Genomic DNA, 70,960 nt, shown 5'->3' on the forward strand with positions numbered 1-70,960 from the left:
CTTTTCTGAAGCACTTTTTTAAAAAGCCTTTTTACCCATGGCTGAGCATTCTGGAGAGGAACCCCGGACAGCGACCATGAGCTATTGGTCAGGATTTCAGGTTTGCCATTGTAGCCTTTCTTTCTCTGGTTTTCCTTTTCTCCATCTAGAATAGGGAAGTGTTGGTCTTGCCCTCTAGGTCCCCAGTTCCCGGATCCTAGTACCTCATTTGACCGCTTATTACTAATAGGAGGATGGACCGTTCCCAGGTATCTTGACCCCACATTTCCTACACCTACAAAAATCATACTCCTTTAAGATGAATTTGGCAAATTTATCATTTTGACTGTTTATTAATTTAATAACTAGTTCTCAGAATGTGAACATGTAAATAATAATTGCAGCCATTTACGTAGCATTTGCTGTGTGACAGGTACTGTTCTAATTTATTTTCACAGCCCCGTGATGTAGCTAGGTGGGAATTTTATTGTTCCAATTTTACAATTGGAAGAAATAATTTAAAATATACCTTGTTTCTTTTTTTTTTAAGGATTTTATTTATTTATTGAGGGGGGGGCGGGGAGGGGGGAGGTGGAGAGGGAGAGAGAGAATCCCAAACAGGATCCATGCTGAGCACTGAGCCTAATGCAGACTCAATCGGAAGACCTGAGATCATGGCCTGAGTGGAAGTCAAGAGTCGGAGGCTGAGCCATCCAGGCACCCCTATCTTGTACATCGGACAGTCACAAAGCGGTAACGAATGGATAAAAGTTTATCAATACATTGGTGGGTTTGCCTTCTCTCACTTAAAGCAATGCTTTTGAAAAAATAAACGCTTTTGAGACCCATTCACATGGCATATATCAGTAACTACTTACTGCTGAGTCGTCTTGCATTGTATACCTTCTTTAGCGAGTGTCTATTCAAATCTTTTTCCCATTTTAGTTGAGTTGTCCTGTATTTTTGAATTGAAAGAGTTCTGTATATATTCAGGATACAAGTCCTTTATCAGATACATGTTTTGCAAGTATTTTTCTCCCAGTCTGTACCTTGCCTTTTCATTTTCTTAATGGTATCTTTGGATACCAAAGCAAAATTTTAAAATGTCGATAAAATTCAATTTGTCAATTTTTTATTTTATGATTCATGCTGTTTATATTACACCTAAGTAATCATTGCCCACCCCCAGATTGCAAGATTTTCTCTTATGTTGTCTTACAGAAGTTGTATATTTTTATGGGTTACATTTAGGTCTATGATTCATTTTGAGTTTGTATGGCATGAAGGATTGAGACATCTCTCTCTCTCTCTTTTTTGCATATAGATTTCCAATGATTACACCACCATTTGAATTACCCTAATGAATCACCTTGGCATTTTTGTCAAAAATCAAATGACCATATACGTATATCTATTTCTGGGCTGTCTACGTTGTTCCATTGTATCCTTACACCAATATCGTACTGTTGGTGAGTGCGTACGTATGAGTAGGTGAGTCCCCGGTTTTGTTTTTTTCCAGGATTCTTTTTTATTTAGATGCTTTGCGTTTTATGCAACTTTTAGAACTACTTTGGAATTCCTATCCTCTGAAAAGCTTCCTGGGATCTTGACTGGGATTGTGTTGACTGTATACACCAATTCGGGGAGAGTTGACATCTTAACAATATTAAATCTTCAGATCCATGAACATGGTATTGCGCTCTGCATCTACCTGCGTCTTCCTTAATTATTCTCAGCAATGTCTGACAGTTTTCAGAGTGTAGGTTTTGGACATTTTGTTAAATCTATCCTCAAGTGTTTAATATTGTTATGCTATTTTAAATGGTATTTAAAATTATTGTCAATTTCTCATTGCTCTTTGCTAGCGTATGTAAATACAGTTGATTTTTGTACTCTGTTACCTTGCTAAATTTATTAATTCTAGTTGGGTTTTTTTCTTCCTTTCTTCTTCTCCTCTTCCTCTTCCTTCTTTTTCCTGGACACTCCTTCAAATTTTCTACGTAAACAGTCATTTCATTTATGAAAAGACAATTTTACTTCTTTTCTGGTCTATATGCTTTCTATGTCTTTTCTCTTGCCTTACATCATTGGTTAGAAGCTCCAGTACAATGTCGAATAGAAGTTATGATAGTAGGTGTCCTTGACGTGTTCCCAAACTTAAAGTATTCAGTCTCTGACCACATGGACCTGCTCGTGGGGCTATTCGAACATCTTCACGGCATCACAGCTGGCTTTCTCCACAGCAAGTGAACCAAGAGACTGCATGGTAGAAGTCACAAAGTCTTTTATGATGTAACCTCAGAAGTCACACTCCGTCATTTCTGCAACCTCCTGTTGGTTAGACAGGTTAGCCCTACGTGATGCAGAATGAGACAACGTAAGCGAGAGTCATTGGGGGGCATTTTGGAGACTGGCTATTCCGAACCCTCAATCCCAATGTCCATACTTAACAGTCTGTAAATCACATCTTGAGTAGCAGCTTCTGAGAGATAATCTACAGTAAGTCCCTCGTTGTGCAAATGAGGAAACTGAGGTCTGTTTAAAGACATACCCTTCATTAGAGGCAAAATCAGATTTTTAGTGTCCCATTTCTGTGTTCTTTCTATCGCATTATATTACCTTGATATCTGTTTTACCTACTATATATCTAAGGGGTGGGCATTTATTTGCCTTGGGCTGCCATTAAGTAATGAGATGAATGGGGTGGGGTGGAAAGGCTGGGACACACAGAAGCTGCTGCTGGGGGTTTTCTTAGGATCCCCACAAAGCCATCTTCAAGGCAGCCATCAAATAGGATAATTCAGCGAGCGCAGTTCAAAAGCTCCACAATGTGACAATGGAAATTGACTTGATTTAGCTTCAAAGATTCTATTAACTCAGAGAAATGATGATTTTATGGGAGAATTAATGCATAGCTACTGGGAGAGAACGGAAGTGACCTTACTGCTTTGAAACTTCTTTTAACTCAATTCTTAGATCTGTGTACAAAACATTACAGCTTAGCTTCCTGGTCCTATCATACACACAGTTCAGAGCCAGATGATTAAATCTTGATCCTAATTACAAAGGAAATGCAGAATCTGTAGTAAGCTCATTTCAGAAGGTTGAGAAATAACCTGTTTCCGAAATTGGCATGAAGTGAATCCTTCTACACATATCATTCACATTGTATGTGTGTGTTTGGGGTCATTGCTTGCTTGAGACGCACGACCTTTATTTCTAAGGTCAAAAGTACATTAAAATTGTGACAAATGGATATAGTATATCACTGACTTTAAAATCTCTTTTTCCTCTCTTTATCTCTCCTATTCTTCTCCTAATTGAACCAAAAACCCCAAACAAATAAAGGTTAAATTCCCGAGTTTTTTAAAAAACTTTTTACTTGTAAATAATATAAAACTTATAGAGAAGTTGCAAAAATACTATGCATGTATATCTTTTATGTATATTCGCCTGTTAACATTTCACCCCATTTGCTTTACTATTTATTCACCCCCCCATACGCACATATATATTTTTCTCAATCACTTGAGAATAAGTTACATCATCACCCTTTACCCCTAAACATTTCAGTGTGTATTTCCTAATAGTAGGGGTATTCTTTTACATAAGCACAGTATAATTATCACATGAGTAAATTTAATATTTGTGCAATACTTTGAACTAACCTACACTTTCATATTCCAATTTTTATCAGTTGACCCAATGATGTCCTTCAGAGTGTTTTTTCCCTCTAGGACTGGATTCAGTAAAGGGCCACGTATCAGATTTAGTTGTCAGGTGTCCTTAGCGTTCTTGAATCTGGGACATTGCCACACCCTTTCTTTGTCTTTTATGACATTGGTATTTTTGAGGATAGAGTCCACCTCTGCACCCGCCTTTTTTTTAGAGAGAGAGAGAGAGCAAGCATGAGCAAGGGGGGAGGAGCAGAGGGAGAAGGAGAGACTCTTTTTTCTTTTTTTAAAGACTTTATTTATTTATTTATTTATTTGACAGAGAGAGAGAGAGAGCCAGTGAGAGAGGGAACACAAGCAGGGGGAGTAGGAGAGGAAGAAGCAGGCTCCCAGCGGAGGAGCCTGATGCGGGGCTCCATCCCAGAACGCCAGGATCACGCCCTGAGCCGAAGGCAGACGCTTAACATTGAGTCACCTAAGCGGCCCAAGAGGGAGAGACTCTTAAGCAGACTCCATGCTGCGTGCAGAGCTGGCTCCCTCTCACAACCCTGAGGTCAAGACTTGAGCCTCAGTCAGGAGTCCGATGCTTAACCGACTGAGTCACCCAGGCGCCCCTTTCTTCCCCCACCTTTTAAAAAAATACATTGTTCATCATTTTGAGTTTGTGTGATAATGTGTCTCATAATTTATTTTTTTATTTTTTATTTTTATTTATTTATTTATTTGACAGAGAGAGAGACAGCCAGCGAGAGAGGGAACACAAGCAGGGGAGTGGGAGAGGAAGAAGCAGGCTCCCAGCGGAGGAGCCTGATGTGGGGCTCGATCCCAGAACGTCGGGATCACGCCCTGAGCCGAAGGCAGACGCTCAACCGCTGCGCCACCCCGGCGCCCCGTGTCTCATAATTTAATTCAGGTTACGCATTCTTGATCGGAGTACTAAAATGAGTGATGTGTCCCTTACAGAGAATCACATCTGGAGGCACATTGTCCATCTGCCCCTCACTGATCACCTGGTCAAGGTGTTACCCAATTTCTCCACTGTGTTATTACTGGTTTTTTTCCTTGCAACTAATAAATATATGGGAAGGCACTTCAGGACCATGCAAATATCCTGCTCTTTCTCTGTTGAAATTCAGCAACTGTTAGTGATTCTTGTTTGAACCTTCCAACTCCCATAATGTCTTCACATTTACTAGCTGGCACTCAAGATTCTGCTGTGAGCAAGTCTTCCCTTTTCTCTATTTACTTACTATTGGTATGAACTCACAGATTCTTATTTTCCCCCCAGTGGTTTATAACTCATTACTGTCCTTAAGTATTTTGTTAGTCAAATTGTCCCAGATTTGGCCACTGATAGCTGCTTCCACCTGGCTTCTTCGTGCTTGTGACTTTCCTATATCCGCCCTCCCCATTTTTTTAGTACTTCCTTGCTTGCTGGCATAATGAGATGTTCCAGGCCCATCTTGCTCCCCACCCCCCCCGGGTTCCTTGGTTTTGATTTTGATTTGCCACTCGTTCTCAAAATTGCAAAAAAACTCATCTCTTCTATTTATTTCCCCCTGGGCCCCAGTCCATCTCCAGACAAAGCCTACCACCACCCTGAAAACTCGGCTTACCTGCCTACTTGCCCTGCAAGGTCAAGGTCTCTGAGTCTTTGCTCTTGCCTTGTCACCCCCTTCCTGGTCCAGGGTCATTTCAAATGTGATTTCCTCTGGACTCCAGATAGCCACCCCTGGGCTGATTTAATTGTTTCCTTATCTCTGTTTCTGTAGCACTTTTTGCATATCTTTATTGTGATGCTAATCTTATACCATTATGCTTTGGTTACATTTCTAGCTAGACTGAACTCAAATACTTTCAAATAGCCCAGGGAGAAGGGTATTAATTTTCCCTATTTTGCAGGGGAGAAACTTGAGGTTCAGGGCGGTGAGCCTAAGAAAGAGGCAGCAGCGCACAGGGTGACAGTCCTCGGTTGCAACCTACTCCCGTCATTTATTTGAGGTCGGACTGTGGGCAAGTTACTAAACCTGTCTATGCTTCGGTTTCCCTGGCAGTAAAATATAGGGGATAATAAATAGAAACTACCACGTAGGGCTGTTGTGTGGATTAAAAGAGTTAATATTTGTAAAGCACCTAGAATAGTGCCTGGCACATGGTAAGTGGTATGAAAGTGTTTGTTAGGGAAATAAAGTCATGTCACTGCAATTCAAATCCTAGTCCTCAGATGATAAAGCTCCTAGTCACTGCTCTATTTTAACTTGGTAGGATTCCAGGATTCCCTGAGAAGCAGTGGTTCTATTAGCAATAAAAGGAAGCTGGCTCAGGACATAAGACATTCATGAGGTGAGAGGAAGCAAAATATTCCTGCGAACGGCTGAATGAAGGCAGAGACCAGGGAAGGGAGCAGGTGTTTGGTTCTCCTGACTCTGAGTCTAGGGCACACGGGTTACACAGTCAGGCAAGGACCACAGGTAGGCTCCAGGAGCTGGTCCCTCATGAGGTCTCTCTACGTGTTTTTCCTCTCAAGTCCACTGTGGGTTAGACATTGAGGCCCTTGGGCTGACTTGCCACAAAGACTCTGCCTGTGCATTCACAGTTCTGCAAGATTGTGCCATCGACACATGGAAAATACGCATTGTTGCTTTATTGAGGATGGCAAAGCTATTGGCTGGGGTTTGAATCTCGTGTTGTACTACAATGGGGATTAAGAATAAAGTTTACATTTCCAAAGCAAGAGTCATTTTTATTTTGCCCTAAGAACTGCCCACAAGATGGGGCACTTGGGTGGTTCAGTCGGTTAAGGGGTCTGTCTTCGGCTCAGGTCGTGATCCTGGGGTCCTGGGATCGAGCCCCCCTTTGGGCTCCCTGCTCAGCGGGGTGTCTGCTTCTCCCTCTCCCTCTGCTGCTCCCCCTGCTTGTGTGCTCTCTGTCAAATAAACTTAAAAAAAGTAAAGAAAAAAATTAACTGTCCACAAGATAGAGACATGGCTGATATATATTATTATTGTTATTATAATGAATGTCGATATGGTTAAAAATGGTGGATTGCATTATAATCGATCAGGTAGAAGACAGTTGTTAGCTGAGTGACAAAATTATGTATAACTTTTCAGTTTAGGGACCATGAGTAGACAGTGCTTGTCTATGTGTGGAAAAGTTACTGATTAACCTTTATGTCTAATATTAACTATTAACAACCTAAGAGCTCATGATCTGTCTTACTGTGGAATGTTTGAGAATAGCCATTCTCAAACTTGAGTGTGAGGCAGAATCATCTTTAGGGCTTGTTAAAGCCCAGATTGCTGAGCCCTTTCTCCAAAGTTTCGGATTCACTCTGTTTGAGGCAGAACCCGTGAATCTTCATTTTTAATTAATAACTTTTAATAAAGTTTAATCTTTTAATTTAAAAAAATTTTAGTAAATCACTTCATTTCAAGTGATGCTGATACGGTTGGTTCAGGGACCACAATTCGAAAACCACATCCCTTTTTGTTGACTTAGAACATCTCCTCGCCGGCAGCAAGTTACCACCACCTGAGTTGCAATGCGATATAATTAGATTTCTTTTAAATAGGCCACCTTAAGCAAATTTCCCAGCCACTTTTAGTATTTGATAGACCAAGAGCCGTCCCTTAATTATTTCTCTAGAAGAAAAAAAACCCCATACAAACCTTAGTGATGGAGGTTTTAAAGGAATACCACGGCTAATGAACTGTAGCATAAGATGCATATTTCTGATGTCTTGATAATTAAACACGTTAAGACTTCTTGGTGCTCGCCAATAATTTTATGAAACAATTGAGAAGTATATCCATCTAGGTTTGGGACCGGCTTGAACTAGCGAGCGGAGAGCGGCAGGTGGCGCTCTGAGTCAGTTCATGGGGGCCCGAATAGGGTGGAAGGCGAAGGCACAAACCAAGATGGCCTGCTTTAAATCCTCAAAGTAAGGTCCTCTTAACCACTTGTCATAAAATACCCTGAGACACACGTCTTGGAAAATCGAAGTGTCAAGCTCAGCATCTTTGCCACATTTCAAGCTAGGTAATTACCTTCTCTCCCAAAGGGAATCTGTTTTATGTATTTGTGTCCTTTCTAGGTTACAGGTTTCCCAAAGGCAATGATCTTGCCTTCCGTTCATTCTATACAACGCAGAAGTGAAATGCACATTTTACAATAACAATTTAATTATTCCACATCCCTCTGAGGTACACGATGACCTGTTATATAATTGCTAGTAATACAGAAATGTGCCTGCCTCGTATAAACCCTAGCAATAAATGGAAGCTTTTATTTGACCTCAAAGTAAATCGCTTATTTACTTCTCCTTTACAGTATGAAAAAAAGCCATTTTCCTGCCATCCCAAATTAGGAGTTCTAATCAAGTAAACAACACTTCATTTCAGTCTGTCATTTTTATTGTCCTCAGAGGGTTTTTTTTTTTTTTAACTACACACAACAAATACTTTGATATAATCTAAGATAATAAAATAGTTGAACAACTTTTGCTTTTAGATTTACATTTGTATAGAAACAATCTGTGGAACTCCTCACCTCCCAACCAGGGTGTCTACAAACAGCGATTCATTAGCATTGCTTTAAATAATTGTTTGGTTAAAAGTTGCCATTTCCATTCTCAACTGAAATGTGTCTCCATGCAGTTTCCCTTGGGTCCAAAGCTGAAGGCCTTGGGAAGGTGGCCAAGGAAAAAGGATGGCCGCTCTCCTCTCTGTCCTTCCTTTGTGTGGAGGACAGTGATTGGAGCAGGGTTGTCATAAAAGCCAGGAAGAAAAGAAATCAATTGCACATCTCTAGTTTTCAAGGGTCAAGGTCCTAAGGGGTCTTTACACAAGTCCCTCTCTGTAGATGTGGGGTTCTAGGATGAAGGCAAGCGCCCGCCTGCCCCCCAACACTCCTTTCCTTCACGAACTGTGGCAGTTACTATGGCTAGGCTGTGGCCATTGTCCATAAGGTCTCCCTAAAGGCTGTCAGATTTAAGTCTTGTCCCTTGCATTTTGTCATTTGGATGCCGGGTCTTGGTGCCCAGGGAGGTTCCACCATCCCCTAAGAAATGCCTCATCCCACCCTCATATCCCCAGAGTGCCCAAGAGTGAAGACCCCACGGAGACAGTGACTTCAGTGAGATACGCACCCCCCCCCCAAGAGATGCTGGGGGACTCTGGCCTAGATCATTCCATTGATCTTAGTCCACTCGTAGATGTCCTGTTCACACACTATGTCGGAGTTGATGAGGAGGTATCTGTCGCCCACACAGAAATGCTTCTGACAGGCGGCGCATTTGAAACATTCCAGGTGATACACTTTGTCTTTCACCCGCATCGTCATCTCGTAGGCCCGGATCCGCTTGTCACAGGACGCGCAGAGACCGTCTTGGCCAAAAAGCCTGGGGGAGAAACGGAAAGAAAAGCTAAGAAGACATTGGCAGAGGGGCGCCTGGATGGCACAGTGGTTAAGAGCCTGCCTTTGGCTCAGGGCGTGATCCCGGCGTTATGGGATCGAGCCCCACATCAGGCTCCTCCACTGGGAGCCTGCTTCTTCCTCTCCCACTCCCCCTGCTTGTGCTCCCTCTCTCGCTGGCTGTCTCTCTCTGTCAAATAAATAAATAAAAAATCTTTTTTTTTTTTTAAAAAAAGAAGACATTGGCAGAAACAAAACTGGAAGAAAGGGCTCAAGGATGGGTTCCATAAGGGAGGCTCCCTGCCAGCCTGTCAGGAAACAAGGGAGAGGTGGGTCCAGGGAGGCTGGCGGAATCTTTCCTAGAGGGAAGGGGCTCCTCTGGGATGAGGCCGTAACCCGTGGCATCTGTATTTGCACAACCTGCCCCTTTGCTGAGCTCTCCTTGCTCTAGGCTGCCCTGGGGCCCCTCGTCTGTGAAGACGTGACTTCGCTGAAGTGATGTGAATTAAGAGGTTAAGCATGTACTGTGTGTCCCCTCCCAGGGGAGCTTTCATTTTAGAAGAAGAGCTGGAGTAAATCTCTGGGGGCCCTCTGAGGGGGAGCTGAGCAGGAATGCGGTGAAATGGGCACCTTTCTGAGGTTCCCAGATTCTTTTTTTTTTTTTTAAGATTTTTTATTTACTTATTTGACAGAGATAGAGACAGCCAGCGAGAGAGGGAACACAAGCAGGGGAAGTGGGGGAAGAAGAAGCAGGCTCATAGCAGAGGAGCCTGATGTGGGGCTCGATCCCATAACGTTGGGATCACGCCCTGAGCCGAAGGCAGATGCTTAACCGCTGTGCCACCCAGGCGCCCCCGAGGTTCCCAGATTCTATTATGGCGACAGCCACTGCTCCCACCCGTGGGGAGGGCTGGTCTCCAAGTCCTCCACAAGCTGCAACGGCCACCCCCATGTGACTGTTTGTTGGGGTCCCAGCTTCTAGGAGACAAGGGATTTGACAGAAGACACTCGGTGCCGTGAACCGTGCCTCAGAGATCTGGGAGACCAACAGCATATCTCCACATTGAACGGCAGGGTTTACTTCAAGGTCCTTGGCTGCCCCATTGGCGTGAGTCTCAGGAGAAAGTTCTCTTTTGACACTGAAATCAAGAATCCCCTGTCTCAGTCAGTTACTTATTTCAAGCAATATTCTGTGTCAAGGTGGGAGAGGCAACTCGGTGGGGCCCAGCGCGGTGGTGCTTAAGCTTCGGTCCTGGGACCAGCAGCATTTGCACACCTGGGGGCTTGCTAGAAATGCACATTCTCAGGCCTCCCGGTTGAGACACTCTGGCGGTGAGGCCGGTGTGTGAAGCAGCACTTCCAGGTGAGTCCAATGCACGCTGAAGTTTTGCAATCAGCTTGCCAGAGTGGAATCATGCACGACCAGGACTAGCCCTGAGGACGGAGTGAGCACGGTGGGACCTCGGGCTCCTCTGAGCTTCTGGAGTGGCAGTGATCATAGCAGCTACGTCACGGGGCCACGAGAAGGATCAAACGGAGCATTGTCAAAGCGCCGACCATCAAAGGCTAAGCCAACACTGGCTGTGTTCCAGCACAGGTCAGGTGCACTCGCTACAGGAATGCACTTTCACACGTGCCTGACAACACGTCCCTTCCACATCGAACCTTTAGGACAGTTTTAGGTTAATGCTGCTTCTTATTGGAAGTTCTTATTTACCTCAGGATAGCAGAGAATCGATGGGAACATTCTGAGAGGCTGGAGGGGAGACAGGGGCCGCTGACAAATTTGGAAACATCTGGGCAGAGTTAACGGAATCAAGAAGAAGCCATCTGTGGATAGAGGGCTGACAGTGAGAGCCAGGGCCAGCGAATTTCTGATTCCTGCTTTGCCTTTGCGGATCTCTCAGTGTTTTCGAGGCAACACCTGGGAGCAAACTCATTGGGGGGGGGGCATTTTGTCCCAACCTAGCAGATGGAGTAGCTGTAGGAAGCTGCCACCTTGGAGGTCACAGAGGCGAAAGCCCCTTCTGGTTTCCCGACTGCTCAGTAAGTTGAGTTTGGGACCGAGCAAGGATAAATGACTCAATGAAACAGTGTGCATGGCTTGGAGCCAACACATGGGGTGTGTGACCCTTAAGGAAGGAGAGCATTTATTAAAGAGAAGTTGGGGGTAAATTACAATGCACGTCAGCCAGTTAATGAGGGGAAGGACTTTGGGGGGCAAGTTCAGGTCCCTCTAACTAGCCAGGTACCCCGGAGCAAATGACATCCTCCCTTCGGATTCTGTATCGTAAGCTGTAAAGCACGGAAGCTGGGAGAAAATGCCCCCTGCAGCCCCTCCCAGCTCTACTATCCTGAGATTCTCCTAAGGGGAAAAATCAGCCAGGGCTTGACATCTAATTTCAGCATTCACCTCTGGCACCAGGAGTTGGTGCCGTAGGCTGGAGATTCCCGAAGCAGACCATGAAGAGAGGAATTATTAAGGATATATTCTCAGGGGAAGCCGGTGAGAGGCAAGGGAAGCTGGATGGAAGGGGAGGAAGGCAAGCAAAGTTGCCATCTGCAGCAGAGGCCCTCAGAGGGGAGCGCGGAGAGGGTGGCACAGGGCCTCGGAGGCGTGTGTAAGTTACTTCTCCTCCAAGCCCGCTTGGCTCCGGGTAAGGCTGCAAGGCTTTGGTGCTCCTACAGTGCCAATCATCGGTCATTGGTCAATGTTAAGGTCCGCTGGCAGTGTGGGGGCAGTGGGCACACTTCATCTCCAACAGATGCAGGTGTTGGCTGTTGCAACTAAAACCACTGGGAGGTAGGGTGCACTGCGCACAAAAATTGGTAGAAAGGGATCCGATGGAATCTGGGGGCCCTGGACTGACATGAACAGCTACTGTTAGGTTCCCAGTAACACAATCCAGCAGCAGTGAGCAGCAGGCTTTAGATTCTGCACTGGGATCTCATGAATATTTGAGTCTGAAAAGGACTATAATGGGCGGGTCAGCCGTGGGCAATCCTCAGGAGAAGTTCCCTGAGGGTGGGGGAGAAGGACTGAACCCCATCAGAGGACCCCCCATTTATTCACTATCGCCTTTTTAAAAGATGCTGCCAGATATGTTAAGAATGTAAGTAAGCAACTCCATTGCTAAAGGACCATCCCTGAAGCAACACACACACACACACACACACACACAACGGTTTTTCTCCTCTGTCAAGAGGTGTCAATGTCTTAAGCTTTCTCCTGCCCATTTTAATAACAATAATATAAATATTAAAGGATGGCTGGAAACGCCTGCACTAACACAGAGTTAATTAACATGTTGCCTAGGAATGCAGCAAGGAGAAGAATTATTTCATGTCACCAAGACGCAAGTTAATTAACACTGGGTTCTCCCAGACAATTTTTTTCTCTTTCTTTTTAAAAATGCAAAAGATGAACAAGACCAGGCGGCAGCGGGTTTATTCCTGAACGTTATATAAAACCATAGAGGTAGGGAGAAGCCGGGCTCTTCTGACCTTACTCTATCTGCACTTCATTTAATAAGATTCAAATGATTTGACAGGGATGTAGTCAGGGGGCCCAATGGGAATCATTTACCCGTCTGCTTTCTGCATGGACTTGGCAAACTGGTAGCCAGCAAAATCAGGTCTCTATTTATCCCAGTTCCATTTTCTTGTAACTTAATAAAAAATGGACCAAAATTATAATCATGATCATTGAAAACTCTACTTATTTTCTCTGAACCAACAAATTTGCAAGGACTTTATCAGAGAATTTGGTGGGGGGGGGAGGCGTATTCTATCTGTCTCTGGGTAAACAGATAAGCTTCCTTCACCGTGGAATAGACTTCATTTTTTTTTTTTAATGTAAAAATGCTCTGAGGGCAGGTTTGGGAGGAAGAAGCAGCCTGGCAGCCAAGGGCACTGAAGTCTAAACAAGCTTCCCTGGGTTGGGTGGTCCTAATGCATTAGGGCTGCATGCTCGACAGACCCTCTGCCACAGGAAGATGGCAAAACACTGACAGCTCTACAGCTGAGCAGATCTGACAGTAGAGGGCACAGAGTTACCTCCGCAGCAGCTAATATGAAACTGGAAATGCTAGATCATTCCGGGCAAAGGCACTCGTTGAGCGCCGGAAAATTCACATGGCCAACAGTATGACCCGGAGCATCAGACATGTCCTCAGCTGCTGTCTCATGGGGTGTTGTAGCATTCCTATTTTTTTCCTTCCGTTCTTCCATATCCTTGTTCATTAGGTGGGAAACGACTTAATGATAATGTCAGGAAGGTTAGTGACAAGGGCAGCTAACATCTAACTGGTGGTAACGCACCAAGCCAAGTAGTTTCCATGTGTTACCCCATCAAGCCCTCACCTCCTCATTGGAGGCAGGTGCTGTTATTAACCCCATTTTTATAGGGGAGGAAATCAAGGCTGAGGAAGGCTAAGGAATTTGCCCAAGGTCACAGAGCGAAGAAAGCTATGGTGCTGGGACTCCAACCCACAGCTGACTTCAGAGTCAAAAGCTTGGGCCTTTTAAATCACAGAATATTAGATTCCTACAAGAGAATCTTTTATAACCTATATGTAGGTTTTGAAGCATTAAGTGCGCACCTAAGAACCCACCGTCCAACTGGTCAACTCCAACGTTCCTGGTTCCTCTGGAGCGCCCAGTGTATCCCTCCCCAGCCCCCTCCCCTCGTGGCTGCCCCCCCAACTACTCTTCTGAATTTTGTGTTTATCACTCTGTCATCTCTAAGAACTTAGTATTTGACCACAAGGGAATGTGTCCCTGAGAATACGCCCTCTCATACAGGAAGAGATGCCAACTACTTCTCTGCAGGTGGCAGCTGAGACGCAACCTCCCGCCTGGACATCTGGGCAGGTGGCAGGAGCGGAAGGGCTAGACGGAGACCCTGCTATCTCGCCGACCCCAGCCTGTCCCCCTCCCTGCTCAGGGCCCCGGGGCGTGGAGGGGGGCTACCTGAGATAGTCCCTCCGGCAGAGCTTCCGGCCCAGCTTGTAGTAGAGGCGCCTTCCCACCTCGCCCAGCCGGCACCCGCAGAGGTCACAGCTGAGGCAGTCCTCGTGCCAGTACTGGTCGATGGCCTTCAGGAAGTAGCGGTCCCCGATGTTTTGCTGGCAGCCGCCGCATGTCAGCAGAGATGGGGGGATCTGCAGCACCTCATCCACTGGCTCCCTGGAAAGGAGACCCCGCATTAGGGATAAGCTCGCGGCGAGCACCAGGGGTGAGGGATCTCTCTGGGCAATTCAGGACAGTTCGCAGAGAGGAGAAAGGACAGGACTATGCATCCGGAGGCCAGACGGCAGAGGGGGCGCCCAGCTAGCTTGGGTCAGGACAGAAGAGAGGTAGGCCTCCCACCCTCGATGCTATGGAAGTAAATGCACATGGTTCTGCACCCCGGCCCACAGCCCTGCACCGTTCTGGGCCCCTCCGCACCCACCCTTTTTCTCTTTTTTTTCCCTCTTTTTTCCACTCTCCCTTCCTACTCTCCTTCTGTATCTCGCCATTTCTCCTTTTTTTCCCCTGCTCCCAGGCCTAGACTCAAGGGCACTGCTGAACCCCACAGGAGGCACTCCGGGCTGGAAGAGTCGCTTGCTTCAGCCACTACCCAGCGGGCTAAAAACCTGCAAGTTTCCTGTTGAATCTCTGTGCCGTCCTAACCCAAGCCCTTCCCAACTGCATGAAAAGCAGAAGTGAGCAAGAAAGAAGAAAGTGATCAAAGGTGATCTTAGGCTGTTTTCTTGTTTCCCAAATAAAAATTCCATCAGGATATAATAGGAATTCTTCTTCTTATTTTTAAAATTATTATTATTATTATTAAGTTTTTTAACAGAAATTCACAGCCCATCCTTACTACTGAGTGAATCCTTGAAGAAAAATCCCAGGTATTAGGGCCATTGTTAGACTTATAAAGGACACTAAATAGACCTTTCTGCATGTGACAATATTTACAACAGCAAAACTGATTTGGACAAAGCTGATTTAGGGAAGAAAATGAGGAAGGGCTAATGATTATTTTCAAGAGAGTGGAAGGCAATTAAACAGACTCTAGAACCTCTCTCCAGGCAATTGTTAATGGCGAGACTGTGAGATGTGTTCCTTCGTTAAAAAGTCAGCGTCTCCAGTTCACTTTGCTTCACTGGAATCTGAATACTACTGTTGTATGTTTTAAAATAAGTAATTTTATTTGCCAAAAGAAAATAAAAGAGAGTGGAAAGAAACTATTCCAGCACCGAACGGGACACGGGAAAAACCTAATACCTGTTGATTTGTAACAATTAATGAGTAAGCACTCTTTTGAACCTTACTCAAACACAAATCTTTTTTTTTTAATCCATTATGTTTTTGTTTTGTTGTTTTGTTTTTTAAGATTTTATTTATTTATTTGACAGAGAGAGAGACAGCCAGCGAGAGAGGGAACACAAGCAGGGGGAGTGGGAGAGGAAGAAGCAGGCTCCCAGTGGGGCAGGGAGCCCGATGTGGGGCTCAATCCCAGGACCCTGAGATCAGGTCCTGAGCTGAAGGCGGACACTTCACGACTGAGCCACCCAGGCGCCCCCCCATTATGTTTTTAAAAATGGACCTGCTTCCAACCATGGGATTCCTAAAGGGAGTTTCCTCCTCTGTACCTTGAGGGTATAAATCTGTCTCCTATTTCTCGCTCACGCTGATTTACCAGGTGACCTTGTGTCCTGACTGGTCTGTGCCCACAGAGCTCAGCACCCATTATACTTAGGGACGATGAGACGCAGGTAATCAGTGTGGATCACACACACTGACAACTTCAGGTGTCTCTTTCTAGAAAGCACACACCTCCCTGAGTATTTAGGAATACTGAAGCCAAGTCCACACTTTGTAGACCAAGGGCCAGGGTCTTTCCTAAGATGATCCCTTTTTAGAATTAGAAAATGTGAAACCGAAGTCCGTTTTCTTTTAAAAATTCAAGACTTAAAATAGTTTTAAGAATTCGCTGAAGCCCGACTTGCTTTTCTTTGTTTCCACAGGTTATACCTAAGGACTCCCAATCTCCCTTCTGAAAAATAATATCCCCAGCATTTTCACATGCGTCAACTCAGAAATGCATGTCTTCTCTTTCCACGGCCCACGGTCTGACTTCGGGCTTTCAGAAACACTCGTGGAACCTCGACCACCCTCGATGCTCTGATGCTGGTGCTGCCAACCAACTGTGAAAGAGGAGAATTTGCACTTTGCTGGTGCAAAACTGCCTGGAACTAAAACGAACTGCTCGTGTTACTCACAGGTGGGTGGTAGGGGCCGCCCAATGCATCGTATAGGAAATCTCTATATTCGCGAATTCTGGCAGGCTTTCCGTCTCTATGTTTCATTTGCAAATGCCTAGGCAAGCTTGTATCTGCACATTGGAGATGCTAATCCTCATGACCCAAGTTGGCTTTGAGTACGTACATCATGAAGCGTCTGGGAGGACAGCGTTCCACGGTAGAAGTGTGAAGCAGAAGAGCCACTGTGACGGCCCGAGATGAGATAGGAAAGGACAGGATAAGATACTGGCTCTATCTAGCTTTCTGTAATTAATGATAATATCACATTATCTTTCATGGATGTTCCAACGTAATGAATGGGTGGGATTCACCCTCATATTAATATTTTATATTCTCCTAGAGCCTATCCTGAATATTACAACTGAGTATCACTTTGGCCTGGATTTCTGGGATCATGTCTCAACAATTTCCAATAAAAGAAGGGAGTGGGATGTGCTCCAAGTAATTTCCCAACTAGCTTGTTCGGGTTAGAGCCTGTCTTTATGGGGCAAACAGTGAAGTGAAGGAGGAGTGTTCTTTTCAGTAGGGTGCCTGCTGTACTCTGAGGTTAGGATGTTTCAATTTTCTAATCTCAGTGAAAAAGCACAAACTTTGAAAAGAGCTAACCTCCTTCAGGGAACTGAAACCTCCAGATTTATCTTCTAATAAAAGGATTAGTGACTAAGTTCTGCTGATGGAAAAGGCATTAGGCACCAATTCATCCCATTCACTCTTATTGCATTACTATGGTCTCGCCCAGGCTCTGAAAACTCAGGGCTAAGTTGTCATCCTAGGTTTATAAAAAAGTGTGCAAACCACCCTTTAAACCCAGTGTCTGCCGAGATATAGTCTTTTAAAAATGAATGGTCTTTTTCTCCTGAGCATTTGTTGAAGGAAGCTGTGTTTTCCTTAGTACAGACCTGGCCCCTTATAGAACTGGTGTCTGAGCCTTCAAGATTGAATCACTGGATCATGGGACTTCCTGTATTTTATAAGAGCATGCTGAGTGTTTATGCTGGTAACTGAGGGTAAAGCCCAGGTATATAAACACCATAGATGGCTGAAACTGGGGGAGGGAGAGACTTCAATCAGGAAAGCACAATTCCTTTAAAGCAGGAAAAGAAAAGAAAAGAGAAAACAAATGCCTCTTAAAAGCACAAATGGACAAGTCATTAACCAGCTCCTTTGGTCTGTGTAACAAATCCCTTCAAAGGATTAGATGGGGACTTCAAAGGAATAAAAATTCTCAATACCAGACAGCTAATGAATCTTAAAAGGGCATTTGCGCTGACGGGAAAATGATATCTTAAACAACCCTTTCTGCCCTTGTTAACGCTAAAGAATGGGTTGGAGGTATAGGTTGGGAACAGGGGAACATTCCAAACCAGTACAAGGCTCAGGAAACAAATGCGGCAAATGCTCATTAGAGCTCCGGTTCCCTGACCCCAAACCCTTTTGAGAGTGTGATAAATGCTATGAGCCACCGCTCCCAGAATTCACCTAACACAAAATGGTGCACTAACTTTTGAGGTTCACAGGCCCCCATCAGTGGACCCCAAGGGAGGGGGTACATGTACCCAAATTAACTCCGGATTTAAGGGCTCGGAAGTCTCTGGAGGCCAGAGAGAGCTCCTAGGTGGACGCTCGGACCCCCTCACGCGCGCGTCCCTGGCACCGCGAGCAGCCGCTCCACCTGCGCACCGCGACGGGGGCCGTCGGGGACTCGGGAGGCCTCCACTTGTTATGTCCCCCTTTCCAGGATCAAATGGACAAAGAGAACGGGGACCGCGAAAGCGAAAGGGGAGAAGGGAGCAGAACCAAGCCCAGAACGCTCTCGGGACTGCACCTGCGCGCCTCCGAGCTCCCCCTGTGCCTGCTCCCGTGCAAACTTTCTGGCCCGCGGTGGCTTTGAGGTGCGTCCCAGGTAGCCGGGAGGGGCCCGCGGAGGTGCCAGGCCGACCCCCTCTCCCTGCCGCCGGGCGCCCTGCCCCTCTCCCAGTGCCCCCGGAGCCACCCGCGAGGATGGGGGAGCCCCGCGCGAGGCAAAGGGAGCCAAGGGCACGCTGCGGGCGCGCACCTGGAGCCTTCTTGCCCGCCGCCCGCGCCACCCTGCAGCCCCGGGGCGGGAGGCCGTGGTCTCCGTGGGTGGCAGGGGCAGGGGAGCCACACTTACTCAGACGGGTCCAGGCTCTTCCTCTCGATGGCCGAGGACATTGGGGAGGGGGGGTGGCGTGCCAGGCGGCGGGGGCGCTCCCTTTGTGGCGCGGGGCTGGCCGGCTGCCGGGGCTCGGACCCCCTCGGGTGCTCGGGCGCCGCCGCCGCCGCTCCTGCACCTCCTCTTGCTCCGGCGCTCCGGCGGCGAGCTCGCCCCTCCGCGCTCAAGGACAGTCACCGCGCTCCCTTCAAACGCCAAAGAGAGAGAGCGAATCACCGGGCTGCCGGCGCGCCGCGGCCGAGGCGGGGACCGGGGCGCGCAGCCTGGCCCCGGCGGCTGCAGCTGCTGCTGCTGCTCAGGACTTAACCTTCCATCCCGGTCCCGCCGCCGCCACCGCCGCCGCCGCCGCCGCCACCGCCGCCGCCGCCAGGTCCGGCTCGGCTCGCGCGCTGTCACCGGCTCCGCGCCGCCCGCGGGGATCGTGCGCGCCCGCCCGCCCGGCCGCCCCGAGTCCCTCGCACCTTCGACCCGGGTCGCGGCGCGCAGCTCGCGGCCGAGGGCAAGGAGGGGGCGGCGGCCTGGGGGCGGGGAGGGGACCGTGCCTCTCTCCCCGGGCTCCCTCCTCTCTCGGGAAGGTCTATTTTCGCTCAGCTTCCCTCTGTCTCTGGTTTCATTTCCTTTTTCCTGATCACGATTCAAATACAATAGAAGGAAATCACATTTAAAGAGACAGCTGCCCGGTCCCCCCCCCCTTTTTTAAACGGGGCTCCTGGGGATTAGCAATACAAACAGCAGCAGCATCAGGACTGACTTGGCTTCTTAAAGGGGCCAGCGTCGGGGACGGGGAGAGTCCCTCAGCGAACACCTCTCCTTGGAGAGGCGGCTGGGTTGCCTCTAAATCATTCTTTAGGGCTTCCCCTCTTCGGCGTTTCCCTTTTGGTTAACTAAGACTGAAAGTAACCAGCAGGCCGCTCAAGGAAGAAAGACAAGACAAAAACGTGAAATCAGCACATACAGAAATGCAAGCGTTCCGGGTGGCTTTCGCGCCGGTCCGGGGTTCGAGGTCCCAGGTCCGCGGACACCGTGCGCGCGGATGCCCCGGACAGCGCGGCTCTGCGGGCCGCGGGCTAGTGAATGCGTCCGCGCTCCAGAGAGGCGACTGGTGCTGTGCGAGCAGGGACCGCACGGGCTGGGTACGCCTGAGCAGTGCCGGGGGCAGCTAATCCCGGAGGGAGGGTGGCTGGGAGGGACCACGCTGGTCTGAGTCTCCTCTCCATCTGCTGGAGGCAGCATTCCATCTCTCAGCATCTTTCAAACATCGGACTCCTGCGGTAGAAGTGCCCCCATGGAAAGTGCCAGTAATACTCTGCACAGAGAAAGTGCCTTTCCAATGATCAACAGCAATACTTGTGAGATTGCTTTGCCCTGGGTCTGGGAAAGAAAGAAGCCAGAATTGATTTTGGAGTTCAAGTTTCCCCTCCAACCACAAGGGCAAAGTCTAGGAAGAGGAGGAGGCTAATAGTCTGTCCCCTACAGAAAAAACTTTGGGTCTCATCAGAATTCCTTGAAAATTATTGTATTCAGAAATTATCTTCTTCAGAAATTATTATTAAAGGTCTATTTGGGCATGATGCCAGTTACAAGTCTCGTAAAGAGGAAATCACCAAGTATTTTCAGAATCCATAGTTTTATATAGTCTGGATCATGGTCATAGACATTTTATTCCCATTTTAAAGATGACATGAAAGGACTTGGAGGAGTTTACCATGAAAAGCTGGCGGTGGAAATCAGAAGTGAATTCCTGATTACTTCATTTTCTGTGTTCAGAGCTAATCCTCACTGACTTTTCACAACTATAAACCAGAATTTACTATTGTCTGCACGCTTTTGTCATTTTCTTGTCTCCCTGTGTCCAAGGTTGGATCCCTAATGGGTATAATTAAAATGTGTGTGTGTGAGTGTGTGTGCATGTGTGTGACCAAGAAAGCCCTAAGGGCAGCTTTGGTTCATGTCAAGGCCTTCAGTATATAAAAAGATAGTCTCCTGATCAGACCCTTGCTTTTAATTAAAAAAAAAAAAAACCAAAACCAAAAAAACCAAAAAACCTAGACATTTTAGGCAAGCCTAAATTATGTGATCAATATGTACCTTGCCACTCTATAATCAGAAATGAAAATTAACCTATAGATCCTGATTAGCAGTATACCTACTTATAGCCAGTCCGTGTAGTGCTTAAATGTCAGGGACTACCTGGGTTTCACTTGGGCCCTTATCTGCTAGCATGGCCTAGGAACGTTACTTGATATGAGGAGACAGTACTGGGTAGTAGCTCCAGCATCAGTCGGCCAACATTCTAACCCCCCATTTCCACCTGTGTGAACTTGGGCTAACAGCAAGAACTTACACTCCCCAAATCCTCATCGGTAAAGTGGGGATGCCAGAACCTATTGCCTCAGCTGTTCTGAGGATTAAATGAGTCAATGCATGCAAAGTGTGGCACAGAAACTTATAATGGGGTGGGAGTGAGCACAGATACGAGATTAAATGCATGGAAAGCACTCAACGTATATTAAGTGCACGTAAGAGGCAGCTGCTATGTTATAGCAAGAGACATCATTGCGAGAGTTTAAAAAGACCTTGAATTCAGCAATTCCTCTGGGTATTTATCCATCGAAAATGAAAACACTAACTGGAAAAGATATATGCACCTCTGTGTTCGTTGCAGTCTTCTTTACAATAGCTGGGAGATGGAAACAACCTAAACACCTATCAATGAATGAACGGGTAAAGAAGAGGAGTTTGTGTATACACACACACATGACACACGGTGGAATATTATTCAGCTATAAAAAAGAATGAGATCTTGTCATCTGAGACAACATGGATGAGCCTTGAGGGCATTATGCTAAGTGAAATAAGTCAGAGAGTGACAAATTCCATATGATCTCACTCATATGTGGAATCTAAAAAATAAAAAACAAGCTCTTAGATACAGAACAGATTGGTGGTTGCCTGAGGGAAGGGAAAGGGGTAGGCAGAATGGGTAAATGTGGTCAGAAGGTACAAACTTCTAGTTATAAAATTAGTCCTGGGTTCTAATGTACAGCATGGTGACTATAATTAATAATACCATGTTGCCTATTTGAAAATTGCTAAGAGAGCAAATCTTTTTTTTTTTTTAAAGATTTTATTTATTTGACAGAGATAGAGACAGTCAGCGAGAGAGGGAACACAAGCAGGGGGAGTGGGAGAGGAAGAAGCAGGCTCACAGCAGAGGAGCCCGACGTGGGGCTCGATCCCATAACGCCGGGATCATGCCCTGAGCCGAAGGCAGACGCTTAACCGCTGTGCCACCCAGGCGCCCCTAAGAGAGCAAATCTTAAAAAAGTTCTTATTATAAGAAAAAAATGTATAACTGTGGTGATGGATATTAACTAGACGTTTTGGATATTAACTAGATCTTTTGCAATACATGCAAAGGGTGAATCATGTTGTATACCTGAAACTTATATACTGTTGTATGTCAATTATACCTCAATAAAAGATAAATTAAAAACTCAAAACTAAACACAAAGAGCTTGAAATTCAATTCATACGTGAAATGGGGGTTTAAAATAAGAGCTTCCCACCCAACTTTAAAAACAATTCCCTGTTTCTTCTGTTTTTTGGCTTTTTTAAAGGTTTTATTTATTTATTTGACACAGAGAGAGAGAGAGAGAGCACAAGCTGGGGGAGCAGCAGAGGGAGAGAGCGAAGCAGGCTCTCTGCTGAGCAGGGAGCCCAACGCAGGGCTCGATCCCAGGACCCTGGGATCATGACCTGAGTCAAAGGCAGGCGCTTAACTGACTGAACCACCCAGGCACCCCGATTCCCTGTATTTTTTCTTTTTTAAAGCAAACGGAGCACCTTACTTCCTATTGCTCCTAAACATACGAGCATTTTCCATTTCAGTATTCACTAGCTTGATGAGTAGATGATATGTTTTTGCATGTGTTTGCTTCTATTAAATCTGACAAGTTGCTGCTTCCTTGTTACAGTTTTATATGGGGCTCAAGTTAGCTGTGAAAATAAATATATCCTTGAGGTAACCTCTGAACCACCAACTTTTGGGCATAAAGTTTCCTATTAATAATATGCTCCTGTTTGACCCCAGGATGTAAAGAAAGAGAGATTACTGCCTATGACTTTGGGTCAGTTTCTTATCTTTCACAACTCTTTGGGGAGAACTTCCTTAGAGAAAGTGAATATTTGAAATGGTATCTTAAGATTTCAATTTCACACACAGTGGTTGTAAGAAATAACTGCCTACCGGTGGGATTTCATTTCTATTCAACGGGCAATTAAATTGCTCAAATTTCAGCTTAACATTTAGAATCGGGTCTCAAAATGTGTTTTTATTATGAATAATTTTAAAGCAATTGCGACCTTATTGTATCTTTCCATAGCAAGCCTTATGCCTTATGCAGAAGAGGAAATTCGATCGTTCTCAAGACTTGGGGAAATCTGCACTTGATCCCTAGCTGGTGGGACTGCAATTTAATTCCATCTTCCTCCTACCCCCTACTCCTTGCAAATCTTGAATACCTTAAAATTTAGAAATTTTAATTTCTAAATTAAAATTGAATGCGGATGTCAGAGGAAGACCTAAGCAGCCTGTATGATGAGTGTGACCCCAGGTGGATTACTTTTTTCCTGTTGGCATTTTCTATTCTTTTTGCTTATTACATTTACAATTGTTTTCTAAGGAAGAGCAGTTTCAAGTGACTAAGGCTACATTTCTTTGCTAAAATGGACTTCTAATAGAAATGAAAATGCAAATGTCATTGGGAAAATGCCACGAATGACAATTTACTTCTTTTATTTTTTTCCTCAGTCACTAGAAGCTAAGTTGTATCCCATGCCTGTTAGCGGTGACATTCACACATGGCACCAAAAATAAAGATTTGTCTTAACAAATCGGCTTCAGTTCCCAACCAAAATTCTTTACTCCATTGTCACAGACATCTGGCTCCCAAACTCATTTCAGGACATTTCAGCTGGTGGATGTGTTTTCACAGAACGTTAGACTGATTAGAAATCTTAGTGATAAATAAATCAGGTTTCCTATACAGTAGAAAAGATCCCCCAAAAAGTCTAAAAAAATATCCATTTCAGCTGAGGCTCAGGAGAATGAGCATAGGTGTTAGACACAGCTCGGCTGTTTGTCAGCTGTGTGATTTGAAGGAAGTTATTTCACCTCTCTGAGCCTCAGTTTCTCTATCTGTCCAGTGTTAAATACTTGTCAATAGTAATGCTCAGCAGGGCTGGCACTAGGGTGAGGCCGCCGCCATGCCTGTTCACCTCATGGGAGTTTCCAGAGCATTCAATAGCACAATGTGTGGAAGAATGTTCTGCACAGTGGTGGTACATGGTAAGTACTCAGAAATGATAGCTGTTGTTAGTAACCCATCTTTCAGAAGTTAGGGCCACTGTATCAGGAGACAACTAGCTGGTCACCCACCTAGCCAGGACAGGCGCCGAAGAATGCTGAGGCCAGAGGCTGCGGGAAGAGCTGAAGTGTATGCAAGACATCAACCGGCCTCAGGCGTGGGGGGGCCCATCCGTCGGCCGGCGATGCAGGACTGTGCCCGTTTAGGCTCCGGACAAGCTGCTGACAGCTTCATTGCTTCTCTCCACTACATTGCTTGCCTCAGCCGCTTCCCTGGTTTTATCTATCTGCTTTTCCCCCTTCCAACTACTTTTAGATCCACTTTTACAACGAAGACGAGAGGCACAATCAAGTGTTGAATCACTGCCCCCGGATGTCACAATTCCACAGCAAGGGCTTAGCAGAGTGAAGCTCCTAGCATGTTCTAGAGGAAGGGGCCTCAAAAATGTGATTTCTTGGCTTGCTCTTGGGAGCAGTCGGGGTTCTAAGGCAGCTCCCCAGCGGGCTTCACCTGCCCCTGTGCCAACCGCAGCAGAGCCATCCCTGTTGACCTTTGACATGCTGCTCGACCTCTCTGGACTTCGGTTGCTGCATCTGTGAAGTGGGCATATTCAGAGTACGTATCTCACGGAGCTGTTACAATAACCCCGAGGAATGAAACACATAAGGTGCTTGGCAAGGACACCGGTGCATAGTAAGTTTCCACAGGAAGATTTTCCTTGTACGGTGAGATTCCAGCTTTACGGTATTTGAACAGCCACTGATAATTCAGGCCCTTTGATGGGCAAGGCAACTGAGACATAGAGCCAACAGCTCTTTCTTTCCCCTCTGCCACCAACAAACCCTCCCCCACCTCGGGTACTGGACCCTGACCTTATTTGCTGCTCTGAGTTAAAGCGGGGGTCAGAGCTGGGTGAGCTGCCCTACTGAGCTGTCCTTGTGCTCTTTGTTCATGCAAGCTGTCTCCTCTCTGCGGCTGCATGAGGAAGCCTCACCTGAGTGACACACCGCAGGGCCTGGGACTCAGCACATTTGAAATCCGAACTCCTTGCTGGGGCCTAGAAAGCCTTATACTATCTGGTCCCTACCTCTCCTGTGACCGCACAGCTCCCTCGCACTCTCTGCTCAACCACACTGACTTTTTTTTTTTTATTCCTTAAAACAAACCAAGACAATTCCTGTTGGAAGGCTTTTGCACTTGCTTTTTCCTCTGCCTGTGATGTTCTTCCTCTGGATCGTCCCACGGTTCCCATGTACTTCATTCAGGTCTCTGTTCAAATGTTTCATCCTCCTAAGAGCCTTTAAAAATTCCACTTCTCATCATTCTTCATCCTGGATGCTGCTTTATTTTTCTTCCTGGTATCATCATTACCTCCACTTTACTACATATATATTTGTAGATTTTTATGCGTTGTCTTTGGCCTTTCTTCCCAGCTGGAATGTAAATTCCGGGAAGACAGAAACCCTTTATGACTTGCTCCCAGTTGTGTCTTCAGCACCTAGAACGTGCCTAGCACATGGGAGGCCCTCGATACGTATTCACTGAGCGAATGAATGTACAAATGGTCGCCCCACTTCCCCCGGCCAAAGCACGCCTGCACCCCGCTTTCTTGGGAAATGTTGAGAAGGAACTTGAACATCTTGTCCTCTTTGAGCATCACTTTTAGGGGAAAATCAGGTCTTGGATGCCGTTCAGATTTGGGCCCAAAAGTTGGTTTGGGAAAGAGATCGCGCTCCTGGCTTCTAGGAACACTCAGATATGGGGAGCGTCAGGAAGCAAGGCCACTCTCTGAAGCCAGATTCTCTACTGCAGGGCCCCCCTGCCCACAGGGAGACGTGGCTATAGTGAACTGATGTGTAGAAAGCAGTCAGTTATAGGAGCAAAGACACAGGCTTTGGAGATAGCCAGGCTTATGTTTTAGTCCTGGCTTTTTTAACTATGTGGTTTTAGGCCAATTATTTGACAGCTCTGAGCCTCAGTTCCGTCACGTATAAAATGGGGATAATTATATCTTCATCACGGGGTTGTAGGGATAAAATGAGATCATGCATGTCAAGTGCTTAGCATAGCGCTCGATGGATGGCAACTATTATTAGAATTAATTAAGCAAAAAGAACCTCAGAGGAGGATAGTCAACCAGGGCAGGGCTTTCTTGGCTGAACAAGGTGGATAACACAGGTGTTTTCCTGCCACAACAAGGGCTCAGCTCAAGCAGGGTGGGGTCAGCCTCCTTGCCCGGAACTCTTGTCTTATCTTACCTGCTCCGGTGACCCCCATGGCACAGATGGGTGGGGCTTACAGACACCTGGCTCAGGCCCACGCTCAGGAAAACGGCATAAGGAGATGGCATCAGGAGCCTGTCCTGGCCACTAGCTCTTCAGAGTTGGTGGGGGGGGGGGGGTGTCTCCGGTCTGAGGTCTTGCGTCTTGATAGGCTTTCCGTTGGAAGGAGAGGCCAGGCCGCTTCTGGGGAAGCTGTGTTTTCCGGCACTCGTGGCTAGCTGAAGGCCCCGAGCCTGGCAGGGGAAGGCAATTCTGACCTTCCTAATGATACTTGCTGTCCCAAGCTTCAGACCTCAGTAGAAAGGAGTCTTGTCTATGATGATCCCTAGAGATACCCATTGCCGAAGGACGTATCAAGAAAAGAGCTGTTTGCTCCTTTCTGCCAGTTTTCTCTGCTTCCCTTTAGCTGTCCCTCATGCTTTGGACTGCCAGACTAACCCATCTACAATCCCGTTTTCTTCATTGTCACCACCCTGCTCAAGAATTTGCAATGGCTCCCTATTGTGTGTGACCATTGGCAAGTGGCCCAACCCTTTGGGACCCCAGTGCTATCGTTGTTATGGAGCGAAGAGCTGGACTGGAAGGTTGAGTTGCAGTTCCGTCTCTCTAGCAGGTCAAGACCAAGCTCTCCACGCTTCCATTAAGGCACCCAGTGATCCTGCCCTCTCCACGGGTTCAACTTTATATCCCACAACCCTAGCCCCTGAATTTTCCTACCGGGCCAGGCTGCTCCTCTTTGCTCTCAAACACCCTGCCTGTGCCCATTTTTATGCACTGTCTTATCCTGTTCTCTTTCTCTGGGAGGTCTGTTTCGTCTGTGTTTCCGGACTTCGGTGCTCAAATAGCAGAGTGGTTAAGAATAAAGGCTTTGGAGAGAAATCAACCTCGTTTCCAGCCTCTGCTTCATAACTTACTATCTGGGTAATTAATCTGAAGCAAATCTCTGAGCTTCAGCATTTGCAACGATAACATAGAAACAATGATAAATCTCGGGTTCGAAGGAGTAACGGAGATGATACGTTCAGCAGGCAGAGCACTGCGCCTGGCACGCAGGAAGTGTTCAGTGAGTGGCGGTCATTACTGCATCCCTGGTCCTCTCTACTTCCAGTTGGGTCCATCACCCCGGACCGAGCTCGAGCCATATCTTTACCCTGGAGTTTTCTCTGTCCGCTGAAGCTCATGGTGGCCACTCCCATCCTGAGTTCTCAGGGCTCTTGGCTCTGGGGCCAGGAGAAGCGCTCATCAGACTGCCTCGTGGAGCAATGACTTCACGTGCGTGCAGCGTCCGGCCACCTCAGGAGTAGAGGCGCCATGATTTTCATTTTCACCAGCCTCCAGGGTGCTGATAGAAATTTGGAGAGACTCACTAGTTCCTTTTGAATTAAAGCCTTCAAATATCACATCCATGTTATCAATTTCCCAATTCCTAGATTCACGTTGACATTCAGGAAGGCATGAGGGTCTTTGCGTTGGAGACAAAGGTCTCCCCAGAATCAAGATTGAGGACGGCCCATGCATTGTCAGTCACAGACCTCCTACCCGGTAACTAAAGCTATAAAACTCTTAGAAGACAACCTAGGGGAGAATCTACACGACATTGGATTTGGCAACGAGTTTTTAAGTATGACACCAAAAGCACAGATGTCATATTTTATTTATATTTAATGTAATTGTTAAATTGAAAATAGAGAAGTTGGGTTATGTCAAAGCTAAAAACCTTCATACCTCAAAGGACACTATGAACAGAGTGGAAAGGCAACCCATGGCATAGGAGAAAATATCTGCAAACCATAGAGCTGATAAGAGGTTAAGATTCAGAATATAAAAAGATGTCCTATAATTCAACAACAACAAAGCCAAATAACCAAGTAAAAAAATGGGCAAAGGACTTGAGTAGCCATTTCTCCAAAGCAGATACACAAATGGCCACTAAGCACGTGAAAAGATGTTCAACGCCACTAACCAGTAGAGCAACATGGATCAAACCACAATGAGGTACCACCTCACACCCGTGAGGATGAATCCTGCCCCAAACCAGAAAAGAACAAGCGTCGGCAAAGACGTGGAGACATTGGACCCCCACGCACTGCCGGGGACAAGGCAAAACGGTGCAGCTCCTGTAGGACACGGTATGGACGCTCCTCAAAAATTAAAAACAGAATTACCAAATGATTCAGCAAGTCCACGTTTGGGTATATACCACCCCCCAAAACTGAAATCGGGAGCTCACATAGATATTTGTATGTCGGCGTTCATAGCGGCCAAAGACCGCGAGCAGCCCAGGTGTCCGTCCGCGGGCGAGTGGGTTTTTAGAAAGCGGCCCGTGCATCCAAGGAAATGTTAGTCCACCTCGAAAAGAGAAAATCCGCACACAGACTACAACATCCAGGAACCCTGAAGACGTTCTGCTAAGTAAAAGAAACCAGTCACAAGAGGACAAAGACTGTATGATCCCACTCACACGAGGCACCTAGACTCGTCGGACTCATGGAGACAGAAGGTAGAAGGGTGGTTGCCAGGGGCCGAGGGGGAAGGAAGAATCATTTTCAACAGGTACAGTGCTTCGCTTTGGGAAGGTAAAAAAAAGCCCGGAGATGAGCCCTGGGGATGGTTGCACAGCAGGGGGAACACGCTTCCTGCCACCGAAGTGTGCACTTGAGAGTGGTTAAAATGCGAAGTTTTAGAGTATGTCTATTTTACCACCAAAAACACTGGTCAAAGTTCAAGGTCACCTTGGGCGCCCATCTGGGCTAACATGCGGGATTTTACCTATTATTTCAGGAAGCTCACAACCATCTCGGCCTCATCTGTGGACCCATTAAACCCCAAAGCCAGTCCTGCGCGTCCTGAGACAATCTGCAGGTGGCAATCCCAGCCCACGTGGGCCTCTGTCAGGGGTGTTGGTCCCGGCACTTCCACTGACTTTCTTTGCAGGAGCCCACTTGGCTCCAAGGAAAGGGGGAGAAGGATGCAGGCTGTTATTTGGTAAAGCCACATCCTTAAAGGAACTCAGGGCTCGTATAGATATCTATCTGCCCTCTCCTCTGAGAATCTGTCAGTTAGAATACAACAGGCACAGGCTCCGCTTTGGGGGGCGGTGGCAGGAGCAGGAGGGGGGGTCTCGTGTAAGTAGAGCATCTTTAATGTTCCTTCAGGCCGTTTCCAAAGGCCCCGGGGCTGCTTGAGGGCCAGCTCAGCTCCTCTCAAGCTTTCAGGCCGTGCTTCCCATCATAACTGCAGAAGGCTGCCTTGGGTCGTATCTTGCAAAGGAAGAGCTATTAAAAAATATTCCATTTGTATTTCCTGCGTGGCCCTCCATCTGGAAATATCTTTTATCTGGCAACTTTTGCAAAGTGAACTGAATCTTGAAGGAGGTCCTGGCAGGTTTATGCTGGCTTCTCTATTATTCCAATAAGTCATTTCCATCCTAACCTTCACAAGGGCCGAGGAATCGTGACTTGATATCGGAAACAGCACTGGCATGGGATGGCAGCAAGTCTTTCGGGCCCTGAGGCATCTTTTTAACCCTGAAAACACCCACTCAGAGGGCAAGGGTAAAATCCAGAAAATTATTATACACACTCTCTCTCAGCTCAAATGTTACTTCTCCAAGGAGACCCCCTGCCCCTACCCTCCATGACTAGATTAGGACTCCTGTTGTCTAATTTCACTCCCCGCCTGGATCACGATTTGTCATTCCGCATTTTGGGATTGTTAAAGTACTGTCCGGCTCCCCCAAAGACTGCGAGCGCCTTCTGCTCAGAATCCAATCCAAGAGCCTCGATTAAGATTTAGCACATAGTAAGGACCCAATAAATATGTACCGTAAGAATGAATGCATGACCAAATGAATGAATGAAATTCGTCTTACCTGCGTCTCCACCAGTTACTTCAAGTTTTGATTGAAAATTATCTCCTCAGAGCTGTTGTTACTGAAAGACAATGACAGGAACCCTCTGGTAGGTAGCTAGGAGCAGAATGAAGGGAGGGAGCAAGGGGGGGAGGGGGAGAGAGAGAGAGAGAGAGGGGAGAGGTCTTTATCGTCAGTTAGAGAAATGTTTCCACTGGTCCTTGATAAAGTAGGGACAAATGTCCCCAGGGCCCTCTGATAGCTGTGTGTCCTTGATAGTGTGGCTGGGTGGGGCAGGCGGAGCTCTGGCACCAGGGCAAAGGGATGGATTCTAACGGTTTCTTCACTGGTTGAAAAGGCTGCTTCCTGCCCAACTTTGTTTTTCTCCGCTATGTACCAGCTCAGCTTATAAATGGGAAGGAGTGGCCAGCTTCTCCCAACGTGTGGGGCTGGGGGCGGGGGTGGAGAGGCCGGTGCCTCAGGAACCATGACCTTTCAAGTTGGGTGCTCTGGCCGGTCTGACATAGCGAGGGTTCTGCCAGTGTCTCACACTTCGCAAATCTCACATCACTTTGGGTCGCAGAAATCCTCCCCCCACGCCCGAATTAGAAAGGGCAAGGAGCCAGGCTCCCATCTGATAGGGGAGGAAATGAGGCCAAAGTCCTTCCAATTCTTAATCCTGCCGAAGCTAGAGAGCTCTAGGACACTCACTGATTGAACCCTGGCATTCTTGCTCAGAAGAAGGTCTTTTGAGAATTCATTTTTCAAGACGAAGTGTTTCATTAGGCAAAAATCTACTCGGAGGCCGTATTAATTACATAGTAAGTCGCATTTGTGGGATTTATCTTTTGAGTAATTTAGGCAAAAGATTACAGTTAGGGATAGATGAGATGGGCCTACCGCTGCAAATGACAGCTACCTTTTATTGAGCACGTATTATGTGCCAGGCATTTTATATGTTTTATCTTATTTAATGTTAAGAACAACCCTCTGAGATCAATAATAGTATTATCCCACTTTATAGATAAGGAAACTGAAGCTCAGAGAAGTTCAATAACAGTTCCGGGGCACGCAACTACGGAAGTGCAGGAAATGGGATTTGAACCTAGGTCTTCTGACTTCATACTCTCACTCTTACTCACCATGTCAGTGTTTCCCAAATTTCCTGCCTTTGCTTATTAACTACACCTGTCCATAGGCCCACACCGAATCTACCAGATCAAAATCTCCAGCGGCCTCAGAGAGTCTCTCTCTGGGCACCAATCTAAAGTAGATATCTCCCCAGACACTAACACACCATTATTTTATTGTCATCATTGTACTTACCACTACCTGATATTTTCTTATTTGCTTATTGTCTTTCTTCCCCACTGAGTGAGAAGTTCCTTAAGTGCAGGGACAAGGTGCTCAAAGTTTTATCTCCAGACAGTACCTTGTAAGTACTCAATACATACTTACTGAATACATTAGCTGACATAATAAATATGTCTACTAACATAAATAATAAAAAAAAATAAGTTCTATTAAGCAGGATACTGAGTCTGGAGCCAGGTTCTGGGGGAAGAGAATCATTATTACACACCAGTGTCTCCCAAGGCTGTGGGATGTGGAAATGGTGGCACACAGGCCATGTATTTGCCATCAGAGAAAAAACTCAATCCCAAGATAATTAAGTACAAGATGACACAGCAAGTCAGCAGGTGGGCCAGGTATAAAGCAGTCCCTTCCTTCACGGATCTTTACCTTTTCCTTGGGGAGTCCAAACGAATACATACGTGATGGGGAAGGAGCACATGACCACCAGCGAGGTGCTGGCCAGAAAAGCAATCTGACTGGATTAGGGAGAAATTAGAGTGCGAACAACAATGGAAGGCTTTCTGTGGGAAGGATAAATTTAGTTGTGCCTTGAGTGAATATCTGGGAATCCCCTTGGTGTCAGACTTCTACTACGAGCCTTACCTAGAGTGGGTAATTGCTTTCCCCTTACAACACCCTGATGAAGTAAGTAGCATAGTCACAACTCTATGGATGAGTCACAGAAAGGCTAAGAAACTTGCTCCAGGTCACAGAGCTGTAACGACTGAGTAGGGATTAACAGCTAGTGATTCCAAAGCCGGTTCCCCTCATCAAGCCTGTAAGCAGAGCAGGTGTGCCCGGCAGAAACAGCCCGAGTAAGGGTCTCGGGGTGGGGTCAGGTGTTGGTGCTGTAGTTCCGGGGTAGCAATGGAATGACGACAGGTTCAGGTTTTCCTTGATATCGTTACAGCCTAATGAGGCCACCTGTTTGCCATATGCACCACACCTGAGCCATGATTGCAGGCAACTCAAAGGTTTGTTACTGACTCTAGCATTCGCAAAGCTGAGGGAGTCCCTGGGCAAGGGGCCCAGTGACAAGAGGACTCCTTAACACCTGTGGGGAAAGAGAGCCTGATCCCGGGGACACCGATACAGGACAGGAACTCACTTGTTGAAAAAGACCAGGAGGCAGTGGAGGGGCAGATTAATTTCAGGCTGTCTTTTGTTAATCTGCTTGTCTGTAGGCTGTTCCCATTTGACATAGCCTGTTCAGTATATTCAGTCTCCTTGCTGGAAGAAGCGCCCCCTGGAACAAGGTCACGCCAGCCTGCAGGGGACATCCAGTTCCTGGGGAGTTCAGGATACCTCGTGCAAAATTTGGTTTTGGTTTGGTGTTGCATTTGCGGGGCTATTTAGATGACTCTGCCTGTGATATTTACCCACATAGAGCAGGAAGGTCCTCTGAGGGCACGTGCTCCTGGGCAGCTAGCAAATCACCCGGAGCTAGTGTGTTACCTACCAGGCTGGCTCTTAGGGATTTTTGCCCTTCAGCGAAAGCCTCAAGGGCTGCCTCTGTTTATGTCACATGGGCCCATAGAACCTTGGACATTTCCTCTGCTGCCTCTGCTATTTTCCTGGTGTAATCATGTTGTGAGCCCTTAGTCCCCGTTCTCCAGCTCCCAACGTCACTTACACGCAGGTTGGTGGGTAGGAAAATGGCTCATCATCTCCGATTAGGGACTGGGACCGGCAGGGTCCCATGACGGGGTGGTCGGTAAATGTCAAGGAGGTTGTCAGAGTTAGTAGGGTGTGCAGGTGACTTTGGCCACCAGGAGGGCGTTATCTAGGGGAGTGGCGCAGGTGGACCAGCTTCCCTTTGGGGCTTCTAATCACTCACGTTTCTTTAGTATCTGGGCCAGCGTAGGGCCATAGGTCTTGACATGCGGTGCAGGGCCAGGAAGACACAAACACACCCACAGGCATTTGGATAATTGCATGATCTGGACTCATGGGCCAGGGACCAGACTTGATACCATCAATCAATGTCCTGTCCATCTGGTCCTGGATAGCAGGGGCCTAGACCAGTAGCATTACTATTGCTGGTTTTGTGGGCCTTTTCCATGAGCGTGAGGTCATTCAGCATGGTGCAAATAAGAGGGTGGCTTGCTCATGGGGTCAGAGCATACCTGACATTGCATAAGGTCTAGCCACTGGGATGTGGCCTTGACCATGTACGCATACAGATCAACCTGGGGCTAGCCTTAAGCAGTAGGCTTGCTTTGGGAGGTCTGGGAGGGGAAGTCTTAGTCATAGCGGAAGTAGGGTTCATCGTGCCCTGTGGGGAGGATGGCAGAGGAGAGAGTTATAACTTTGGGGGTCTGTCTGATGCTCACCTCTTTCCAGCGTGTGGTACATGCTGAGTGAGGGATCCCCCAGGGGGAGATGTCTACGCTCTGGCAGGAGGCGTGTTGGCAGATGAAGCGGGTAATAGGGTCGTTATCCTCTGAGAAGCAATGGTTGGCTGGGCCACGGTCATCACCTGCCGTGTGGCATTTGACTCCCTGGCCCAGAACAACTCTTGAGCCACGTCCAGGTCATGGAGGCATGTGTTGATATTGGGAAGGCTGTCACAGAGATGCAGTAAGCAGGAGTGCTGAGGGGACATTGACCTACGTGCCGGGCAGCGAGCTGGGCGTGAGAGCTGGGGCAAAGACAGCCTGGGCTGGGGGGAGCTGAGAGTGCAGGGCCACACTCCCTTTTGTTTCTCCTGCTCAGGGTAACGTAATGTGCCTGGCCTGTGGTGCTGTGGAGGAAGAGTTATGCACCCCAGACAGACAGAGATTAGACTGTGGGTGCCATACTGCCCAGGTGGCCTGGCAAGGAGTGTCCCAGACCGCAGCCAGCAGCCCTATCAGGCAGAGCCAGCTAGTGACAACCTAAAGGTTCCACGATAACATTTTCCAGAGTTTAGACTCCACATTCAGGACAGCCTTTTTTTTTTTCTTTTAAGATTTTATTTATTTATTTGACACAGGGAGGGGGGAGAGCCAGCACAAGCAGGGGAAGGAGCAGAGGGAGAGGGAGAAGCCGGCTCCCTGCTGAACAGGGAGCCCGAAGGCAGCCGCTTAACCTCTTAACCGACTGAGCCACCCAGGTGCCCCAGGACTGCCTTTTATAAGGCTGGGGGGGGGGCATCTGTACCCCCCAGCTGTGGACGCTGGCCATGCTTCAGCGTCCTCTCAAGGGAGTAGAGAACCTCAGGTATGCTATTTTAGAATAATGCTGTTGGTGTTTGGCCTTTCTCCGAGAGCCACACGGTGACAGGTGTCCATCCAGGTGCGGCTAATACTTCCCTGTGAGAAGGTCTTGAAATTAGCCAGTCTTTCAAGCTATCCTAAGTCCCATCATGGCGGATGTGTGAGGGGATGGTGGTGCCTGCTCTCTGGGCTGGTCGAAAAGTAATATCAGGGATTTTGTCGTTCTGTCTATGGCCGAGAGGTCCCAGGTGATTCTCTGCCCTCAGTCCAGGAACCAAACATCTGTGGACTGAGCTCAGCTAGGAAAAGGATAGAGTAATGGAGGACCCAGGAACTGTGGCAGGCAGGTGAACATGGGAATCCATGACCTGGAGGCTGGGTCTCCCATCAGAACCAGGAAAGGCAAAATGAGGGCATTTCGTTCTAGGTGAGGGGTTCTTAGGGGCAGGTGTCTAGGGAGATAAGAGCAGTAAAAGGAAACCGATTTGGGAAACTATGTGCCATTTTGTAGCTCTAGGAGAAGACCCATCGTTGTGGAGTCCCCGGGACCGTGGTGGGAGGGGTGAGCCAGTAAAGGCATCCATGTCTGCCATGGCTGGGGCATCCTGGATGGCCCAGGGAACTTGGGGTAAGGGCCCGTGATCATCAGTTTGCCACTGGGAGAGCAGTGAGGCTCCTGGGTCATTCTGCTGGGAATGGCATACTACACCCAACTCTTTTCTCCACAAGTATTCAATATTTCTGGGAGAGAAGTAGAGAACAGATGGGAATGGTTAAGTGCAGCACCAGATTGGGGGAGGCCTTGAATGTCAGCTTCCAAGAATGTGGATTTAATGAGCTATTGACCCTCTGAAGACTTCTGAGCAGGGAAAGGATAGGACTGGAGTTGCATTTGGGTTGGATTGGGATGGGAGAGGTGGGAGGCAGGGGCTGCTATTTGAGGACATTCACCATCAGTGAAGGGTTGAAGAAAGGAGGTATGGGGCAGAGGGAATGAGCAGGTGGGCAAGGGCAGGAGGGACACTGCATGACTGGGCAAGACTTATCTGCAGGAAACAAGGGAGGAAGAGCCCAGGCAGCTCCAGAATCATCTATAGCAGCCCCCATGGACTGAGCACTTACTCCCTGCCAGACCGATCCAGATGCTAATATATAATATATTATTAATTTTCCAGGAAGCTGGTGGGGTACACATGGCTGGCCTGCTCCTGCCCTGTCCCTACAAATCATTCTCCATGCAGCTGCTAGAGGGATCCCTTTATAACCTGCCTCACATCACCTCCCTCCTGTGCCTGAAGCCTTCCACAGCTCTCCTGCTTGCCCAGGGCAAGAGTCTAAGTCCTGTCAGGCCCTCCATGCCTGGCCCCAGCCATCTGCACGTCCTCTCTCCCACGCCCCCCACCCCTCTGCTTCAGCCACACAGGCCCCCTTTGTCATTCTTCAACCTGTAGCTTTAGGGCCTTTGCTCCTTCCCTCTCCCTGGAATATTCTTCCCCAGGTGTTGGGTCCCCTTATTAGAAAGGCCTTCCTTTACCACCTGAATGAGACACTGCCAGGCCTGACCACTCCACCGCCTGTCCCCTCACGCCGCCTGTCACCATCTGACATATTGTATGTTTGCTGGCTTATTTGTCTGGCATCTCTCTCTCCCTCTCTAGGTTGGAGTTTGCCATTCAGGCACGAGCAATGTTTGTTAGGTTCTCATCTATGGGTTTCTAGGGCCTGGAACGGTTCTTGCTGCGTCTTAGGTTCCCAATAAATACTTAAATGGATGGATAGTGAGTATTATTATCCTGATTTGATGGAAGGGGAAACTGAGGATCAGAAGGGGTAAGCAATTTGTCCAGGCAGGACAGCCAGTAGGGGCCAAAGAGAGGATTCAAGCCCAGAAAAGTCTGACCACAAAGACTATTCTTTTCCATTAGGGTACAGCACTCCCGAGGAGTTTTAGACCTTTGTCACCAAGAAACCATGTCTTTTGTTATTGTTTTTTTTTTTTAATTTTATTTTTTAAGTAATCTCTACACCCAACGTGGGGGCTTGAACTTACCACCCTGAGATCGAGAGTCACATGCTCTACCGACTGAGCCAGCCAGGCGCCCCAAGAAACCAGGTCTTTAATCGACAGACACGGGACACTTCTGGGGAAGAGCAGGCTTGGGTGGTGATGGGGGGACAAAATGACGAATTCATTCTGGACTCTGCTTTCCTTTGAGTCCCGCTGGATCTAAGAGTCCACGGTAGCCATGTGAGCATTTCCTGTATGCCACGTGCTGTGCCAGATACTAAGGATTTAAAAATCAGCAAGACGCGGTCCCCATGGTGGGCTCGCCATCCAGGGGCGAAGTGCCGAGGGCACCCGTACGGAATTTCTGGAGCCGGAGCGCGGGGACGGGCGCACACACGGGGTGGGCCGGGTACCGGCCCACGGGTAGCTTCCACGATCCTGTTCGTTTTCTCAGCAGTCACTGAACACTTGCGTTGTGCGAGACGAAGCGGTGACATTAGAAATACAAAATTGGTCAGATAAGGGCCTATCCTCAGGAGCTCACAGAAGCGAGGAGGAGGCAAATACCTCCTTCTTACTCATTCACTCCCCAGCTAGGCAACGAGTGCCACGTGCCGAACATTCTAGACTCTGGGCACCCGACAAGGAACAGAGTAGGCACTAGCCCTTCACTCAAGGCACTGACAACTAACAGCAAGTCATGAAGTGGTATTACCAGTACTATTATTAACAATAACAATGGCAACTAACGAAGGCTGAGTGCCAGCCACTGTCAAAGCACTGACACGATTTATTTCATTTATTTCCTCATGATGACCCTGCCGTCGCCCCAGTGACAGATGAGGAAGCTGAGCCTGCCGTCTCCCTAAGCCACATGCTTTTCTGGGAGCACAAAGGACAGCATCACTAATTTACCGATAAGGTCAGGAAAGGTCTTCCAGGAGATTGGATTTTTCAGGTGGAGTCTAAGGAAATACGGGCTTTCTCTAATCAGAAACACTGGGGGCAAGGGCCTGGAACAATGAAAGCCCGGTACCCGCTTCAAAGCGTAGTTGTGACGTGTCCACAAGAAAAGACGCGTGGAACCTTAGCCCCTTGACTGGCACAGAGCAAACGCTTTCATGTGTGTGCCCCCCTTCGCTGGTCTCCATGGTGGTAGGAATGTGTGACCTCTGTCTCCACGTACCCTGGTTTTTTAGAGATACCCTTCACGTTAATAACCTTCTTGGAGGCCAAGGCCTCTCTGAGGATGTCCATTACAGAATTCGAATGTGTTTGAAGATGCTAGCAAGGGTGGTGCCCCACCCCATAGCGTAGGTCGTTGTGCAAACACACACACACACACACACACACACACACACACACACACACAGTTGCTGGGGAGATCATGGCAAACACCAGCCTCAGCCTCTCTTTGGGATTGCAGGAACTGAGTGGTCTCCCTTTGTGGCTGGGGCCGAGGAGCAAATTAGATGGTAAATTAGTAGTTCCCAAAGACGTTAGCAAGCACCCTGCTCACCCAGCAAGTGTCTGAGTCACGGCGGGGCCTCTCCACATCGTGGCCTATGAATAGATGCTCTTCCTCCCTCCGACAGAAGCCGGACTGCCCAGAACATCCCGGGGCGAAGCTTGAAGGCTCATGCCCCTTTCAGAATAGTTTTCTTTTAAAAGACTAATTTAACAGCCACCTCTGGCTCTCTGAAGAAGCAGACGTTCCCTTGCCATACCGCGATCGTCAGCGGGTTGGTCAAGCCTACTCACCAGCCGATGAGGCAGTCCTGGGGGCTTCCTGGACCGGATCTAGGCGGCTTGCCCCGCCCACGCCCTCTCAGCTAATGGGCCTGCTGTGCACCTGTTCCTTCTTGGGAGGCCCTGGCACCCCAGTGCCCGCTGCCTATGCCACCTCATCTCTCTGCCAGACACCTGCACGCCCTCATGCCCAGCAGAGTCTGCTCCACGGCCCAGGGCTGAGGGGGGGTTTCCTTCTTCCTTCTGCTCGAGGCCGGTTGCTATTTGAGCCTGTTGCAAACCCACGGTCTGGAGCCCTGGACCTGTGGGTGGCCCGGTCACCTCCTGAGAGGGTGGAGCCATCACTCTTGCAGCCAGACGTGCTCCGTGCAGAATCCCTAGGTCTCCGGGGGTGGTCTTCTGCGCTGTGCCAAATCGCAAGCCCTGGATGGCCCACATCCTAACTCAGACCCTCAACCTCTGGTTCAGAAAGTAGAGAATAGTCTGGATCCACGCTTTGAACTGGCTCCCACGGACCCTCCAACTGCAAGAAGCCATCTTGGACCTCGTTCATGCATCGCCCGCTCTCTCTCTCCCCTGCACCAGCAGCCAGTCCTTAGTTTTCCTTCCTGCTCAAGGCAGGACTGTATTTATTTCAGTAAAAGGATGCTGCAGGCTGTACCCCAACGTTTGGAGGCTCCCACAGACCTGGATTTGAATCCTGGCTCCATCACTTATCAGCCAGCCAACCTTAGATGAGGTACGCAGGCTTTCTGAACCCCAGCACCCTCATTTCTAAAGCAGGGACATCTGTACCCACTTTGCAGGGTTGTTGGGTGGGTCACATGAGATAATGCAAGGGAAGAGCTTGCACAATTGCCACTATTGTGTAACGCGTGCCGAATGGGTTCACCCAGCAATCATTTCAGGGCCTGGATTTGATCACCTCCTAATTAGATATTAAATTCTAAGCTGGTTCTTCTTTCGAAGCCCTCAGGGCCCTGAACAATAAGCTGGTTCTTCTTTCGAAGCCCTCAGGGCCCTGAACAATTAGAGGCACAGAGAAGTCACTCATCAGTAGCTGAGCGTGCCGGCTAAAGCAGACTCCCGCAGTTCCTTCCCCTTGTCTTTCCCACCAGGCTCTTATCAGCTGCTCTCCTGCTCTGCCTCTCGATCCCAGGCTTCGGGGCCACTCCGGGCTCTCCTTTCCCAGCGCTCCAGCCCCTAGCGCTCGCTGGCTCTTGAGGTCCTGGTGTGCACGTGATTGTGGCCATTCCCTGAAATGGCTGCTTCCCCGCATGGGCCTTGTCTGTCAGCTGCCTCCCGCCGCCGGCATCGTCTGTCTGCGGGGCCAGGCCCCATCCCAGGGTGACAGCTCACCAGGCCTCACCCCGAGTCTCTTCCAGCATTAGCAGCCCACCCCGGCCCAAAGATATCTTTTATAGCTGATCTCTGGCGGCACCTCCTACCTTCCAATTAGGAGCTTGTCAACACCCTGGCCATCACTCTTCCTGCAGCGGCTGACAACACAGACACCCGCCAGGGCTGCTCTGGGAGAACGAAGCAAAATTATTTCCACGGTGGAGGTAGTGCGGAGCACAAAAGTTAGAATCTGGGTAACTCTGAATAGAGTCCAGCCTCCTTCTGCAACGTCTCATCCTCTTTGAATCCGCAGCACCAAGCACAGTGCTTGGCATACAGTTGGTACTCAATATATGAACATGCACAAACTGTAAGGGCCAAGGAGACATTCTTTAGCTAGTAGATTCCCTTCCTCAATGCTTGTTGATATCCAGTTCAATTCTGCCTTGTACATGCAATTCAGAAACTTAGCTCTTGTCTAATATTTCATAATGTTGGCTTTGCTTTATTTCTGTGGTTGAAAAGAAATTGATACCAGAATAGACAACTGCCTGATCCCTTTGTCCACCCTCTTCCACCTTCTCTGAATCTTTGGATCCTGGCGAAGCTGTCTGACATTCAGAGCCATTTTCAGAAAGTGGAGCTGGAGGTATGACACAATCTAACATTTTTTTTTATCTGGTAGTGTGGTCTGGTGGTTTGCACGGCGGCTCTGCAAGTCGGAAGTCTGGCTTTCTATTTCTGGGGCTTAAGGGAAACCGTGCAACAACAGTCTTTGCAGCCCCACTCACTCTTGCTTTCTCTTTCTCTTGTTCCCTGTAATGAGCGGGACCTGGGAGGGCTTAGCCACAGTAGTCAGTAGTTTAACCAGGAAAGGAAATGCACCACCCTTCTGGCCCCTGCTTCAGCCTCCAAACAGTGGTAAACAGAGGAAAGCTATAATCCAGAGGCATGGAAAGTGAAGGTGGTGGAGAGGGGTTTGGGGCAGAGAGTATGAGGATGCAGTGATGGCAGATGGGACCACATCAAACTAGACTTTTCCTCCTGCCCCGGCTCAGGAGCCCAAAACCTCAAGGGCCCACAGGGGAGCAAATCCAGAAGTGGGGAAATGGGGAAGTCCTTTGATCTGAAGTAGAAAACCGTGGGGCAAGAGGGAGAAAGAACCAAAGCAGCAGCAAATTCGATGAAACCAGAAAGGGACCATGAGAAGCAGAGGGCATTAGAGCTCTGGAAGGGCAGAGGGCTCTAACGGCACACTTGCTTTACCCTTTACCCCTGGCCTCGGGCCATTCACACAGCAGCTCGGGAAAGGCCTCCTGAGGGGGTATCTGTGTCCAATCAGCCTAGCAGAGTTAGAAGCACACATGTCCCAGGATTTCCACTGCACCCCAGACTTCAAAGTACATAGAGATTTGAACAGCCTTGAAATTGACAGAAAACTTTCGGCATTTGATCAAATTATCCCACTGTAACTATGCAAGTTCTGGGCTCTATCTAGAAAGAACAGGGCGAGCTGGGGAGGAAAGAGTCATTTAACATGCCATTTCCTTCCTCATTTCTACTCCACTGATCTGTAGGTCTCAATTCCTGCTACTGTAGTTGCTGTTTTAACAATCAGGAAGCTATGAGACCTTTTGGGTTATCTTTAGAGTGACAGCCTGCAGAAGGTTTGAGGCTGAGCCTTGGGCTGGGCGATCTGATGGCATTTGCCACGGGCTGACAATTGCTTTGGGGTTCTGGGGGTTTCTCTCTCCCAGCGTGGTTCAGACAGTAGGTTTTCTGGGTTAATGGTATGTGTATTATGCAGAGCCTCCAACGATGGTGGGAATAGCGTGCTTTGTGAGATCCCAGTAGTAACACACAGAGAAGGCCAATTATATTGTGTGATTTGGGGTGTTTTAAAGAAAAACGCAGGGGCAGCTGGGTGGCTCAGTTGGTTAAGTGTCTGCTTTCAGCTCGGGTCATGATCCCAGGGTCCTGGGATGGAGCCCCAAGTTGGGCTCCCTGCTCAGCAGGGAGTCTGCTTTTCCCTACCCACTCCCCGCCCCCGTCCCCACCCCCTTCACCCCCACCCACTCTCGTGCGCGCTATCTTTAATAAATAAATAAAATCTAATAAATAAATAAATAAGAAGAAAAAGAAAAAACGATCTCTCTGGAGGGGCAACATTAAGAAAAGGACATAAGCTTTGCTGTTAGAAAAACCTGGATTTGAATTCTGGCTCGGCCCCTTACTTGGGCAAGTCACTTCCTCTCTCTACCTCTACTGTTCATCTCTAAATGGGGGAGATTAAGACCGTCTTCAGGCTGTTGTAAGGATTTAATAAGATATACAATTGGTATAACTGCTGGCACTTAGTGAGTTGTAATTTATTGCCCCCGCATCCTAAAGTGCACCCTGAGACTTATTTTTTAAATATTAAGAGACAGGTTTTCACTGTGGAGATTTCTCTCCAGCCTGTTGATGTTTATGGAGGAAAAAAAACCTTGCAATTGGCAAAGGCTATCAAAGTGGCAGAGCCCGTTTTAGGACAGTGATCAAGACCAGTGCTGTCCTCCCGTTAAGTGGAGCCAATGTTACCCAAGGAGCTCACACCGCTCCACCAGACAGCAGCAAAGAGCAAAGCTCTTGTCTCATTTTCTTTCTGAAGTGTTACCATCTTTACGTAATAGACAAGGTAACTTACACTGGGTGCAGACATGTCCCAGCCAGTCTGGAGAACCCATGGGGCACCTTCTCCACCCCAGGATTGAATTACTTGCAGGATCAAGTTCCCTGTCCCAAGGAAAGGCAAACTTGAGGGACATTCATCTCTTTCAAGGACAAGGATAACAGTGGACAGAGGGAGGGCACAGACGTTTCTGAGGACAATTATGGCTCCCCCAATGGAGTCCTAGAACAAGAGAGCTGTAGTAAAAGGGAATGAAAATCGAATCAAGGGCTTTTCCCTGAAACATCTGCGGGCCAGCAAGACACAAGGTCCTGGGGCCAGCTGCTTGGCTATGAGCCAAGATGGCCTTGATAGCTTCACAAAAGCTCTTCGGAAAGGGCCAGTTTCGGTTGCCTTGGTTTCAGACAGCACCACCCAATTGCTTTTTTCCTGGTTTCCCATAGAATACAGTTAAATTTTGTTTGGTTTTTATTTGGGGGCAATAAAAATATTAGTGTTTTAGGAGACTCCAAAATACATCCAAAATAAATAAATAAATAAATAAAAGCCTGATGCTCTGATCCACGACTTCTCTGAATCAGAGCAATCTTGCATCTATTTTTAAGAGAACAGATTATAACTGACATAGATATTAGTGTTTTGTCAAGATTCATTAACAGAAGTTGGGGTAGATTATACGCTTAAAATAATAATATGTAGAAGAAAGCTGGATCCAATCTGAAAGTCATTCATGGACTCTCTCGCACATCCCTTCATTCAACGCATTCCCTGAATGCCTATTACGTGCTGACGTGGATAGCAACGTGTTTGGTGCCCTTGGCATGTGTGAGTCCACAAAACATTCCTGCGGATTTGCTCCCCAGACTATTGGGGCTGTGTGGGGGGCTGTTGATAGGTCTGGAGGTCTCACAAAGCAGGAACCAGGGGAGCCAGTCAAATCCTGCTTGGTTCCTACCTCCAAGCCTTTATGGGCAGGCCGGTGTGGTTTAGAACCATAACGTTCACCTGTAAAATGAATTGGCTCAACCAAATGATCTCAAGGATCTTTATTTGGTTTCAACCTCTACACCCTGAAACTCTTAAGTCCTTACAAATAAGCAATAACGACTTATGAACCAGGTGTTTTAAAAGCAGCTTCTATAACTTTGGGATCCAGGTCGACAGCTTTAGCGGAGAGGCTTCTGAAATGTTCCACCTCTCTCATCCCTCCCCTTTACTGCTCTTTGCGGCCGGATCAGGCCCCCCTTGCTTCAGGTCCTTGCTGCCCGGTGCACTTACAGAAAAGAGAGCGAATCTGGATTTCCAAGAGAATTCATCTGGTTTTCAAATAGAGGCAAATTATTCAAAATTATTTTTTAAACCCTGCCTGGACCAACACTGTGTACCTTAAACAAACCAACAAAACCCCCAGATCAGCAAGCCGACTTGGACCAGTGCTACCTGTAACAGACAACACCCAGCACGCCCCGCCTGAGCCGTGCCCCACGTGTGCTCACCTGGCCCAGAGGCTCCCGAAACTTCGGAGGAAGCAGGGCTGCCAACCCACGTGATGCCTTAGAAGGAACTGGAAAACGCTGCCCCACTTGCTGTAGGCAGACACGCCGCATCGCCATGCATAGCTTAGGGAGCAGGAGACAAGTCGTGGTCAACCCAGCTCATGCAGTCGACGGCACAACTACAACAGTGGCCGGTGTGGAAGCTCCTGTTTTACGGGCTGAGGACAGAATTGCCCAAGGTTGGGCGTCAAGGGCTCCCTCCGCACACTCAAAGTTACTGTCAGAAGTTCACGGCTGAGCTCTCCAGGGTGGCAGCCAGCAGTCGTGTATGGCTATCTAAATTTATATTAAAATGAAATAAAACTAAAAATCTCATCCCTCAGTCATACTAGCTACACCTTAAGTGTTTAATAGCTATGTGTGGCCAGTGGCCGCCATATCGGGCAGTGCGACTATGGAACGTTTCCGTCACAAAAAGTCCTCATAGCGTTGCTCTATGAGACCCCTTTCAGTTCTGTTAGCCGCTTCTAAGTCTTGACCAGCTGACCTTTCTCACCTCCCTCTTGCCACTCCCCATCATGGGTCGCGTTCTCCAGCCCTTCAGACCATTCACCATGTTCCCAATATTCTGGGTCCTGTCCAGTCACCCTACTTTTTGTTCATGTGCCCCCCCCTTCCTAAAACATCCATCTTCGACCAATCACTGCCCATCCAATAAAATCCTGCCCTCTCTTCAAGGCCCAGGTCACATGCTGAGTCCCAGTATCCCCTGGGTAGATGCTGTTTTCTCTTGAGAGCTTCCAAAGAAGATAAGCACTGATTCTAATCAGATGTTTGCCTCTCCCGTCTCACCTGCTCTCTGTGTGCCCTGGAGGCAGTCAGTCACCCGCCTTGTTCATCTCTGTGTCTCCAGGGCCTAGGTGAGAAAGACCCTCGGAGCTGCATCTCTGGAAGGATAAGCTTCTTGAACACTATCACAAAGGCTCTGTGTGTGACAACCGTGGAATAATATTTGTTGGTAAAATGCTTTGAACCTTGCAGGGGGTGCGTTGCGTTCACCTCTGAGCCTCGGAGCGCTGGTAGATAGGCACTATTTCCCCCAACTCTCGGGGGAGGGAACAAAGGCCCAGAGATGGGCAGTCATCCAAGATGACTCAGAAATGACAAAGCAACATTTGGCCAGAGGTCTTCCTGCCTCTGGTTTGAGGGAGTGGTCTGTGGACGCGGCCCGGCAGACCTGCACTGGCTTCACGGAGCTGTAGGACAGGAGCCAGGGCACGTTGGTCCAGGGAAGCAGAGGGTTCAGGGCAGCTGCACGCAGACACGTGCCCCTTGCCACCCACACCTCCCTCCCCAGAGGGAGGACTTGTCGATGGGATGCTTGCACAGGCTTCATTCCTCTGGACGGGGCCAGAGCAGGCCAGGAACCCCCATTGGACCTCTGCTTTTCCTCCCTGACTCCCATGTGTCGCTTTGTGCTAACTCGGGCGCAGCAGAAAGGCCAGTTTGACTCTGGCTGGGAGAGAGAAGGCATCCCCAACCTTCGCTTTTGCCTCAGCTCCAGATCAGATGCTCTCATCTCCCCTCTGTCCTCAGAGCCGCTGTTTCCGCAGCAGACCTGGGTGAGCTGGGCAGTTTTATGATGACATAAAAAAAAAAAAAATTCTTTCCTGCAAGAAGTTTGAGAGTCATGACCAACTCTGGCCATCTCATTACGAAAGCTCTTCCTGCCTAGGGAGAGACACTTTGTTCTCAAAACGCATTAAAAAGAGTGGACAGAATAGGGGAAGGAGGCCCAAGTTGAAAGGCACAGCCTGTCCCCCACCACATCCCCCCTTCTCTGCACAGGCTTCTGGGGGCAGCACCGAAGGGCGACAGCAGTCATTGTCAAAGCGTGGGTCTGACCTCCGGCCACAGTCACCTCCATTTCTGTTTTTTTGCCCTTGCCTTCCTTCCTCTTTTCATTTTCATTTTCTTGCTTCCTATTTCTCTCTTCCGCACACACCTTCAGTCTCCCTGAGAGTTCCTCAGGTATTGCTTGGCCCCATGGGGGTGCACTCAGTGCAGAAAATACTTTGATGTGTCCTCTCGAGGCCCAGCTGACCACCTCTGCCTCCCTCTTCAACCCACGGTAAAGTCTCTGCTTGATGCTTTGAGGTCCAGAGTCTCTGGGTACAGAGGGGTTGAACAGTGAGCCAGCACGCACATAGGAGGAGGGAAACACCTGCATGAAAGGAGCCGGGTCGATTGCTTGCTCACAGATCACCTTTCTCTCCAGCCCTGACCGCCCAGCCTCAGGCCTCCTGTGCTACCTTGACCTTGGCAATCTGATTCTGAGTGCTGGTGTTCCTGGTTTCTCCCCATATGGGACATCGGCTGAGCCTGATGTCCAGGTGAGGACCAGTCTGACAATATAATACCCATCCCATGCAGATGTTGTAAAGATTCAGTGGAATGAGGGTGCCTGGGTGGCTCAGTCATTGAGTATCTGCCTTCGGCTCAGGTCATGATCCCGGCGTTCTGGGATCGAGCCCCACATGGGGCTCGCTGCTTAGTGGGGAGTCTGCTTCTCCCTCTCCCTCTGTAACTTTCCCTGCTTGTGTTCCCTCTCTCACTGTCAAATAAATACATAAAATCTTAAAAAAAAAAAAAGATTCAGTGCAATGAGATCTAGAAAGGGCTTCTAACAGTATCTGGAACATAGAAATGGCTCCGTAAATATCAGCCATTATCATTATTGTTATTATCACCAATTTCCAAATAGGTAAACATTTTCCCTTTTTCCTAAGATCCAAAAATTTCTTCAAGAAGGTTTTCATGAGAGACCACCCACTGAAGGATCTTGAATTTCCCCAAGATTGGTGGTAGAAGCCATGCGGGCTGGCTCCTACCATGGACCTCTGGGAAAGCCATACTACCTCTGCTTTTTGCAACCAGCTCAGGACTCAGGATGTTTTCTGTCCAGGAGCTGCCATCAGGCTTGGACACTGGTTAGCCACAGACACATCTGCATTAAAAGCGACTTCATTCTCAGATCCACAAACAGCACCAGCCTTCCCACTTTCCAAGGCCAGAGAAGGGTCATAAGGTCAGAGCTCTGGAGAATGTTCCCCTGGCCTGAGGAGGTCCAGAGGACACTTGACTCTCCCACTCTTTGTTGAGAATCCCCAGCCCTCACATCCAATGAGCCTATGGGGCCGATAGAGTCTCTGGACGACTCAACTGCTGAGCAGGGCTGCCCGTGTGAGCAGGTGGGACTGAGGTTGGGAGAAGAGGGAAAGCAGGAACCAGAAACAGCACAAGACCAAAGAGGTGGAAACTTCTCTCTTGAGAACTTGACAATAAAGACCAAAGGAGCATGAGGGGGGTCGGGTGGCTCAGTCTGTTAGGCGGCTGCCTTCAGCTCAGGTCATGATCTCAGGGTCCTGGGATCGAGCCCCAGGTGGGCTTCCTGCTCAGCGGGGAGTCTGTTTGTCCCTCTGTCTCTCCATACTCCTGGCTTGTGCTCTCTCTCTCTTTCTCTCTCTCTCACTCACTCTCTCTTTCAAATAAATAAATTAAATTAAAAAAAAAAAGAAATTCTGCTAACGATCCCAAAACTGCTGTTCCCACCCCCTATTTCCCCTGGGATATGGAGCCAACTTCAGGTTAGGAAAGCCTAGAAAGCAGCCCTAAGTGAGGGCGTAGGCAAGTGGGACGGAATTTGTGGCCTGCTGCTGGGGTTTAGCGCTAGGGCTCCAGTCTCCCTTCCAGGTTCCGGAGGAGTCAGGGAGGTGGGTCAGCACCACAGGGACCGTAGAAGTAAGAAGGTACAGCACAGGGCTTTGCCCTGAAGTTCGCGCCCTTTACCTCCTGGTACCCAGGGTGGTTTGCCTTCCTGGCACTCATCTCCTCATTGTTGGTAATAGCCTTTGATATTCCCTTGGGAAGCCATTTCATCCCTACTCTCACCCACCGTGCTCCACATAGAGTCCCCACCTCCAGCCTCCAGAGTAGACCATGTGACCACACCTGGCCAATCACAGCACTCTGCCTCCCTGGCCAATGAGATTGGCTCAGAGCAGAGCAGTCTCCTTAGGTAGCTGATGTGGCTGTCGCCGTCTTGTCACCATGCGGAGTGGAGACTGAAGGATGAAAAAGAGCAGAGCAAAGGGGAGAAGCAGAGGGTTCTAACGGCATCGTTGCAGTCCTAGGGTCCAGCTGTGCTCAGGGTTAGCCCCTGCCCCTGGGTTTTGCATTGTGATTATCAATAAATTCCCTATTAGTTTAAATGAATTTGGTTTGGCTTTATTATCACTTTCAATCAAGGCATCCTAACTGAAGGCTAAGACAGCTGAAGAGAACCTGTTTCTAGAGCCCGCTTGCTCAATGATACAATAGCCAGTCCCTGGTGTGTTCTGAGGCCATGTTCCCATTGGCCCAGGGCCTGGGTAAGGCTCAAGCTACAGGTTCCTGACATTACCATGGGCACCCTATCAGGCTCGGGTTGGCAGACGATGAGCAGACACACAGAAAACCAGGTTCTTCCTGAGGCCTTACATCCTGCTTTCATATCTCCATCTGTCCTTGAAGGAGTTCAATAGGTTGCTACCCTTTTGGACCAGAATGGTCACACTTCACCTTAAAAAAAAAAATCTATATCTATATATTTATATTTTATCTATATCTGTATCTAAGTATATATATAAACTCTTCTTTGCGTGTAAGAACTAAGGCAGAGAAAAGTATAAAGATGATCCTACGAGAAGGCATGTCCCTGGGATTATCAGAATGAGAACCCCAAACCCTTTGAAACTTTTTATGACAAATAGCAAAGGCATCCGTTGCTGTTAAATCTTGCTCTACTGTTCCTTCTTACAGGCCCTAAATTTGAAGACTTAGCTGCCGTTTTTATTAGTTAAACTAGGATAACCACTGAAACAACCTACTTCCAAATGTATAATGACTCAACATAACTGAAATGTATTTCATGCTCTCCTAATAGCGTTAAATGGGAGAACAGGGCAGCTCCTTCTGTGCGGTCACTCAGGGATCCAGGCTGATGGAGGCTCTGTCACGTTCAACACGTGAGCTCCTTTCAATTTCAGGCAGCTGCATGAGCAAAGGAGGGTTGTGTGGGAGGCTTTCATGGGTCAGGCTTGAAAGTGACTCACGTAACATCTCGTTCCATTGACTAGCGTTCAGTTATGTGGCCATAGCTAAATGCACGGGAGGCTGACGTGTCATCTGTCCACGTGCCCAGGAAGGAGAGGAAAGCTTCAGCAGCCATCAGTCACTGCCCCTGCAGCTCATGTTCCTTTTCTGAATCCTGAATGGCACTTTGATCTCGTAATGTCTTTAGTTTCTTCTTGTGGATCTTTGCAATGCACCATGGGTTTGGGACTAGCCGACCAGCCCCGGAGAAGTGAATTATTTCTTCCTCGTACATCCAGCTGGCTAGTCAATGCAGATTTGTTGAATGAATAAATGAATTCACTAAGATAAAAAGAAATGGAGCCTGTGAAAGGGAATATATTGTTAATCAGACCCAGCAGTTTCAGTTAACAACTGGGGAAAGTGAGATAGAACTTATTATTTAGCCTTAGAAAGCTAATTTTCTTAGAATTTTTGCATAAATTGTCTTATTTTACCATCTGAGTTTTAATAATACATCAATAACATAAGAAAGGAAAAATTTAGGAAGTAGAAACAGAGATTCTCTTTCCCATTAAACTCAACTATTATCAAGTACGTCTTTGGCAGTCCTTTGTATGCTTAAGGAAACTGCATTCCTTTTATCTCTCAGGGCCTCCGATATGCGAAAAGTCCGGGGTTCTCAGCTTGTCTCCTTCATGGCTGCTGGAGCTTGGATGAGGAAATTCCTCACCAGGGCTTTTCAAGAGTATGGCTTGCTCCTGCAATACTGAGACTTACGCTCATTTTAAAAACATTTGAGGGATGCCTGGCTGGCTCAGTCAGTAGTTGGCAGTCGGGGTTATGAGTTCAAGCCCTACGTTGGGTGTGGAGAGTTCTTAAAAAAATAATAAGTAAATAAAAATTCAAAAATAATAAAATACAAGTTTCTTGTTTAGATAGATAGATGATAGATAGATAGATAGATAGATAGATAGATAGATAGATAGATAGATGATAGATAGATAAAAACATTTGAGCATATGCTTTTCAAAGTGTTTCCATAGCCAGGGTTTTTCTAGATGCTCCTGACAACTCTGTGAAGGGGGAGGAAGTCATCATCATCCCTAGTCCCAGAAAGGTGACTGGTTCACGCCCTAAGGTGGGTGCAGAGCTAGGCTAGCCCCCAGTTCCTCTGCCTTTCTACTAACCCATCTCCTGAAGGAGTGCTGCTTTATTCATCTCTGATAAATCCCCCCTCCCCTCCTTCCTCCTGTTTTCTATTTCAGATAAGAAACGGGGCGGGGGGGGGGGGAGACAAAAGGTCAAGATCAAGATTAAGATGTATCTCTTTTCCTCTAGTCAACAGATTCTGTTTCCAACACGGAAGGCGGTCCACCAGCAAGAGATGAGTGAACTGTCCGTTCAACTTCCTCCCCACCTTATTTGTCAACAAGAAACGTGCATGGATTTTCCTCATTGTCAGCTACGAGGCTTTCCATCATTATAGGCTGTCTTTCCAAGGAGGGGAGCCTTTCCCCTCTTAATGTTTAGAAATGGATTTTGAATGTAAGAGAGCAGGGTTTTGATTTGTTTTGTTTTTTAACGTATGCCACGGTTTCCTCACTTCTATAATCACACTTGAATCACTTGTTGGCAATGTATCACCACGGGCTTAAGGAAAGAAACCAGGTTGATTTCCACATTAACGATCCAAATAAAAAAGGCTGAGAAATGAGCCCTGAGCCACTAAGCCCACTGCAGCGTGCATAACAGGTTTACGTTTAGAAGTGGCCACGGGAAGCTTCCCTGATTGGCGAGCATAAAAATAAAGCATTTTCCTGTGGGTTATTTCTAACCTGCAGATTTTTTCCATAGCCAGATTTGCCTTGACCTCAGGGGTGAAACTTGAAACTTGAGAAAGAAATGCTTCTCACTAGCAGTTCCCATGATGCTATCAATCCCATTGTAAGACCAACAATTAATTATAACAATAAGAAAGACATTATTCATCCAGGCCTCCCTTCCTGCTCTTAAATTCATAAAACTCCCTGCCACCCGGACAGTTGATGTGTGTGTATATGTGTGTGTGTGTACACGAGCGTGCTTAAAATAACCTGATTAAAATTATGTGTAAAATACACAGTGGAAAACTCTAAAAGGAAAAATAGAAAATAATCAGGGGCGCCTGGGTGGCACAGCGGTTAAGTGTCTGCCTTCGGCTCAGGGCGTGATCCCGGCGTTATGGGATCGAGCCCCACATCAGGCTCTTCCGCTATGAGCCTGCTTCTTCCTCTCCCACTCCCCCTGCTTGTGTTCCCTCTCTCACTGGCTGTTTCTATCTCTGTCGAATAAATAAATAAAATCTTTAAAAAAAAAAAAAAGAAAGAAAATAATTAAAGTAGCTATATAAGAGTGGTGATATTAATGGGAAATGGGTCTTTCACTTTACTCTCTTTTTCTAAAATAACTATATTGCAGTTTAATTATTTAACTAAAATTAATATCATTAATTCAACATAAAAAGTTTTAAGTACTTTACTCTTCACTGTGTACTGAGTGCCTACTATGTGCCAGGTTTTGTTCTGGGTTCTAGGAATACAGGGAGAATAAGACAGACACGGTTCTTTCATGGGAGTTCTAGTCAAATAGGGAAGACAGGTCATAAACAGGTAATTATATAAATTTATTAGTTAACGTATTCAACAAGTATTTATTAGACGCCAACTTTGTGCCAAAAATGTTCTGAGCACTGTGAATCAACAGGGAACAAAGCAGGCAAAGGTCCCTGACTTCGTGGAGTTTATATTCGAATTGATTTGGATATTGATTCGGTTCTAATCAGCATGAGTATCATGGAGGGGAAGTACAGGGGACCTGACTCATCTAAAAGGTCAGAGATGACGTTCCCAAGGAAGTGACATCAAATGAAATCGGGCTTGGTTTCGCCCTCCCGGACTGAGAGAGCTCCCCCAGACAGAGCAGGAGTTCCCCTAGGTGACTACATTCCGGCAGGTGCTCTGTGTTGAGGTCTCACAGTTCCAACTGCTGTGTGCCGGAGATGTCCCCGGCCCCAGGTTGGCGGCGGAGAGGGATTTGGAACCAGATTTCACTTAGTCACCGCTGTCCATTTGCGCACCAGCACTTTGTGTCCGGGAAGTCCTGATACAGAAAATAGCAAGGCCGTCCTTCCCTCCTGGTGCAGACAGTAAGTAATGGACCCTCCTGTCCCCAGATGGGAAACCCGGAGCTGAGGCGACACATCCAGCAGGAGCCAGAGGGGCCTCTGCTTCGTGGGTCGGCGGTGGGGGGGGGGGGGCGGGAAGCACCTGCTGGATTTCCGGTCCGCCCCTCACACTGCAGAGCAGCAGGTCACCAGCCTAAACCGCTTAATGCACATCACGCCCGGGTCTAAAATGGCGGAAGGCACTTAAATGGAACGTCCAAACTTTGTCCTCAGCCCCCAAACCACAGGTAAGGATTTAGGTCTGTGTAGTATTGATCCTGCCTCCCACCGGCACCAGGAAAAACGTCGTGAAGCCAGTCAACTTCCCAGTGACAAGGAAGTCATTCCCCTAATCCGCTCTCACTGGACAATCAGGTTGACAAAAACCATTAAGTTTTCTGAGATTAGAAATTCACTGTCAGAGGGAGTCATGTATAGAGTTTTCCACTCCATTACACCCAGGACAATAACCAGAGGCCAAGTGACAGGAAAAGGCTGGGGTCTGTCTTTTTAAAGTTTCCTGTGTCCTTGGGTGGAGGGAAATAAATTAACAAGTGCCTCCCTTTTGTAGGACATGGGATATATATTATCTCATTAATCAACGCAACAGCCTAGGAGGGGAGTTCTGCTGATTGCATTTGTCAGAAGAATAAGCTGGGGCTCAGCAGGTGTGGGTCACTAGCTAAGATCACCCAGCTAGTTAAAGTGACATGGGGCCGAGAATCAGAATCCTTGAGCCGGAGGGTTCCAGAGGCTCATAACCTACTTTCTTCTAAGCAGAACCACTCTTTAACCATCATGGCCTGGTTCCCTCTGAAAGGTGCCACAGTTCTGGGGGCACCTGAGTGGCTTAGTTGGTTAAGCGTCCGACTCTTGATTTCGCTCCGGTCATGATCTCAGGGTCATGGGATCGAGCCCCACGTTGGGCTCCATACTCAGCTCTGAGTCTGCTTCAGGATTCTCTCTCACCCTTCCCCACTGCCCCTCCCCCCACTCACATGTGTTCTCTCTTTTTCTCTCTAAAATAAATACATAAAATTTAAAAAATAAATAAATAAGTTGCTATGTTCTGCAGCCACTGGATGCGAGCTGGTGCCGTGGTGAGGACCACAGACTATGGCAGATTCGTGTCCACGTGTCCACTCTGCCTCTCACTGTGTGACCTGGGGATGTTCCTTCACCTCTCTGTCTCCTTCTCCTCCATTCCTGAGATGATAACCTGATAACGCCTATCTCCTAAGAGCTCTGGGAACTAAGTAAGTTCACACATGGAAAGCATTTAGCACATTGCCTGAAACAGGCAGGTCCTGAAAGGAATCTGTGAGGAATCGGATGTGGCTGTTTCAGTCATGTTTTTCCTCTAAGTTTATAGAACCACATTACTGAAGGCTTGGGAAATAGAAAGAAGAAAAAAATCACCCATATTCATAACTACTACTATCATTATGGTATATTCCTTCCAGTATTTTTCCAATGCATTTATTTTTTTCTCCACAGACAGGAGTGTTTTTCTTTGCAGTGTCCTGTTCTTTTTCCGCTTAACGTTGTACTCAAATCATTTATTCCATTCACAGTCTTTATTTTGATAACTGTAAAATAGTCCATCATACGCATGTGCCACAATTTACTTCTTTGTTCCTCCTCTGGCTGACATTTAAGTTGTTTTCAACTTCCCACTATTATAAATAATGCTGGCATGAGCATTTCTGTACACATAGTGTTTGTGCATACCTCCATCTGAACATTTGCCACACTGGACCACAATGCTCTATTTATATGGCTGGCTCCCTGAAGAAGGCTTGAAGCTTCTATCCTATTTTCCAGCTATAGCAGCTGTGGACCAAAAATAAAAAAATAAAAAAAGACTCGAAGTTTCTGGAAGGTAGGAGTAGGTTTCCTCTTCATTGTACCTCCAACATGTAGCTCTGACACTGAGTCTGTTGACTCAAAAACTTTCCCCCTGTTTTGAATTTTGGTTTTGGATATTTCTTTAGGCTACATTTCCAGAAAGGGAATTAGCGGGTTAAACTATATGTCCTTTGGGGGGAGGTGTAGGTAGAGAAAAGGTTCAATAATCGGAGTATCACCAAATTGCTTTCCAAAAAGGTTGTACTAATTCACCTTGCTACCAGTTGGCGACTTCCCGCTGTCCATCGACTTCATGTTTTTTTGTGAACAAATGAACAGGAAAAAACCTTCTAGAGACAAAAATAGCTGAAACATTGTCGAAGAAGAGAAGAACAAGGAGGAAAGATTTGCTTTATCTGATTTTTAACACATACAAAGCCACAGTAATTAAGTGTATGTGGTATTAGGACAAGGACAGACAAATAGACCAGTGAAGTAAGACCAAGAGCCCATAAACAGACCCGTATATACACATAAATATTTGCTCTATGACAAACGTATCCTCACACAACAGTGTGGAAAGTGTTCTTCACTAAATGGTGTTGGGAAAATTAATTATCGGTAAAATGGAATTAGATCCCTACCCCACACTCTGCACAAAAAGTCAATTCCAAGTAAACTAAAACCTAAATGTGAATAGTAAAATAATAAAACCTTGAAAAAATAAAGGACAATATCTTCATGATTTCCAGGTAAGGAAAGCTTCCTTTTTTTTTTTTTTAAGATTTTATTTATTTATTTGACAGAGAGAGAGACACAGCCAGGGGGAGAGGGAACACAAGCAGGGGAGTGGGAGAGGAAGAAGCAGGCTCCCAATGGAGGAGCCTGATGTGGGGCTCGATCCCAGAATGCCTCTCAGAATGCCGGGATCACGCCCTGAGCCGAAGGCAGACGCTTAACGGCTGAGCCACCCAGGCGCCCCTAAGGAAAGGTTTCTTAAACAACGTACAAAAATATTTGATAAGTTTGACTACATTGAAATGAAAACTTCTGTTCATGTAAAAACACAATCATAAGGTGAAAAGTCAAGCCCCAGAGTGAGAGAAGCTATTTGCAACACATATCAAGGACAGAAGAATTGTATCCAGAATGTGTAGAGAAAAGGACAGATAACCCAAAAGGGGCAAAAATTTGAACAGGTATTTCCTAGACCAGAAATCCAAATAGCCAATAAACACTCGAAAATACACTTAACATTAGTAATCAGGAAAATTCCAATTAAAACCACAATGGGATATCACTGCACAACCAACAGATGGGTTAAAATTTGAAATCCGATAAAACAAAGTGTTGGTAAAAATGTAGAACAATAAAAACTTTCTTCCACTGCTGATGGAAATGTAACACAAGCACCTTAGAGAACTGGCGCTGTCCAGGAAAGGTGTTACGGGGCCACACTCTATAACACAGTAATGCCACTCAAAAGCATGCATTCTAGATCATGCATCAACACAATTTTTCTGTAAAAGACCAACAAGTAAAACGTCTCTGCCACATCTATTCAACTCTACTAAGCATTGAAGCAGCCACATAGAGTACATAAAGAAATTGGCACGGCTGAATGCCAATAAAACTTTATTTATGGACACGGAAATGAGAATTTCACATGATTTACATGTGTCATGAAATATTATTCTTCTTTGAATTTTTTTCAACCGTTTAAAAATGTCAACGCATTCTCAGCTCACGGACCATACAAAAGCAGGTGGTGGGCCAAGTTTGGTTCGTGGGCTACAGTTTGCCAACTCCAGCTTTCCAGTGCTACTCAAGGGGCGGTCCAGAATCGGCAGCCTCATTAACACCTAAAAATTTGTTGGAAATGAAAATGCATGGGCACCACCCTAGACTTGCTGAATCCAAATCTTTAGGGATGAGGACCAGGAATCTGCATTTTAACAGGCTCATTTTCATGCAGGCTGAAGTTTTAGAATCACAGCTGCGGAGGCTCATATGTGCGTGTGCAAGGATTTACATACAAGGATGTTCAGAGCAGCATTATGTGTAATAACCTCAACCTGAAAAGAACCCAAATGTCCAGGAACTGTAAAATGTCCCAAAGCAGCAAAATAGGTAAGTGGAATAATATTCAGGAATGAACATGGACAAACTAGAGTCTTGTGCAAGATGAATAAACACTAAAATGATAACATGGAACTTGGAAAAACAAATCCAGAGACAAAAGAATATAGACTCTATGATTCTGTACAATAAAAAGTTCAAAAACAGGCAAACTAAGTTATACCGTTTGGGAGTGAATCCCTAAGTGACCGTACAGTCAAGTGAGGCGAGGAAGTTATTAAAGTCAGGATCATGATCTTTGAGGGGGGGAAAGAAGGCAGCGTGTTTAGGAACAGACACACAAGAGGCTTCTCCGGGGCTGGCAATGTCCTATTTCTTGACCTGGGTGATTGCTGTGAGTGTATTCACTTTATGATAATTTGTTAAAGTGTGCATTTATGTTTTGTGCACTTTTCTGTAGGTGCGATGGGTTTCATGATAAAAACGAAAATTAAAAAGAAAAATAAGTGTCAGGAATGGTGACTTTCTGAGCTAGCCCTGTGAGTGTGGAACCTGCCAGATCCACTTCACACCTTGACTTCCCGCTTGGCCGATTCCCTGTAGCCCACCCAACTGCAAGTTGCAAATTTATAGGCCAACTGAGCCCAGATGGTTTCCTGTGATAGCTGCTAGGGGCATAATAATGAATACACGTCTCCCCACACGTTCCTGAATGCGTTTTGGCAGGATTTTTACTGCAGGCAGTAAAACCTTGTTACAAAGTCCCTCACTGTCTCAGGGGCTTGGCCACATTGTGGTTGAGCCATATCGCCTCTTGTTACAGGCAGCCCATCATCGTTGTCCCACATAGCATCCTTGAGGGCTGGCTTTCTCTCTGTTGTCCTACGAGGCTGTTTGATTGATTGTTCCTAATAATCATTGCATTTCAGAAACCCGGATTCCTGTCCTCACAGCTGGAACTTCCTCTATGCACTAATTGGAAAAACATCCTCCGGGAAATGGGGCATCTTTATTGACTCAGTCTTTGGCGATGACTATGTCAACTGGCAAGATGAAGTTTATAGCAGGGAAGTGAAGGCTCTGAAACCCTCCAGTGCACTGAGGTCCCAGGCCTCAGTCCAAGAAGCCACACTGACTTGACCCAATCCCCATATGGAAAACACTAAGGGTCACATTAGGGAAGGGCTAGCTTGAGAGGCTGGGGTCAATCCATAAGTTCAAGAGCCAACTCAGCTAGAGGTCTCCCAATTTTCTTCCCTTTCTTCCTCATTAACGGTATCCCTGAATATTAGCTGCATAATAAAGACTACATTTCCCAGATTCCCTTGCAATTAGATAAAATCACACGAGGAAATTATGACTAACTAGAAAGCAAGCAGAAGGGGTATATGGAATTTCCATGACGGGTCCTTAGAAAAGGGTATGCGTCCTTCTTTTCCCTTCCTTTCCTTGCTTTTGGCTGGAATGTGGCTGGAGATTTAGCAGCCATTTTGAACAATGAGGTGACTTTGGAAATGGGGTCCATGCCAATGGATAGAAAAGCACTGTACCTTCCTGGACTCTTGCAAAAGAGAAAATTTAAATCTTGGTTAAGCCATTGCTTTGGGAGATTTTCTGTCACTTGTAGTTGAAACTAATCTTAACTGATAATAACTGCATTTTTTATAATGGTAGAGAAGCAGAAGCAACCTCAGTGGCCCTTAAGAAGGGATTGGTTAAATTAGTTCACTCATTCGCTTACTCATTCATCACATTTTAAATGACTGCTTACCACATATCTGGCTCTGTTCTAAGCATTGGGGATATAGTGGTTAAAAAAAAAATTATTGTCTCTGCCCTCAAGAACTTTGTTAGAAGAGGAAGCAAGAGGCATAAATAAATGGACAACTAAAATATAGTTTAATTAGTGGAACCATAGAGGCTGAGAGTTTAAAAAAATATTTTAATGAGATAAAGAAAATGTTCATGGCCTCTTGCTAAAAGCAGTAGGTTATTCAAGATCATACATGGTAAATCTAATTTGTAAAACAGCATCTATATTTGCACCGAGAAAGAACAAAACTGATGTACAATTAGTCTGAACACCTTGAACCGCATTTAGCAAGCAAAAAAGAAAAAGTTAATGAATGTAAGATTTTATTTCAAGGTGGAGGGACTATTTTTTTCCTTTGTATTTTTATTTTTACATTTTTTAAAGATTTATTTATTTGAGAGAGAGAGCGTGAGTGGAGGGAGGGGCAGAGGGAAAGAGAGAGTCTCAAGCAGACTCCCTGCTGAGCACAGAGCCTGACTTGGGGCTCGATCCCACGACCCTGAGGTCATGCCCTGAGCCGAAATCCAGAGTGAGCCACTTAACCACCTGAGCCACCCAGGTGCTCCAGCCTCAGTATTTTTATATGCTTTCCAAATGTTACCCCCATAATATGTATTACTTTTGTACTAAGGAAAAAATATCAACGTGAGCAATGTGCATTAGGAAGTTTAGGATCAAGATGAAATGTGCACAGGGTCATGATTTCAGTAAGATTGCAAACTAAGTTGTGCTAACCAGTCTTAAAGAGAAACTCAAGTCTGAGGTCTGAGGTTGGCCTCTCCCTAGGGGGAGGACACTGGAAGGGTCTGGTTCTCTGCCCCATGCCCCGTCTGGAAGCATGCAGGGAAGTTTGCCCAGGGCTTTGTTCTACATTTTTAGTGGGGCAGGACCCACTGCAGCCAAGTTATTAAGCACTAGCCCTATCACTTCTCTTCCCATGGCTCCTCTCTGCTGGGCCTCTTGCCCAACCATTAAAGCAGCTGTTGTTGTTTTGTAGAGGCTAATTAACTCCACACTGCATGAAGCCAGACGCTAATTGGCCCACTCACTTAATCAACTTTAATGTCTCTCTTCTGGTGGACCCGGCTGCTGCTTTTTGTTCCCCCGATCACCCACAAATGCAGAGCCTGAGAAGTGGCATTAATGGCCTCCGGTGGGCAAAAGCAGCCTTAACCCTGTCCCCTCCCACAGGGCAGGGGCAGAGGATCATTGTGACTGTCAGGTCAGTGGACGTGCTCTTAAGTTCCTGATCCCTGGAGCGTCTTGGGACCTGAGCTTATTGCTTCTTTTCCAAACATTGCACGATGAGATGAGTCATCAGATGGTTGGTTCCTCAAGAGAATTGGCCTCATCTCTGTCTGTTGCTGACACATATTTAAGGCTCTAAAACCTAACTAACTTGCACAATTATTGCAACTACATTTTCCTGGTGTCTTTCGTGTCACAGGTGCTGTGGCCAGTCCTTTCCAATGCAACATGAACAAACGTGGCTCAGGGTCAGTAAGCGACATGTACTCTTAACCGAATGAAGAAGAAGCATCACTCATCCCCATTTGTCAGATGAAGAAACTGAGGCAATTATAATATTTACAAGTGTGATTGCAGTGAACATGTATGGCATTCCAATCACAGCCCAGAAAGATGGAGACCAAGAATTATTATAATCCCCATTTTGGGGAGCACTAGAAACTTCCAGAAAGAAAAGTGACTTTCCTAAGGTCACAGAGTGTGATTGACAGAATAATCCCCCTCCCACCTCCTAAGATAGGTATATCTTAATTCCCAGAACCTGTGAATATGTTCCCTTACAGGGCAAAATGACTTTGCTGATGGATTAAGTTAAGATAGAGAGACGAGGAAGTTATTCTAGATTATTTAGTTGGGCCTAGTATAATCACAGAGTTTCTTATAAGAGGGAGACAGGAGGCTAAGAATCAGAGAGAGAAGATGTGAGAATAGCAGAGGTCAGACAGGAGAGAAGATGCTACATTGCTGACTTCAAAGACAGAGGAAGGGGCCATAAGCCAAGGATTGCAAGCAACACCGGGAAGCTGGAAAAGGGAAGGAAATGGATTCTGCCCTGAAGCCTCCAGAAAGCAACATGGCCTTGCCAGCACCTTGACCATAGACGTCTGACCTCTAGGACTGTCAGAGAACACATCCATGGTGTTTTAAGTCACTAAGTCTGTGGTCATTTGTTACAGCGGCCATAGGAAACAGATACGCACTCTTAGAAGCATTAAAGGGCTCGAATTTAGGCGTCATGACACGAAATCCCTTTCTGACTGAATTGACAAGATTTCCGCCCACCTGATCAATACGTGCTGATTTGGAATGCTAGCCTCCCTCAAGATGAGGACAAACTATGCATGTGGGTCTGTGGGCCTGGCCTCTCCTTCAGCCCAGCAGGGCCTCTGCCCCTTTCCCAGTCCATTCCACCCTCTTTTCCTTCCTCAAGGATCTGAAACCCTGCTGCACAATACACGTCATCTGGCAGAAGCCACGGCTCTGTCTCCAGCCACAGATCAGCGCCACCCAGGGCAGAATGCGTCACAGAGCTTGTGGGAGTTTGGTGGTCGGGACCCCTTGGAGCAGCATGGTTGGGCTCTGGTGTTTGAATTCTACCCACCCCCCTTACTTTCAGTGTGCCTCCGTGTCATCTGTCACTAAAAGGGGTGCTGTGAGGATGAAATGACACAATCCACCTGTCATGCTTCGTACAATATCCGGCAATGATAAATACTAATGCAAACTGAGCTCCCGGCTGGCAGAACCCCGAGGCTCGCTCCTCGGGCAGCAGTTCTCAGACTGTGGCATGCATCAGATTCACCTGGAAGGGATGGGGCCCCACTTCCAGAGTTTCTGATTCAGTAGGTCTGGGGTGGGACCTGAGAATCTGCATGCTAACACACGTCCAGGCAGATGGGGATGTTGCTGTGCCAGGGAACATACTTTGAGAACCACCGATGTAAAACACAGAGGCAAAGGATATGCTTTCTACGCTGTTTCCCCCAGTGCCCAGCACAATGCCTGGTACATAACAGACATGCAGCAAATATCTGTGGAATGAATACATTTCTTTTCCACTGTCTTCCTGAGGCTTTAAATGTCCAGGAGGCTGCCCTTCTCCATAAAAGAATTCCATTCTCTATCTTTTTTATCGCCATCATATTTACTACAACTTGGTGCTGACAATCTCCTCTTCATAGACTCCCTGTTTTCCCCTTGAATACCCTCCATTTCCCCAGCGAGCGTCTCTCCCCTGGATCTCAACCTTTTCCATTAACTCCATGCACTGCACAGCCTGTTCCAGGACATCAAACTTTAATTTAAACAGAAAATAATCAATAAGCTTAGCAAATTGCCCATGGCAACCTCTGCTGAGTGAATCAAAGGGTTTTATAGGTAATTTAAAGGGTGTCCTCACTCATCCCTCAAGGTAAAGCTGTGCACATTGACAAGAGCTCTTTTCCACTCTGGCCCAGGATGCTCTGGAAGAAAATGGAAGAGAAAAGACCGAGGGTTGGGGTTGGGAGTGGTTGGACCAGGAAGGAAAGGTCTGCCATTTAGGATTAAAAGCTTCTAAGGAAAAAAGTGCTGACATCTGATATTGAATTCGATGCGAGAAAGAGTTCTGGTTTTGTTTTTGTTTTTGTTTTGTTGTTGTTTTTGTGACAGGCGACAGAAACAGTCTCGGGATAACTTCAGGAGATAAAAGTGCTGTCAGGCTAGGAGGTGTAATCGACAAAAAAGGCTAAATTGCTGGGTCTCAGAAATATTCGAAACTGGAGTTTGCTCTCTTGAAGGTGTTGTTGGGGATGCGCCTGCATTTCCATCCAGGATTCGTATTCCGAGAGAGCATCTGAGCAGCCTGACTGGGTCACGTGACCCTCCACCCGTTGGACAGTTCCACTACGAAAGGAAGAGCTAATTCTGCGAAGAAAAGCCGAGGTAGAGAAACTAAAGAAGGGAACGGGGAAAGCTGGGCTGGCAAAAACAGGTTTCCCCTAGAGAACTTTGTGTTTACTTATCTTTGTGGTTTTGACTTATCGTTTTCTCCAAACAAGAGTGGCCAGTCTAGCCATGTTGATGAGATTCTGGGGCCTGGGCAGGACTTTGAAGGGCCATCCAGTGCCTGGCCTGGTTATCTATACAAGCCAGAGAGCTGTCTATCCTTTTCTGAGAATCTCCCCAGACTCCTCTGAGAAGATTGTCCAACTCTTAAATCCTTACAAACAAGACAGTTCTCTCTTCCAGGGTGATATTGAATATTTGACAACCAGCACACCATGGGAACGGGCTAACCAAAACTGTCACAGCAGGAAACAACCCATAAGACCAAACAGATCCCTGCCAACTGACCACCAGTCCAGCATCTCCTTAACCTAAGTGGGGCATTGAAAGCCTGTTCTGATCTCCACAAGGGATGCCCAGAACAGCTCCTCATTCCTTGGGAGAAGTACTGGGGTCTTCTTTCCTGAGTTTCCCAGACCTGTGGCTTTGGCAGGGACTCCAGGAGTTGATGTGGCTAACATAGGATGGATGTTGCCTTCTTAGAGAGCTATACTTCAGTGCCATGCAGTCTGCTCCTTCCTCCTGTTTATTAAACTCTGAGGCCATTCTGCCTGAGTTCGAAACGCAGCTCTGCTACCTCCCAGCTCTGTGACCTCCAACAAGTGATTTACCGTCTCTGAGCCTACCTTTTCATTTGTAACAAGGAGATAATAATAGACCCCGCCTTATAAAGTTGTAAGAATTACATGAATTAAAGCTTTGAGGTGCTTAACATTGTACCTTGTTCATAGCTGACACCCAGCAAATGCTGGCTGTTGTTGTAACTACATTATTAACTTTCGTCTTCTGAAAACATCAAGGGCACAGTATCCTTGGAAACCATGTGTTCAATCCCTTCCTTGGACAGAAGGGACAGTGAGGCCCTGGAGGGTAGTCATTTGCACAAGGCCACATAGCCAGTTGGTAGAGCACTGTGACTGTGACCCAGCCTGTGGCAGTTGAATGGGTAACATCTGTGCATAGTGGTCTATGGACCCCGTAGACCAAGAAGATAGTGACTTCTAGGGGTGGCATTGAAGGTCTGGGAGATCTGAGCATGGAACCTGCCTCGTCATTGGCTGTGAATTGCACCTAGCTGTCCCAGAACCTCCTTCCACCCCTGGTCAGGGCGGGGGGTAGCAGGGAAGGCAAAATAGAGAGTGGAGGACTCCAGGGAAGCAAGTCAGAGAATCTGGCTTTTGTCTGTAACTTGGCTTTCTGCTAGCTCCATCCTGCTGGGAGTGGCTGGCATTTCCGCCTGCCTTTATTCATCTCAAAGTATTTTTACATATCCTATCATTTCATTTAATCTCCACTCCACCCTGTGAACTAATTATTATTAGTAGTCCATTTGAGAAATGAGACAGAGGTTAAATGACTTGTACTTCATCCTTTTTTTAAAAAAAATTATTATGGAAAGTTTCAAACATGTATAAAAGAAAACGAAAATAGGATCACAAACCTCCATTTTCTATTCACAGCTTCAACAGTTATCCGCACACGGCCATTCTTGTTTTATCTATGTACCCCCACCCCAGCATTGTTCCCCCTCCACTGTAAAGCAAATTCCAGACATCGTAACATCTCATCCATAAATATACCACCAAATGATAAGGACTCTTTTAAAAAGATAAACAGAGTACAGTAATTCTTTTATAATATCAAGTAGCTGTTCCTCTTTTATGGTTTTTTTTTTTTTTTTAGAAAGAGAGGGCATGGAAGGGGGTGGGGAGAGGGAGAAGGGAGAGAGGGAGAGAGAATCTTAAGCAGGCTCCACACCTAATGCAGAGCCCAACTCAGGGCTCGATCTGACGACTATGAAATCATGACCCGAACCAAAATCAAGAGTTGGACACTTAACTGACTGAGCCACCCAGGAGCCCCTTCTTTTATGGTTTTTATAAAATACCTTAATTCTTTTCTTAGAAAAGCAGTCATTTCTTTTTTACTCAACTTAGTACCATAAACATTTTACCATGTTGTTAAATATTCTTCTAAAATGTAATATTTAAGCATGCATGATATAATGAATCAGTTAATTTATTGAGTCAATCATGTTTTCAGGTTTAGATTATTTCCAAATTTTTACTATTTAAAAGTACTTCCAATGAACATCTGTGGTAGACTCTAGGTGTCTCCAAATATCCGTATTCCCTCATTCTTTAGACTAGAACCCCAATTTTATTTGGGGTGACAAAAGATAAGCTAAAAAATTTCATTTCCTAGCCTCTCTTGCAATTAACCGAGGCCAAGTGAGATCTAAGTAGGCATTTCGTGGGGTTTCTGGGAAGGCTGCTGGGAGGAAACTGACCTGGCTGGAAAGAGCTCCATTTTTGCGCTCCTCCCCTTCCTCCTTCCTACTGCCTGGAACACAGGTAGAGCTGCTGGTGGTCCAACGCCATCTTGAACCATTCAAGTGGAAGATACACTCTAAGGTGATAGAGCAGAAGAAAAGCAAGCTGGGTCTCTGATGACCCCCAAGTCAGAGGTCTGTTTACTTCCAGACCTCCCATGGGCGACAAAGTAATAACTCTTTTATTTGAGCAGCTGTAAGAGTTTATCATTTAATGGGACAGGGGAGCAGAGTGATGAGAAGCCTTGAGGCTGGCACGTGGTGGTCCTGACACAGAACGGCAAGAACATGCTGTGGCTGGAGCAGAGTTCTAGAGTGGAACAGGGGCAGGTATGAGGTTGGAGAGGCCATGGTGAAGACACCCATTCTAAGTGTCCTATGTGCCTCATGATGGCATGAACCTTCTCAAGTTACTCTGAGAGGGTTCCGTGACAGTGTCACCACAGTGCCCGCCACATGGTAAGCATTTACTATGTGGTAGTTACGTGTTGTCGTTATTAATGACAGGGCGAGAGTGTTGAAAGAGAATGGGACAAGGAGTCAGAAAAGTAGGGCTCCATTACCGGTTTGGGAAGTTACCAATCTCAAGACACCAGCCAAGTATCCTTGCTTCTCGTGATGTCAGTTGCGTCATAGGTAAAATGGGGTTGCGGAAATGTAAGACCAGGTAAATAGCTGCTGAATTTATGGGAGCCTCAAGGCCCCTGCTCAGGCGGAATATTGAATACGTCAAACATGCCCAGGAGACGTGAGTGGAGTGACTGTGGTGGAAGAGGATGTGGGGGCCCTGAATACTATTGCTACTGGTTGGGTCTTCTCCTCTTCCTTACCATGGTGATTCCTCAGGGGGCTTCTCCAGGCGCTGCAGAAAACCACTAGACTGAAGCTGAACGTCACGAGTCACCAGGGAAACACAAATCAAAACCACAATGAGACCGAGCGTGGAGGATTTTGAGGGCAGTGAAACTACTCTGCACGATACTACACGTGTCATTGTACATTCGTCAAAACCCAGAAGACATACAACACGAAGAGTGAGCGCTCATGGAAACCATGGACTGTGAGTGATAACGGTGCGTCTGTGTACGGTCGTCAATCGCGAGAACGTACCAGCGTGGCGGGGGACGTCGTGGTGGGGAAGGTTGTGCACGTGTGGGGACAGGAGGTCGACGGCAACACTCTGGACCTTCCGCTCGATTTTGCTGTGAACCTGAAACGGCTTTAAAAAATTAAAAATTAAATGAAAGCATTTAAGTGTATAATTCAAAAAACTTTTTTAAGAAGCAAAATGAGCTACCACTTCATACCTACTGGGTGGCTATCATTTTTCTTTTTTTAAACAAGACAGAACAAATGGTGGAAAATAACAAGGGTTAGCAAGGATGTACTAAGGGTAGTAGATACATGCAATGCAATATTATCCATCAATAAAATGAAATGAAGTCGTGACCCATGCAACAGCATGGACAAACCTCAAAAGCATGAGGCTAAGTGAGAGGAGCCTGGTGCCAAAGGTTCCATCTTCCATTTCCATGGACGCTCCTGAGCAGGCAGATCCATGGAACAGAAAGCAGAGAACAGTGGTTGCCAGGAGCTGGAGGGAGGGGAAGACTGAGGAGTGACTGCTTAATGGGGCTAGGGCTTCCGCTGGAGTGATGAAAACGTCTTAGTACTAGATGGAGGTGATGGTTACATAACATGGCAAATGTACTAAATGTCTCTGAATTGTACACTGAAAATGGTTAATTTTATGTTATGCAAATTGTACCTCAGTTTTAAAACACCAGACTAAGAGCTCTCTAAATTCTTTCCAGTTCCAATGCTCTTGCTGTCCTGCCCCGTGGCTACGTGTTATCTGTAATTTTGAAGCAGGTTGGTGCATGCTAGGACCCAAGAAGGGTACCAATAGCCCTTATCATCATTATCCCCTGAGCCCTGAGGAGGGCTCTGAGGGGGAAAAAGCACCCAGGAAAGGTAAGTTTCAGAAGGATCAGTACAGAAAACGTCAGAGCATGAAACACAAACAAAATATGAATATAACATAAACAGGGGTGGAGGGTGATAGGTACCCTGATGGAAGATTCCTGAATTTGCCAGATTATCTCTGGGAGTAATGGAGATAATTATGCAGTTGGAGGGTTAAGTAGGGAGCTATTCTTATTCAAAGCCAAAGGGTTGGGCTCTTCATTGCTTATAAAGGTTGAAAGAAAAGACCCTCCAGGGCTTCAAGGGTCTGCAGAAGGATCGGAAGAGAATTCTAGACCTGTGCTGTCCAGTAGGGTTGTCACTAGCCACACGTAGCTATTGAGGACTTGAAATGTGGGTACTCCGAATTGAGATGTGCTGTAGTATAAAATACATACCAGACTTGGAAGACTTCATTAAAAAAAAAAAAAGAATGTAAATATCTGATTAGTCATTTTCATATTGTCTATGGCAAAATGATCATGTTTTAGATATATTGGATAAAATAAATACTCTATTAAAATTAATCTCACCTGCTTTTTTTTTTTACTTTTTAAATGTGGCTACTAGAAATTTTTAAATTATGTATATGGCATTATACTTTGCTTGGACAGCACTGCTCAGTGGACCATTGTATTACTCCTCCAGGGCAGAAGCGGCGCTGTCCAGGGTCTCTTGGCAGAGACCGCCCAGCCTAAAGCGCCATCTGGGCATTCAAGCTCCCCAAATAACTGCTGGGGAAATGTGGGCACGTCTTATCCCAACACGGCACAACAAACAGAACCCATTAAGCAAAGCAAATTTTGCTTGTGGCCTGGATACAAACACAGGTGCAGCGAAAGCTTCAAGTCTTTTTAAGCAATTCCATTTTCTCAAAAGGATGGTATGGCCATAGGCATAGTGTCAGGGCAGGAGGGAGGTCCTGGCATGCCCTTCCCCAGCATCTCAATATGTCTCTCAGAGTTCCAGAGGGTTGATGGAATAGCATTTTTGAAATCGGCCAGGAAAATTGTGAAATGCTTATTTGATGGCAGGGTAAAAATAGTACATTTTTCTATCAAGACAGAAAATAAGAACAAAGATCCATCTAGCCAGTCCCTTACACCGCCATTTTAGTCACAGTCGGCCTGTGCTTTTGGCTGTGTTACAAAATGAAATAAATCCCTTCATAATCCCTCACACTGGTTCCAAAAAAAGTATTTTCACAAGCACCAGAGCAGACCCTTTGGGCATTTCTTCCCACAAATGCTCATCTCTGCTCAAACCTCTTCCCCACCCCACCCCCCACCCCCATCACATCCTTTTCCAATATGGTGAACTGAAATGATTCTAGCTCTGGTTCTGTCAAATGGGGACAGGAAGTGGGGGAATATAGGGAGTGGTCCAAAAAGGAATCCCTCTCGCAAGCTCAATACCCTCCCCAAACTCTCCATGATCCTTCCCAGGTCACTCACCTTTGTTGGTTTCTTCTTCCAACCAACACATCGAATTTCCCTTTTTCTGCCTGGCAACATCGTCCCGCATTGAGGTTATCTAACACTTCACGCAGTTCTTAGGGTCTTCGAGCAGCATGACCCTCCCCCTTTGCCCTCACCCCCATACCTAGCTCAGTACAACTTCATGTAACACTCAATAAATATTTGTTGAATGACTGAATGAAGTTGAATCTGGTATTTGCCAACTCCGATAAAATAGAGGAAATCGATGTCAGCTTTTCTAGCTAGCTAGAGAAACAGAACAGCTATATAAAATGATCTGAAGGAGGCTGTTGTAACAACGGACTGTAAATACGGGGTGAATGCTGCATCTATAAAGACCGAATTCTAACAGTGGTCTGGAAGAGCCAAGAAAATCCAGCTTCTTCTTCCCGAGTATATACACAGGTGTGCGGTGTGGAATGAAATCCACTTAACTTGATTTTATGGACAGTGATTCATGCAAACTCAGTTCCAAACTGCTCAGCACGGCTCAGTTAAATAAATTACAGCAGGAGTAAGCCAGCCAGCAGCAAAGGCAAAAGACAGAAAATAAACTTGAGGTTGAGGACTGAAATTTTAGGAGTGCCTGCTGTGCCAGCATCATCTTTCTTCTGGGGGTTCTGAAGGGACCTCAGTGGTCTTCAAGGTCAAGGCCCTGATTTGACTGATAGGGAAACGGAGGCCCACAGAAGACGGAGTACACGTCCAAAGTTACTTAAAGAGTGACTGGCAGAATCAGGGCTCCTGGGTCCCAGGTCAGAGCATTTCTTCATTTCATCAGGCTCCTGAATGTCTTGTTTACTGTCCTAGTGCCAGCCACATCGAAGAGACTCGATAAACATTTGTTGAATTAATGAATGACTGAATCTGCTAGGCTGGGGATAATGAGTCAGCCTAAGGGTTAGAGATGGGGAGAAGGATCGAAGATGACCTTCTAGAATAAATACCCGTGTGTTTAGGGTTGGAAGGGGTCCTCCCTAGAGGCTGTGTTCCAACTCCCACCTGGGGAGACACAACCAGCCCCCTACTTTGGCCTTTTTTCTGTCATGGTGACAGACCTGCCACAGTGCTCCATCCTTCCCATTAGTGACACTCCCTGATGATTCCAGTTCCTTCCTTCAGGACTGGGGCCTCACTGCCCAGGAATGGAGATACATCAATGAGGATGAATCGGCCTCATTAACGCCTTAGCACCTACTGGCCCTGAGCACACAATAGTACTATAGTGACATCCTTGTGGTGTTCTGTGAGATACCATCAGATCCTTATAATAAATTCCCATTTCTTTTTTTCTCTAAGCTAGCTTGAATTATTTTTCTACCTTGTAACCAGGAGATCCTTACACAAAATAAAGGCTCCTAGTAACTGACATAGTGAATAGATCAATTTAAGGTATGGCAGTTTTCCAACATGGCTGCAAATTCTTTGACAATTGTCTCATCAAGAAATGAAATCTACCTACCCTCCCCTTAAATCTGAGCAGACTTGAGACTGTCTCAACCAATAAAGTATGAGAGATACGAAGGGTATAGATGAGTCCTGAGGATAAGCCATAAAAGGCCATGCAGCTCTCACCCCATTCTTGGAGCACTGAGCTACCCCATACTGTACTGTGGACAGGCTGCATGTTGGTGTCAACAGTCCCCAGCCCGGGCACTAGGCATATGTGAAGGAAGAAGCTTCCAGATGGCTCCAGCCCTTGCCATTCAAGTCTTCCCAATCGAAGACCCAGATATCCAGGTTCCATCCCACCACGCCCTCCCTAAACTCTTGACCTGTGGAACATACGCACAGAAGACAAAAAATGGTGATTGTTTTATGTCATTAAGTTTGGAATAGTTTGGTACACAACAATGTATAACTGGAACAGAAGTGTATAAAGGAATAAGGAAAAGGCCAAGAGTGTGGAATGTTCAGCTGGTGAGTACAGAGGGGGCACCATGGAATTCCAGTTATCAGTCGGAAGACACAGGAGGCTGGTAGCCTTGGCGCACGGACGGGGCTTGGCAAAGGTGGTTTGTTACAGAGAAACATTGTCTTCTTTGCTCTACACCTGGGCCAGCTCCGGGAGGAGGCCCTCTCGGTAAGCTGAGGAAGCTGACACAGAGAACAACCAGCCTGCTCTTTGAATGTACTTTAGAGGTTCCAGCCACACTTTCTCAGCCACACTCCTCAGAACCATGAGCATCAGATGGGAGGGGAGGCGTTATCGTTCTTCAAATGCTCCCATCCCTGGAACCTGAACTCTTTTGGTTGCAAGGGACAGAAATTCAACTCAACTAGCTCAACCAATATATGAACAATATATTGCAGCTTGTGATCAAAATGCAACTTTAAATTGTACTCAGAAGAGGGCGATGGCATCGCACTATCCCTGCATGGTCCAGCAGCGCAAGGCTGCTGTTGGAATGAGGTGGGTACTGTCTTGACCATCTTCTTGTATATACTCCCGGGGCATAGTTCTCACATGCTTCAGTAAATGGGCACCTTTCTTAGGTGGCAGCTTGACATTTTGCTGTGCTGAGGCCAAGTTATACCGGCGTCTCTCCACCATCATGACCTACTAGCTAATATTCTGTCCATTAGATACAGACACCATAGTATGTATTATCTATTATCACAATCATGCTATACAACAAATAACCACAACACTTCGGTGATGTATAGCAATCCACATTCTGCTCACGAGTCTCTGGGTCAGCTGAGTGGTTTCACCGGGCTTAGCAGGATCATTCACACATCTACGCTCAACAGTAGGTTGGCTTAGGAGGCTTGGCTGATCTTGGCTGGGTGGCTCACGGATCTGGAGCTTTGGCCTGGCTTTGCTTCCCATGTCTCGTTTCCCATCAAGCTAGCGCAGGCTTGTTCCCATGGTGACAGAGGAGCAAGAGGTAGAGCAAAAGGAAGCAATGTCTCTTGAGGCCTAGGCATGAGACAAGCACACCATCACTTCTACCACATTCTATGGGCCAAGGCCTATCACAAGATCAGCTCACGCCCAAGGGGTGGAGAAATAGCTTCACTTTTCCGTAGGGGGAGCTGCAAAGGCAAATTGCAAAAGGCGTGTGTCAGGAAGAATTAGAGCCATCTCTGAAATCAATTTACAGTATGACATAATTTTATATGTAAAATTTAGCAA

The 70,960-nt window shown here is 46.8% G+C and overlaps 1 protein-coding gene and 2 long non-coding RNA genes across 10 annotated transcripts in view; 1 reads left to right on the forward strand and 2 right to left on the reverse strand.

The window, feature by feature from the left end:
* Positions 1 to 6,669: 6,669 nt before the first annotated feature.
* LMO2 (LIM domain only 2) lies at positions 6,670 to 30,440 on the reverse strand. 4 transcript variants are annotated; one of them, XM_045808522.2, is made up of 4 exons: positions 19,037 to 19,233; positions 18,534 to 18,760; positions 14,040 to 14,255; positions 6,670 to 9,054 (listed from the first exon to the last, which is right to left on the reverse strand). In XM_045808522.2, the coding sequence occupies exons 2-4, from the start codon at positions 18,572 to 18,574 to the stop codon at positions 8,835 to 8,837; spliced, it is 477 nt and encodes a 158-aa protein (XP_045664478.1). In that variant the 5' UTR covers positions 18,575 to 18,760; positions 19,037 to 19,233; the 3' UTR covers positions 6,670 to 8,834. The 4 variants fall into 4 exon arrangements, with proteins under 4 accessions (XP_045664478.1, XP_045664476.2, XP_045664479.1 ...); XM_045808520.2 differs by lacking the exon at positions 19,037 to 19,233 and adding an exon at positions 18,883 to 19,024; XM_045808523.2 differs by lacking the exon at positions 19,037 to 19,233 and adding an exon at positions 30,098 to 30,440 and having other exon boundaries at positions 6,674 to 9,054.
* A 21,527-nt stretch (positions 30,441 to 51,967) lies between these two features.
* On the forward strand, positions 51,968 to 62,575 carry LOC123799530 (uncharacterized). The gene is made up of 4 exons (XR_006781636.2): positions 51,968 to 52,214; positions 53,308 to 53,488; positions 56,056 to 56,210; positions 57,089 to 62,575. It is a non-coding gene; the product is annotated as an uncharacterized LOC123799530 (long non-coding RNA).
* A 7,053-nt stretch (positions 62,576 to 69,628) lies between these two features.
* The window catches only part of LOC123799434 (uncharacterized), a 17,809-nt gene continuing 16,477 nt past the window's right edge, over positions 69,629 to 70,960 (reverse strand). For all 5 annotated transcript variants that reach the window (XR_015721414.1, XR_015721416.1, XR_015721415.1 and 2 more), the window contains one exon: positions 69,629 to 70,860. This is a non-coding gene — a long non-coding RNA (uncharacterized LOC123799434). The remainder of the gene's footprint in view (positions 70,861 to 70,960) is intronic.

This window comes from Ursus americanus, chromosome 24 (genome assembly GCF_024610735.1).
Source record: "Ursus americanus isolate L20-20 chromosome 24, mUrsAme1.1.p, whole genome shotgun sequence".
NCBI lineage: Eukaryota > Metazoa > Chordata > Mammalia > Carnivora > Ursidae > Ursus > Ursus americanus.

What these genes read in the sequence shown, in the direction of transcription:
- LMO2 (XM_045808522.2), bottom strand. Translation starts at nt 18,574, where the DNA reads ATGTCCTCGGCCATCGAGAGGAAGAGCCTGGACCCGTCTGA. An exon ending in AAGAGCCTGGACCCGTCTGA is followed by an intron (nt 14,256 to 18,533) that starts GTAAGTGTGGCT and finishes TCTCCTTTCCAG; the next exon opens with GGAGCCAGTGGATGAGGTGC. An exon ending in TGCCGGAGGGACTATCTCAG is followed by an intron (nt 9,055 to 14,039) that starts GTAGCCCCCCTC and finishes TTTCTCCCCCAG; the next exon opens with GCTTTTTGGCCAAGACGGTC.